Source organism: Trachurus japonicus, chromosome 14 (genome assembly GCF_045865225.1).
Source record: "Trachurus japonicus isolate A0001 chromosome 14, Traja_1.0".
NCBI lineage: Eukaryota > Metazoa > Chordata > Actinopteri > Carangiformes > Carangidae > Trachurus > Trachurus japonicus.
In genome coordinates, this window is record NC_140920.1 from 32139765 (window position 1) to 32211853 (window position 72089).

The following is a 72089-nucleotide window of genomic DNA, read 5'->3' on the forward strand; positions in this document are numbered from 1 at the left end:
TAGAAATAAAAGTCCCCCTCAGATAAAAGCCTGTCCCAAAAACTGTAAATTTTGTAAATAAAGGCCCCGGTCCTCCTGATGAAATTAACACGGCAAATAATCAACCAATCAGAATTTTGGTCGAGCCAGAACGTATCGACCAGTCGACTAGGAGTTTACAGCCCTATTTACAACGATCTCATCGGTGTGTGTGTGTGGCTCCGGACGCCGAGCGGTCAAGCGGCTGTCCAATAGGGATCCATGCGCTGTCACATGACGGGCTGTGAGCGGCGGTCACATGATCGTTTAAACATGGCTGCTCTATTGCTGGCTGTTGCCGGCTATGATCGCTACCGTCTTTGCTATTGGCTATCAGGAAATCTGTGTGTATGCGTGAATGTCTGTGTGAACCTCATGTAATGCCAGGGCTGCACCGTGGCTCTCTGTGGGATTGCCGGCCCCGACAATCGTAAATATTGAACAATTATCGGCGCCGAACGTTTTCCGAGCCGATTGTCAGAAGAATTTTGACTGTTAACACACCACACACTACAAGAGAATCTTATAAGAAAATCTTAAGAGCTTAGGATAATGGGCCGATTTTTGTCTTCCCTTACGAAAGAAAAATATATTGCAATATATTAGAAAATATCATGTGATATATTAGGCAATATATTCCCATATATGGGATTTAATTTTTATATTTTCCAATATATTGCAATATATGCATGGATCATATATGTGTATATATTGAGAAATATATTGAAATAAAGACCAAAAAGGCACTATATTTTTAAATATTTTATATATTTATATATATATGCATGGATCATATATGTGTATATATTGAAAAATATATTGAAATCAAGGCCAAAAAGGCACTATATTTTTTTAATGTTTTATATATTTTCATATATATGCATGGATCATATATGTGTATATATTGAAAAATATATTGAGATCAAGGCCAAAAAGGCACTATATTTTTTAAATGTTTATATTTTATACAACATACACACACACACACACACACACACACACACACACACACACACACACACATATATATATATATATATATATATATATATATATATATATATATATATATATATATATGTGTGTGTGTGTGTGTGTAAAACATTTAAAAAATATAGTATATAGTATAGTATATGTGTATATTTATAACCCCCCCCCCCTGTAACAAGTTAAGTAATTTATCTAACATCACAATTAGTCCGAAGCTGAAGGTAAAAATTCAAAGTAAATATCCTGCATAGTTCTCCTCCTCTGTGTCCTCTGATCAGAGCGGTGACCCTAGCAACGGTGTGTTTTACTTAGCAATGGTCTGTGAACCGATTGCAGGTCAGGAATTATTTTTTTTATTAGATATAAAAATAAAAAATAAAATGTTACCACAATGAAACAAAATCCATTGGCTGTCTCATCGTGAGCATTTGAACATGATTGGTTGATCTGACTGACATAATGGCTCTTGGCCAATGACAGCTGTGCGCGCCTTTCCGGCGCCAAATTTGAAAATAACCGTTACTGCTGCTGTGAAACGGGAACCGCCACGACGCACTTCAGTCGTTCAAGAATGACCAGTCATGTGGATTATTTTTACGATACGGATAAATGGACAAACAGTCGGCTGGAACCTGGTCCTAGCGAGAGCTTGAGTGAATTTAAATCCTGCAAAAAATACCAGGTAAGATATTTCTCTGTTATTATTGTGGCGTTGTTGGTGTCAGGGATTCAAACGAGGCAGGCTCTGGTGAGAGGGAGGGGGGCTGTGTAACGTTAACGGATGTGAAGTCCTGGACATGTCTCGACATGTCACCATGGAGGGTTTTTTTTTCTTATTCTCCTTGTTCTAACCAACGGTGAGGAGGATGTTTCAGCCGGTACATGGCTTCATTAACGTGTTACAGAGAAAAGGGTTAGAAAGAAAAGAGAGAAAAGCTAATCGCCATTAGCACATGAGCTATCCGGCTTTCAACCCCGTAGTAGCATTCTAGCGAGCGGCTAACTGGTAGCGTTAGCGGCTAACTGGTAGCATTAGCCACCGGTGTAGGCACCAAATGTGGAGGCTCCGGGCTGCCAAAACCGCCCTGACTAATCTGATGTTTGTTAAATCTACAAAACGAATTACCGAACAAACACCACCACTTCTGTGTGCACGCCTCTGCAACTAGTCATGGCAATCGTAGCCGTTAGCTTAGCTGCTGCTGACAGCTAACAGCAGCAGCTAAGCTAACACCAGGACGTCAGCTGTTAAAACCCTCCCGTTGTCGGACACAACATGAAACTACTCCAATTAGCTCAGTCATGTTGTAACAAAGATATCTGCTGGAAAAAATATTTTTTTCATGGGCTGTTTATTGAGTTTTTTAAGACACTGTTTTGAACACTGTGTAAACATAAGTGAAAGTTCCTTTAGAACAGTGGTTCCCAAACGGGGGGGGGGGGCGGTAAACCGGCTTCGGAATGTGTTTTATTTTGAAAATTAACCGGATTCTTCCGCTGTTTCTTTGTGCGACTTCCTGCCCGGCTTGACAGGCTCGCATGGCCGCGGCTCGCGCGCCGCGCCGCTGCTGCTGTGAACCGGAGCGACGTGGCTCCGGTGTGACACAGTCGTTAACATCAAAGGGCTCCGCTTCTCGCTGCTTAGCGGCTACTCGCGGCGCGCGCGTGTGTGTGTGTGAGAACCACTGCTTTAGAAAACGCACTCTGCTGCAGAAGAAAACAACATGAACTCTGCTAGTAACAGAAACTACTGGAGATGAGACACTACACTGACTGTGGCCTCTTAGCATGGTTACTAATACTCACTCCTGTTAATAAAAGTAAAGTATCACTGATATTAGTGTATACTCGGTTGATGAAGTATTAGTCATCCAGCTGAAAATGATATAGCCTGCAAATAAGCCATCATTAGTGAATCCAGTTTATACACACAGGTGTGATAAGTTCAATTCACCCTTCATAGGTTGGACAAAATAATAGAAACTTTAAAGTCAAAGATATGTGGCAGTAATTTTCATTAGGATATTAGTTCTAAATATAGTGTTATTTGAGTAATAATAATCAGGATCAGCCGCAAAATAAAATAAAAAAAAATCATTCTATCCTTAATACTGTGACACAGCTAAAGATATTTTTGTCCTTGATTAATTAATGTTTTACTCTGTTTCTAATTGACTGAATACTCTTTGTTATGTCAATCTGTATTTTACACAGCCAAGGACCCACAGCAGTGCTCTACCCATGAGATCATCGTGCTGGAGAACCCGAAGTGACAATAGAGCAAAAGATGATGGGGTACAGACTTCAACATGCAAACAGGTAGGCAAACAGACCAAGAATTATGGCAAATGCATTTTGCTTCTTAAATTTTTTCATTAAACCTAGTTCAGATTAATTTCAGTTCAAGTTTTTAAAGTGATAGTTCACCCAAAATTGAAATTGCACTCATTATCTACTCACCCTCATGTCGACTAAGGGCTGGGAGGAGTTTCAGAGTCCTCAGTGGCTTCTCTCTTACAGGGGGTCTCGACGTAGCACTGCATGTCCATATAACGGTTGCAAATGGATACCAACTGTCTTCATAACAAAAAGACACACCAAAAAACATCCAAATACCTCCATGCTGCTCGTATGTAATGTTCGTCTTGTATTGAAGCCCCGAAATGCGAAATTGTCCCAAAAACAATGAAATAAGTCAATTTTTCGAGCTTCTCGAAGCTCTTCTTCCCGGTTCGTCATATTTGGACGAACCAGGGTCTGTTCTCTTCCCAGTTCGTCCAAATATGACGAACCGGGAAGAGGAGCTTTGAGAAGCTTCCGCTACAAAACAAGCTTGAAAAATTGACTTATTCAATTTTTTCCGGGACAATTTCGCATTTCGGGGCTTCAATACAAGACGGACATTACATACGAGCAGCATGGAGGTATTTGGATGTTTTTTGGTGTGTCTTTTTGTTACCAAGACAGTTGGTATCCATTTGCAACCGTTATATTGACATGCACTGCTACGTCGAGACCCCCTGTAACTCAGAGAAGACACGGAGGACTCTGAAACTTCTCCCAGCCCTTAGTCGACATGAGGGTGAGTAGATAATGAGTGAAATTTCAATCTTGGGTGAACTATCGCTTTAAATGTATAGCACCATCCCATACAGAAGTAATTGAAATTTCCACAGGACTGATGCTGGCTAGCCTCGCATCACCAGGCTCTTCAGACAAGCGAAGAGCCTGGTGTCAGTTACCTCCCAATTAGTCTGCATTCTGGTTCCTGTCTGTAGCTGATACCGAAATCACCAAATTCACCAAAATAAAAGTATTCACCAACATAAAACTTATAAAATAACAGGGTACCCGCGGGGTCTTAAAAACTTGAAAAAGTCTTAAATTTGATAACTATAAATTAAGGCCTTGAAAAGGTCTTAAATTTAGTTTACAAGTCTTAAATTTCATTCTCAAAGGTCTAGGGGTGTAACGGTACATGTATTTGTATTGAACCGATTCGGTACGGGGCGTTCGGTTCAGCACAGCGCTGTGAACGAGTGAGTTTCGGTACAGAAGTTGTGTGTGTTTACAGTCCGCCTGCAGCTACACGTGCAGCCCGTTTACGTCGTGGCTATCGCTAATGCTACTGCTAATGCTACCGCTAGCGAGAAAACAGAGGCTTGAAGACCCTCCTGCTTTTGGGAGGAATGGAGGTGGAGGTGGAGGTGGGGGGGCTGTGGCTCCTATCTCCTCTCTGTCTGTCTGCCTGTCCGTCTGTCTGTCTGTCTGTCTCTCTCTCTGTGTCTGTGTTGCGCACAAGCTCCAGTACATGTGGATCTGCTGCAGATGCGCCCAGAGCAGGCGCACGTCGCTGCTGTGTTGACACTACGCACTGTGCCTCGTGATGACCCGCGTTATTCATTCATTCATTTATTTATTTGCGGCCGAACGGTTGCATCGTCAGGCAGCCGTTGTGGCATTTGCCCACATTGCCCTATGGTCAGTCCGTCACTGGCTCGAACTGTTAGTGCGGCACTTTACATGTAAAAAAAAAAAAAAAAAAAAATCATTGTAAGGCTGTATGTTTTGTTATTTTGAGAATAATTTATTGAACTTATTAGGCAGCACTTTACTAGCCAGGCTAGCGCCGCCTACTGGTTCCGGCAAATTTCATTTGCCTCAACAATGTAGTCAGGACACTAGCAATGCGTTTCGGTTTGCTCCGTCCGCCAGAGCGGACGGACCAATCAGCGAACAGACGGGTAAGTGAAGGCGATGACGTTGAACTCAAGCGCTCAAGATTAACCTATGAGCTTAACCGGTGTATAGCACACGTGACCACCAAGCAGCAGCGATTAGTTGAAGCAAATGTAAGCAACCGCCTCCCGGAAGCAAACGAATCCCTATGGCTCAGGTTCAGACGCTTTTTGAAATGTAATGAAATAAGCGGCTGATGCATCAGGCTAGCACTTTACAACAGTAGCCTTTTATATTTTTTTCATATTTTGTATAATGGCTTGGTTTAGTTTAATAAGTTTATTTGTATCAGGAACAGAATGTACCTACAACATAGCATTAGTAGGTGAGTAAAATAATTACATTTGACTAAAACATGTAAATTTGGTTTAGAAAAATTCCTAATAAACAACAAGCAAATTTATGTTTTGCATTTTGTTCTCTTACCGAAAATGAACCGAACCGAGACCTCAAAACCGAGGTGCGTACCGAACCGTGATTTATGTGTATCGTTACACCCCTACAAAGGTCTTATTTTTTATCTATCTGCATGATACATCGCAACAACATAACTGTATCTACTTGCAAAAAATCATGAAATGCTGCGTTGGCAAACGTAAAATGACTGTTGCGAGGTTGGTCTTAAATTTCATTAGATGTGGTCTTAAAAAGGTCTTAAAAGGTCTTAAATTTGAGTTGCAAAATTCTGGGGGTACCCTGAATAAACATTAACTTGTAATACAATAAAAGCAAAATGTCAATTTAATGGCTCGGGGACTTTCTTGTAAATTATATTCCTTAAATTAAAGAGTTTTACCGCATTTTATTAGCTTGGTGCTTTTATTTTGAAGGAAAGGTCTGTCTCTCTCGCCCTGGATCCGTTTCCTACCAAAACAGCGGGTCAACGGCCCCAGACTAGATGCTGGCTGACTGAGTGATAGAGTTGAGGGAAATCATTGACTATACAGCTGAATACCGACTGAATACTAACATTAAACTAGTGGTCTATTATCTTGTTTTTACTGGTGTGGAGTCTGGACTCCAGTAGGGATAGGCATTTCAAGCGAAAGTATTTGATAATCGCGGAGTACTAATCGATTGACTCTTTGACACCCCCTCCAAACCCCCTGTGAATGATCTGATGTTTGATGTTAGGTTGAACATTAGAATGAAGCAAAGGACGTCAGAGCATTTTATACAGATAATTTAAATAATATTTAAAAAATCTCTTTTTTTTTCTCTCTTTTTCTCTAGATGCACCAAGGAGCCAGCTGATTACTACCAATTGGAGGGTGGACATCTCTTCATCTGCTACATACATACATCTGCTTTATCTGCTACATCAATTTTCTTTTGGCTATTTATTTCTTTTCCACAGTTCCAAAAGTATATGTATTGTCTGTTCAATGGCATTCTTTAAAAATGTTGCACTGTTCAGAAATGTAGAGTCAGTCACATTTCCTTTGTCTGACCATATGCCAGGCCTGTTGGCAGGGTTCTTACGGATCCTTAAAAAGTCTTTAAAGGCATTGAATTCATTAATCTAAAAACAAGGCCTTAATTGGCATTAAAATGTCTTAAATCAATTTTTCAAAAGTCTTAAAAATGTTAACACTTGGTAAGTGGTATTTTATGGTGGCCGTCAACGCTAAATTTCTCACAGCCACCAGATTCCGAGTCAGTGGTGGTTTTTTTTTTTTTTTTCGGACTTTTTATGCATTTATTTTGAAAGGACAGCTGGAAAGAGACACAATCCAATGTTCATGTAGCAGTCACTTTACCTTGGATCACATAGGAAAGTGGGTAAAATTGTCCCTAACCTTATGTAATTGATGTGAGGTGTTTCTTTTTTTTCTGCATTTGTGTTTATTATGAAGTTGGTCTTAAATTTAATTTCAAGTGGTTTTAAAAAAAAGTCTTAAATTTAACTTGGCTTAAGCTGTAGGAACCCTGGTTGGGGTTTTAATAGGCCTGTATAGCTCCCAACCTCAAACTGGGTTCAGTATCTGTGCCTGATTAAAAGAAAATAAAGGTTGCTTTTGATAAATTACCCAGTCTGTGTTAATATGTGGTATAAAGGTTTGTGCACATATTGCAGTTTGCATATTTAAGTATTCATCCACAATATATTGAACACATATGTCATGTTTTTGTTTCCATATAATTTTCCATATATTAAATATATTCCACAATATATTGAACACATAGCCATACATATATTTCATGTATAATTTTACATATATTTAAAATATATTCTACCATATATTGAACATACATGTGACACTATATATTTTCATATATTATCAATACATTTTATCATATAAATCTGAATACATTATGGTGGATATTTATAAATATAAAATTGCATATATTTTGGGATATATAAACCCATATATTATATATTCAGGTTTAATATATTTCAATATATTGAAAGGGGCAGTTTTTTGTATATTTTGCAATATATTGCAATATATTACAATATATTACATCAATATATAATATGTTGTATAATATATGTGTCATCAATATATTTTTCCATATATTTACAATATATAATATATTGGAAAATGTAATGGAAGAATAATATATTACAATATATTACAATATATTGCAAGTAATATATTGGTAAATATATTTTTCTTTCGTAAGGGTTTGGTCGGAAGGGGGAAAATCGGGGCAAAATCAGCCTGATTATCTTTATGTGTGTGGTAGGCTTAAGGGTTGGAAGAAGTTTCAGAGTCATCTGTGCCTTCTTGGGGTTACAGGGGGGCTCCGCGCAGCACTGCATGTCCATATGACACTTCAGAATATGTTGGTTGGATTGGACCCAATTCCCTCTCTGTTTAAAGTTGCTCATGTCTAGCCATGTTTGTATTTATCTTATTCATGCATGCAGCATCTTATCACACATTTCCAGTTAAGATACAGCAGGGCAAATTCAGAGAGTAGCAGCTGGACCTTCAGGGCATCAGGTGAAGTGTTAATATGATTATCTAATTAAACCTAGAGTACTATACTAACATACGTAACTTATAAATGACTATCTTACGTATAATGTAACCATCGTCTTTGTATTTTTATATTAACTTGTATGTTGTTATAACATTTTATATGCTCATTAACAGATTTGATTGACAGCATTAAAATGTTTGTTTTCAAGTGGTGGGGGTGAGGGGTGGGTGTTTTGTGTCACTCCCAATGTTGATCCAATGTCCTTATGCCCTTGCTTAAAGTATCCTACCTACCTTAGGTTCCCTGTGCCAAGAGGTGAAATTAGTCATAGAGTGTCATGAAGTGGGTGGGGAAAGTGAGCAGAGATATAGTATGTGAGGACTGGCAAGATTTGCAGACCAGTTCTGCTCACATTGAATCAACTACAGCTTCTTACCTGCTAACTGCTGAAATAAGGAAAATGCAGATGGATAATTCTGTGCTCTGTTTTTGAAGCTAACGGGTATCTGTACTGTAAAGATGACATGTCTTCACTGTTTTAGGAATCCAAACTGCACAAAAAGCGTTGTGTTTTTGTGGTTCAATTACATCAACAGGTTTATAGTTAGTTTTGGTCTGAAATGCTTTTCTAAAATGTCTTTTGTAAACCAGTCTCAGACTCTCAACATCACTGTTCAACAGTATCAGGGGTTACTGGAAAGAGTCTTGTTTTCTACTCTGATTGGAATGCCATGCTGTGTCTTTCTCTTCATCAACTGCATTATGCTTTTCACCCTGAGGAGTAAACCAGTGTTTAGAGAGACCTCACGTTACATTCTTCTGTATAATCTCCTTTTTGCAGATACTTTTCAGTTGGCATTAAGCCAACTATTATATATAATTGCTACTTGTAGAATATGGCTGACGTATCCTGTGTGTGGTGTTCTTGTTATGTTGACAAAGTTAATGAATGACATCTCTCCTCTCACACTAGTGGTGATGTCACTGGAGAGATATGTAGCTGTGTGCTACCCACTAAGGCATGCTGCCATCGCCACCATCAAAAACACTGCTTTAGCTATTATTGTTGTGTGGGCCATAAGCTTACTAAATGTGTTCGCTCGAGTTCTTTTACTGTTAAATTTTCCATTTGAAGACTTGGAAAACCTACAGATGACAGATGTTTGCTCTGATGTACTGATGTTGCTTGAGCCAATAACTGATCGTTATGACAAAGCTTACACTTACTTTCTGTTTTCATCAGCGTCAGTGGCAATAATTTGTTCTTACATAGGTGTGATGATAGCAGCCAGGTCAGCCTCTACAGACAAAGCTTCAGCTCATAAGGCTCGTAATACCTTGCTGCTGCATCTGGTGCAGCTGGGCCTCAGTCTCTCATCAACTATACACAACCCCTTGCTCACAGCCATCTCAAAGGTCCTAGACAGAATAGTAATTGTGCGCATAAAAATTGTCCTTTATGTGTGTATTATCATTTTCCCACGTTGCCTGAGTGCTCTAATCTATGGCATACGTGATAAGACAATCAGACCTGTCCTCATGTATCATCTCTGCTGTCAGTGGAAACTAACACCTATTATCAGAAGCCTAAAATAAGGTGAGAAAATTAGCATACTAATCACTCCATAGATAAATATTAAATACAGCTAATTCTGAGTTTGCTTTATGCGACTTCTGACCTACACTTTTTAAATGCTTACAGTGGCACAGGCAGAACCAATGTTGAATATGCAGCTGTTATTGTGTTTAAATGGTGGGCATAAAGAAGTACTTCTAAATAGAATACAGTCAAGTCCAAATGGCAAACTATGACCTCAACATAATGTTAAATAGTCAGTGCATGTGTATTTCTGTATGTGACTTATTTTAAAAATCAAAATATACTGTTGGCAATCATCTAAAAAATTGTATAAGCTTTATTGTAGGAAAATAAAGTACTGGAATAATGGACTGTAGGTTTAAAACTCATCATACACTACACATTAATTATTTATAAGACTGTTGACAACAAATGGTTGATCCAGGCTTCTTCCTATTCCAGCAAGTTCTGCGTCACATCATAGAATTGATTTGTTTGGTTCTTTTACAATTTTTCTGCAGTCCAGCTTGAATTACTGTTCTCTGTAGTGTGCTTAACTTAGTTTCTCACTTCTGTCCCATTGGTTTGCTTGTCTCAGTTGTCAAAAAAAAAAAAAAAGCCCAGAGTTTTGTTTGTTTGGAGGTCGAGGGTTCAGCGTGGTTTGTAGCAGCCAGGTCAATTGTGGAAATGAGGAAAAGCTGCTGTTTGGGAACAGGCTGGATTAAATGTATGATGATGACAATAAGAAAGTAAATCTGCAACCGGGTGAAAACACTGTGCAAAGGTTATTTTGTTTTTTTGTTTTTCTAGAGTTAAAAAAAAACAAAACTGAAACTGAACCAAAAACTGTGGTATAAACTGAACCGTGGAGTTTGTGAACTGTTTCATCCCTATTACATATACAGTGTATTTGTGCTGATAGCCAGTCAACCACCACATTATCAACTTGGATCATAAAAGTGGGCAAAAAGGTTTTTTCAACTGCTGGAGACATATTTCTATTCCTTTTCCCCTAGTGCCACTTGGCTCGTCTTGACACTAGTTTGGTTTGGTTTGGTTTAATTTTCCACGAGGAATAGTGCCTGGTACCTGAGCTGAGCCAATACTAAAATGTGACATCAACCGACTGCTGGCCACTGATTGGAGTGTCATCACTGGAAGAGTCGTAAGCATGATGTCCCACACAAGAATCAAAACTGCAATTAAAAAAAAAAAAAAAAAAACAGACAGGCAACAAACAGGCAAAAGTGGCCACTGATCTGTACTGCAACTGTTATTCTTTCTGGCCATACTTATCTTTCTTTTAAAAGAAATTTAAAACTATGGTTGAGAGACGGTTAAGTATGTGACCATCTGCTCTTAAACTGTAATGTATGTATTTTATTGTATGCACTGTAATATATTGTATTGTAATGTATTGTATACTATGTATTTTATAAGTAGGCATAGTACGGTTTTGTTTTTGTTTTTTTGTTTCTTTTTTTAATGCATTTTAATTGTTGTAGTGCTCATATCACCTGCCCCAGAGACTACGGTTGAAAATTGGCCAACTTGGCTAAATCGACATGTTTACAGAAATGTTTATTAATGTGCATTGTCTCTGTATATTTAAACCAATAAACCAAGCTAAACTAAACTAAACCGGGTAACTGAAAGACACCCTGGCTATGTTGAACCTGCTTCGTAGAAAAGGCCCTTAGGGCTAACCCTAACCCTTTTGCTGAATGTCATACCCCTTTCTCTTCCTTACATTAATGCCTGCCTGTCACTGTGACTATCAAAGTAAAGGTGATAAATATGAAATCTGCCATTGGTACAAACAATGTGGGACTTTCTCCAAAAAAGGGACAATTTGTACAATTTATTTTCTGCATTTTGCACTTCCTTTTCTATTATATTACTTCTTGTTCATTTGAGATTGCAGGAATATCATTGATACCTAGATGATTATTGTTGTGTTTTTGGTAAGATGTGTATCCCTTAGACCTGAGGGAAGATTAATTAAAGCAGAAGTAAGCGGTCCGGTCGTTTTCGCTAATGCTGCGTTCCAGGCAGGCTTTTGAAATCGTAAATTACAGCTTCAAGTCACAACTTACGACTTTGTAGTGTTTCAGGCAACCCACTCGTGTTTTTCCGACCTGTTTTACCGGTGAAAGTCACTATAACGGCCACTCGTAACTTCCGACCGGTGAACTCGTACCAGATCGAACTAGTACCACTTCACGGTCGGAAAAATACGAGTTTACTTGAACGCACCATAACAGTCCTCGTTCCTACGTCGCCACATTCACCCGTTCCTTGGCTGCACACACAGCCCTGCATGCCGTTCTCTCTCCTCATTGGATAAAAACTGTAGGATACGATAAATGTTTTCTCCTCGGCTTACAGCAGAGCAGAGTGACTGAGAGACCCGTGTTTCAGTCCAAACACTCTATGTAAGTGATTGCTGTCCGAAGATATAACTATTTAAGACCTATATTAACACAAATATATCACTTACTTCTGCTTTAAGCATTTAGATTATTTTAAGTTTTTGTTCTAGGTACATCTAATGACCTTGTCCAAGAAAAAACTAAAGCAAAATAAGGGAGGTATTGCATTAAAGGAAGTTCAACAGGCTACAAGAAAACTTTTCAGGATGCAATTAAAAGGGGTAGTATGCCAGAAAGTATGCAGTCTGTGGTAATAACACTTAATAATAATAATAATAATAATAATAATTGTATTTATATAGCACTTTTCGAGCAAATGCACAAAATGCTTCACAGATAAAACTATAAAACAATACAGAAAAATAATAAAAGAGGGATAAAAAAGAGATGAAATGTTAAAATTATTAAATAAAATCAGAAAATAGTTATGAATATGCCATCCTATAAAAGTGAGTTTTAAAGACGTTTATTAAAAACTGCACTGGCGTCGGCTGATCCCACACTGAGTGGAAGGCTGTTCCAAAGCCGGAGGGCCAGAGCTGAAAACTCACAGTCACCCTTTGTTTTCAGTCTGGTTGGAGGAACAGCTAAAAGATTTTGATCATCTGATCTTAGAGGCCTGGCTGGGTTATTAAAGTTCAGTGATATATTCAGGTGCCAGGCCATGAATGGCCTTATATGTACATAATAAAAATTTTAAATGAATTTTAAAATTAACAGGCAACCAGTGCAGTGCTGCTAAAATCGGGGTGATGTGGCAGGACATTCTGGATTTTGTCAATAATCTGGCTGCTGAGTTCTGGATGAGTTGTAGTTGAGAGACTGAGATGGAGTTTAAACAGGTAAAAAGAGAGTTGCAATAGTCGAAGCTATATTATTATTATAATATTGAGGCTACAGTTTGACGAAGCTGTAGAACGTATGGTTGATTTGTTATGACTGTTCAAAGTTTTGAACTTTAGACGCTTGCTGTAGCACCACTATCAACTGATGTTTTAAAATGCCATTCTTGCATTGCATGTAGGGTTGTCACAAGAACCGATACTTAGGTACCAAGTCAATACCAACACGAAAAAGATAGATCAATACTTACTTTTTTCTGGTACTGTCAGAACCGAATATACAAATTTTCCTTCGGCAAGCCATGTTGATTCTTGGCGGAACTGACGGGGGTTACACACACACACATTTTTTATTTGGCCCGGGTTTGAGATAATGCTCGTGAGTCCGGCTGTGTTGGGTGCGAGATCCAACAAGCCAGTTGGGTTTTACAGTTATTACAGGCAGTATTTCCGTGTATCACCAATAAACTTATCCCATCATATCGTACAAAATTGCAGAGAGAGGGTGTAGTCAAGAGGCAGATCAGACTATGGGACGATGATGTGCGGGAGAAACTTCAGGGCTGCTTCGACTGTACACTGTGGGAGGTGTTCACAGAGAACAACAGCCTTGAGGAAGCCACTGAGGCAGTCACATCATACATTACATTCTGTGAGGAGATGATTGTTCCCACAAAGACTGTTAAAGTGTTCCCCAACAATAAGCCCTGGATAACTAAAGCCCTAAAAACTACACTTAATGAAAAGAAAATTGCATTTAAATCAGGAAACAGACTTGAATCTAAACTCATTCAAAATAAACTAAATAAAGAAATAAAATCAGCCCAAAGGGCATATAAGGAGAAGGTGGAGAAGCTTTTTAATAATGGCAAAGCCAGGGATGCCTGGCGTGGGGTTAAAACCCTTGCTGGCCTCTCAAACCCCTCCATGACAGCCCCACATGCAGAGGCCTGTGTCAACATGGCAGAGGACCTAAACAACTTCTTCTGCAGGTTTGATCAGTGTGACTATACGGAGGAGAGGGAGGAGCTCATTGCAGAGCTCTCCACCACAACTCAGTCCACTGTCTACCTGCAGCTGCAGCCAGAGGAGGTCGAACGGACGCTGAAAATGTTAAAACCAAACAAGGCACCCGGACCTGACCGGATATGCGGGCGCCTGCTGAAGGCCTGCAGCAGTCAGCTGGCCGGGGTCCTCTGCTCACTGTTCAACCGTTCCCTGGCTGAGCACTCCATCCCCTCTGTCTGGAAGTCATCCATCATCTGCCCTGTCGAGAAAAAGAGCAACCCCACAAACAACAACGACTATCGACCTGTTGCTCTGACTTCGCTGGTTATGAAAAGCTTTGAGAAGCTTGTTCTGACCCAGCTGCAGGCTGATGTTAGTGGGTTTACTGACCACTGCAGTTTGCATATCGACAGCACAGGGGCGTGGATGACGCAGTGCTGACCCTGCTACATGAGACCATCACCCATCTGGAAAAACCTAAGTCCCTTGTCAGGCTGGTCTTCGTGGATTTTTCCAGTGCATTTAACACCTTGCAACCACACCTGATGGGACGCAAACTGCTCCAGATGAACATTGATCCCCACCTGATCCTCTGGGTCCTCTCCTTTTTGACAAACAGACCCCAGAGGGTCAGGGTGAATGGCCACCTCAGTGCACCACGGACAATTTCCACTGGATCCCCTCAAGGCTCGGTCATCTCTCCATTACTTTTCACACTGTACACAGACAACTGCAGGAGCTCAACCCTGGGAATAACATACATCAAATACTCAGATGATACTGTTATCATGGACACCACCAACACAGACGGACTGTTACAAAATGAACTGGACTCTTTTGCTCTGTGGTGTAGAGACAATTGTCTGGACTTAAACACCTCAAAAACCAAAGAAATGGTCATTGACTTCCGCCACGGACACTTCACTCCCACACTCTCTGTTAACACTGAAATAATAGAAAGGGTGGAATCATACAAATACCTCGGCACAATAATGGACTACAAACTCACATTCCAACTACACAGTGAACATCTGTTTTCTAAATGTCAGCAACGTCTCTTTTTTCTCCGTAAACTTCGCAAACTCCAGGTTCATCAAACAATACTCTCTGCTTTCTATAAATGTTTCATCGAATCCATCCTCACTTTCAACATCACAGCCTGGTTTGGTTCACTCAGCATCACCCAACGAAACAGTCTAAACAAAATAGTCAAACTCAGTAATAAAATCATAGGTCAGGAACAGGAGCCACTCATCAACATCTACAACACTCAGGTCAAGAAAAAAGGCACACAGATCGCCACAGACACAACACACACACTACACAGCAACTACAGCCTACTACCATCAGCACGCAGATACAGGTCACTCCCACTCCGGACAAAGAGAGCATCATCCAGTTTCATCCCCACTTCAATCCGACTTCTAAACACTTAACTCCCACCCGAACTTTTTCCCTTTTTAATTAACCTGTTTTTAACTAATTTTTATACTTGTATGTGTCCTTTGTTTTTAACCTTTGCGGCGAGTACTTGTACTATGTGTGGTTGTAGGAATGTGTATTATTATTGTGTTGGGTATGGCTGTGGTATGTATGGGTGGATTGTTGTTTTTGCACCTGCACTTTTGATGTCCTTCCGCAACGAAGTTCCTAACGGAATAATAAAGTACTTTTGAGTTTTTGAGTAAACACAGTAGATGAGGTGGGTAGTGCTGATAGAGTCTATGGTAGCCTACTGAGGCTGTGTAAGACGGGTGGGGTGGGGGGTCTCTGACTGCAGGATCATGGATATGCTCGGTGACACTGCGAGACTGACCGCCGGTGAGCGCTGTGGGACTGCTAATCGTTAAAACAGCTGTGATACGTGCTTCCACTTTGGAGTCTCCAAACCAGAAACGCCTGTTACAACATCGGAAAAAGTTGCTTTTGACAAAAAAAGAGAGAGAGAGACCTGCCGTGCCGTGTAAAAAAACAATAACAAAAAACTGACAGCGACTGAGTGTCACAACTTCCTGTATCTGGCCCTGTAACGCCGCAATATGTAATAATGACGCATTATGTAATAATGTTATAAATCTTCACGTCATTATGTAATAACGCCGCATTTTGTAATAATCTGCCGCATTTTGTAATAAAAATCTTGAACGCAATATGTAATAAACTTTGCCGCATTTTGTAATAAGTTGTTACATTTTACATCATTTATTACATATTGCGGGTGTTACACTTTTTTATGAAAAAAATGTAATAATTTGGTGCATTATGTAATAAACCACCAAAATGGATGTCTTAATTAGAAAAAAAAGACATTAGGACCATCAGAATAACACTGACTTTAAGCTACCAGCATGCATGAATCATAAATATGAATTAATTTCTAAAACCAGTAGGACGGTCAAATCTATCCATCCATCCATCCATCCATCCATCCATCCATCCATCCATCCATCCATCCATCCATCCATCCATCCCACTGACCAGGTTGAGCACCCAGGGTGCACCCAGGGTGCTCAACCTGGGTGCTCCCTGAGGGGCACGCCACCAGATGCGCTTTTCTCCTTGCCGCTCGGCAGGCGCCTCGGCCCCTCAGATGTGTGTGTGTGTGTGGGTATGTGTATCATGTGTAGCCCGTATGTGTGTGTCGCCTGTGTGAATGTGTGTGTTAAATCTCACTCGCGCTCTGTTAAGATGAATAAACAAATCGCTGCAGAGCACGAGCCTGGCACAGAGGAGCGCGCTCTGGCGCATCTGGCACAATCTGTTAAAGGAAACTGGCTCCGCTCCGCGGCTATTTCGCGTCCGACGTCTATGTTAAGCACATGTTTTTATTGATATTGTAGCGTCCGACCCAACGTAACTATACAACAACATAACACAAACTTTATCAGACAGCTCTCACTTCTTCCTCTGCTAGTAAAAATAGGTATTACAATTATTATTTTTTTCGTGCATAGGGTTAGTTGTCTTCTAATGAATGATGTGTAAATTTCATCAATATTTTTTTATAATGTATCCCTTTCATGGCCTGTTTTGGCGAGGGACCGCTAATATCCTTAATAAAAATGTTGAAAAACTGCAATAAAATAAAAATAATAATTATTATTATTATTTCCTCCAACTATTATGAGAACAGTCACATGTCTGCCTTTGAACAGGGCCAACATTGATTGATTTGTTTACTTATAGTTTGCTGGAGCATTTTTTTTTTTTCATTTTATATGGCCATGTCCTACCATACAGTGACAAAAAACGTGTGGTCACGTGACTCTGTGTAAAAACATGACATCATAATACACACATGGCTAGAGGAGAGTTAAAAGACCATCATACTTTTTACTGGACCTCAATCGACCAAGGGAAAGTGGTAGGCTATAATCTGATATTTTAGATCGGAGTTTTGAAAAAAGCGCCAAATCATCCAGCCCTCTCCCTCACGTATTTTACCCGGGCGGCGATGCACCATTCTTGGGGAGCACTCTGGCAGGGCCCCCTCTCTGGTTCTCCGGGCCTGGAGCTTCTGGGACTGGTTCTCGTTTTACAGCTGCTGCTTGCAGATGATGATAATTTTTCTGTAGTAATGTAAATGGATCAGCTGGGCAAATTTTGATAAAATGTTAAATCTGGTGAAAATCAGAGGCAAAATCACTTCCAGCATCATCAGCCCGATGAAATCCCACAGCTCGACCCCCCCAGCTCGCCCCAGCTGCGGCTCCGGGGGCGGTGATCCCAGCCGCCCCTGCCGCTGCTGGAGCAGAGCTGGACCCGGCCTGGAGCTCCAGTCGGACCGTGGTCCATGTCATCCCTCCACAGACGAACATGACCCGGGCGTATTATTGTCGGTGGGCAAGGGGGGAGGGAGAGACGCGGAGCGGTTACCATCCGCGTGGGACCCGCTGTCGGAGGAGACCGCTCTGCTCAGCGGGGAGGAGGAGCAGCGTGTATTATTGTTAATGTTTTTTCTAATTAAGACATCCATTTTGCTGGTTTATTACATAATGCACCAAATTATTACATGTTTTTCATAAAAAAGTGTAACACCCGCAATATGTAATAAGTGATGCAAAATATAACAACTTATTACAAAATGCGGCGAAGTTTATTACATATTGCGTTCAAGATTTTTATTACAAAATGCGGCAGATTATTACAAAATGCGGCGTTATTACATAATGACGTGAAGATTTATTACATTATTACATAATGCGTCATTATTACATAATGCAGCGTTACAGGCCCTTCAAATTAAAAGCCCTATAGCCTTTCATATACAGTTCATTGATTTTGACTTAATTTTGACAAGACACGGCTCCATGTCCTTGCAGTTCAGTAAATCTGGCATGGGGTCGGACGTATAATAGTGTCTTGGCAGCTTAGCTGCCCAGACCCTAATTACCTGGATTTATAGCAAAGGATACATTTAACATACCATAATATCCCCATGGATTATGACAATATGCCAAATTACTTCTAGGTCAAAGATGATCCAGAACAGAAAGATGTAACAGTCCCTACAGACGGATGATTTGAAAGAGAATTCAAGGAAACTATCTCTGTCAAACTGGAACAACACTCACAAAACACAGGAGGTGGTCTTCTACAACACCATCTTTTAGGTGGCATTGGCACAAAGTTGGTATTTCACATGATTGTCTTTCCTCTGATGCCTGCCCCATGCAGCACACTTTATAGCATAACCTATTTTTTTTTTCTGGCAGGCCAACAAAAAACAAATCAGACATCAGGAGCTGATCAACCCCCATAGCTTCAGTAATAGGAATAAATGAATATACATGGACCAGACTAGTGGGTGTTCACAGAGTGTCACAAGTGGGTGGGAAAGTGAGCAGAGATATAGTATGTGAGGACTGGCAAGATTTGCAGACCAGTTCTGCTCACATTGAATCAACTACAGCTTCTTACCTGCTAACTGCTGAAATAAGGAAAATGCAGATAGATAATTCTGTGCTCTGTTTTTGAAGCTAACAGGTATCTGTACTGTAAAGATGACATGTCCTCACTGTTTTAGGAATCCAAACTGCACAAAAAGCGTTGTGTTTTTGTGGTTCAGTTACATCAACAGGTTTATAGTTACTTTTGGTCTGAAATGCTTTTCTAAAATGTCTTTTGTAAACCAGTCTCAGACTCTCAACATCACTGTTCAACAGTATCAAGGGTTACTGGAAAGAATATTTTTTTCCACACTGATTGGAATGCCATGCTGTGTCTTTCTCTTTGTCAACAGCATTATGCTTTTCACCCTGAGGAGTAAACTGGTGTTTAGAGAGACCTCACGTTACATTCTTCTGTATAATCTCCTTTTTGCAGATACTTTTCAGTTGGCATTAGGCCAGTTGTTGTATATATTTGCTACTTGTAGAATATGGCTGACGTATCCTGTGTGTGGTGTTCTCACTATGTTGACCAAGTTAACAAATGACATATCTCCTCTCACACTAGTGGTGATGTCTCTGGAGAGATATGTAGCTGTGTGCTACCCTCTAAGGCATGCTACCATCATCACCATGAAAAACACTGCTTTAGCTATAATTGTGGTGTGGGCCATAAGCTTACTAAATATTTTGACTCGAGTTCTTCTAATGTTAAATTTTCCATTTGAAGACCTGGAGAGCCTGCAGATGACGGAGGTTTGCTCTGACATACTAATGCTGCTTGAGCCAATAACTGATCGTTATGACAAAGCTTACACTTACTTTCTCTTTTCATCTGCTTCAGTGGCAATAATCTCCTCATATATTGGTGTGATGGTAGCAGCCAGGTCAGCCTCTACAGACAAAGCTTCAGCTCACAAGGCTCGTAATACCTTGCTGCTGCATCTAGCACAGCTGGGCCTCAGTCTTCTTTCAACTATGCACACCACTATTGTTCAATCACTCTCAGCAATCCTACATAGATTAGCAATTGTACGTATTAAGAGTGTTTTTTATGTGTTTGTCTATATCCTCCCTAGATGTTTGACTTCTCTCATCTATGGGCTCAGGGATCAGACCATCAGGCCGATCCTTTTGTACCATCTATGCTGTCGTCTGACACTCAGCAGTCCCAGCCAAAGCTGAGGACATTTTCCCCTTAACTCTTTAAGGCCAGTAAAAATACAAAGGCATTTATATTGTGAATTGAAATGTAGTGTATGCTCAAAACAAAATGTTATATATGGTGATATAATATAATTCAAAAAGACATGCATAATGCATATCACACAGAATGTCCTTTTTATTTCTATAGAAGAATGTTAATAAAGGCTTCAGCTTGTTTAAAAGTTCTGCTACATGCGTTTTAAAAGACAACTTGTCATCAATCCAAATGCCCGGATACTTATAACAGGAAAACTTTTCTAAAGGGGTCCCATCAATAGTGATGATAAAACTCTTATTTTAATCAGCAGACACTTTTTTTGTGTGAAAATCATATGTTTCTACATGCCTTGATATGAACACCAATTGAAGATCAACAAGAGTCCTTTGGATAACACCAAAATTAGACTGTAGTTTCCAGAGCATATGAGCGGGAGGATCATGTGTTGAGCGGGGAGCGGCTTTTTTTTTTTTAAAAAGGCCTTACCCCCCGCTCCAATTCTGCTCTGGTTGCTCATGCCTCACCCAGAATGCATCTTTGCACCAACGTGCACACCCACACTATTTTCTTTCAAAACTATGGTGTTTACTGTTTAGGGTACTTAAGAAAAGAAACTGAGAAGTCATACAAGTGTACTGTAGCATCCGACTGGACGTGTTAAAAAGGATGACAAAAGGTTGAGTTGATCAAAACAAAACCCCTTCGCTTTATTACAGGAATCTTACATAACCACACCCAAACAACAAACTTATCTGACTACTCTCACTATCTCTCAGCTCCTCACTCACACACTTACACACACACCAGATCCCCTCTCTCACACTCACCCCGTCCCTCACATGCTCTGGGTTCTGCAGAGCTTGAACAACTGATGGGGCAAATTCGTGATGATCATTCCGGTAAAATGATTTAAACCATTAGATACCAACAATAAAATCTATATGAAATAATAAAATATAATAAAATATATACTATGTGTGAGGATGCTCCAGTAAGACAGCTTCCAGGCTTAGAAAACACTGGCAGGATAGCCTGCTTATGAATTATGTGCAGAGTTGATAATTGATCCTCTCTCTCTCTTTCTTAAAGGGACATTGTGTAACTTCTTCTGTTATCTATTCACAAAATTTGATTATTTCGTTCAAAAGTAGGTTTTTCATTCATCAATAATCACCCCCATCAACAAACTGATGTGTTGATAAGCTCTGAATTTGCCGTTCATATCATTCACATATACATCGAGAGGGCAAGCTCCGTTGGTAGCTGACATGTCGTTTCGCCATGTTTTTACGTTCAGTGGCAGCTGACGGTAGGAAACCACGGAAACTCACCGGAGACACCGGAGCTGTCGGCTCAGGTTCGAGGTGGCGTCTGTGAAAAGTCACTGCGGTGCAGTGAGGACTGTGCAGTCTGAAAAACGGCCGTCGGTAACAAACAAGATGTCATTTTAGTCACAGAAGTTGAGAGAAAGCCGGTAAAACGTGGGTCAGGTAAACAATACGCCATCGCCAGGACAACATATTGTCACGTGTATCATTTTGCTTCGTCCTGACGGGCCACTTGTTTAAATAGACGCTTATTATGCCGTTACGTGCAGCGGCTGTTGTCCGTCTGCCTTAAAGCAGTACTAAAGAACTTTCAGTTTTGGTTGAGTTTGGTGGCGCCTGTGGACCAAAGCGGTAGTGTTTTGCCTGAAGGAAGACTCCATTTCCCATGAACACTAGCGTGAAGCCCTGTAAATATCCTGCATTAAAATTAACAGAAGACATCAAAACTAAGATTCTGTTTCCAGTGGATCATTTCAAAGTGAAAACACAAACATAATCCATTGCTAAAGTGCTGTTTTGCCTGTTCCCTCTTTGTTGTGACTCGCAAAAGGGAAAGTGAAAGTAAAGTGAGAGCAGGGTTCCTACCATGCTCCTCAAAGCTGCTTAGTGCCAGTGAAAGAGATACAGACCCCCTCAGGCCATGACAGAGGTGTCATTCAACTTGTTGTAAGTCGATGTACCATCACAAAAGTTATGAAAATATTTTATGAAGGTTGAAAAGTTCCTTAGTGTTGGTTTAAGCCCGATTTCACGTGAATGCAGCATGAAAAATACAAGTTGCTTGCGATCTACAACCGCACCACTAGATGGGAGTAATTCTTACACGATGTACCTTTAAATCAGTTTTATTGTTGTTGATATGGACCGCTTATTGTGTCTGCAATAAGGATTAATAAATAATAAATAAATAACAGGACAGATAACCCTATGGTATCTGATCAAAAAGGGGGAGATTGCCCTGCACCGCACTGAGTAGATCCTCACATTGGTGCTGGTGGTGTCAGGAATTAAGTCCATGAAGAGAAGGAGTTCCACCGCACACAACGTGGTCATATCAACACTGATTAACTGAGTAACTATTACAAGGCTCATGAGCCTGATGAAGCCCACTGGGTGAAACGCGTTGCTGTACTTTTACTTGTAATAATAAATCAGTGTTGATATGACCACATTGTGTGCGGTGGAACTCCTCCTTCTCTTCATGGCATCTGATTAAAATTTGGTATGAGGTTCACAAAAGTCTTAAAGATAAAAGATTGAAAGTGGAACTATCACCAAAACACCTTTAAAACAAAATAAACGTATACCCATGACTCTGGACGATAAGATTCTGGACACATAGCATCATAAAGGAACCCAACACTTTGATGATTGCTTCAATAAAGGACTTAGCATGTGATTTGAACACCTTTAGAGGAAATATAAGTTGTTCAAACCTTTTCTGTTATATCTCCAACTAAGATCCTTTCTGCGAGCTAATTTGGGTTCTGAAATGACTTTGCCTGCCATGATGTTGTGAGATTTCTTTATGAGTGAAACACACATAAATCTATTTCTAAACCAGGTTTGCATAAGAATGAAATAGGAGTCAGATCTCAATGTTACAATTGATGAACAGTTTTGGACAGATTTATATCAAAACATCTTGTCAACTATTATCAATGCCCGGTATAGATTGATTAACTATAATATTTTACATCAATTATACCTTACCCCAGGAAAATTACATTAATTCAAATCTAACCTGTCAAAAATGTGCTTCAGATGTGATCCTTAAGTTCATTCCTTTGAGCACTGTACCTGGCTGTGTACAAAAGTGAGGCCTTTCTGGAATGGTATCTGCTCCACTTTAACCAGGATCATGGGAGTTTACTGTTCCAGTGGACACTGAACTTTGGTTATTACCATCTCCTGGTCATACTAATTACAGTGTATGACCAGGGGTCCGTTTCACAAAGCAGGTTCAACAAACTCTGAGTCTAATCCTGAACTCTGAGTTGATCTACTCTGAGATAGGAAACTCAGAGTTTTGGGTTTCAGAACAGGTGATAACAGTTAGTTCAATCAACTCTGAGGTAACTTGACCCTGAGTTACGGGGAGATGAAAAGCCCTCATCAATGGAACAAAGATAACATGATTCACCATGGCAACCAGCAAAAAAAGCCTCTCTCCTCCCACAAAACATCCAGTTGAGGTCTAATAATCCTCCTGACAGAGTTTACACATCTTGTCAGCTGCTGCATAGTAACTGACTGGATAATGTAACCAGCTGCAGAAATTTTCGGGGGACGGGAGCGTTGCGGTAGTAACTCACACAGACACACACCTGTCTGTGTGGTCACGTTGGAGAGAAGCAACTTCTCTGTTCCCCAAACTACGGAGCGGCCCGAGGTTAACGCATTAAAAAAAATAGTGCCGTTAAAAGCGTTTTGCATTAACGCGTCAACTTTGACAGCTTTACTTTTTACATCAAGACGCGGGCCGGATGTAGGGGGGCTGCAGGCCGGAAGTGGCCCCCGGGCCGGGAGTTTGAGACCCCTGGTTTATACTGCCCATAAACTTAATAGAATAAATCATAAAAATAAAAGCATGCTGTACACAAAACTTAGCAGGGAGTGGAGCACTGGTGTGCTTAGTTGACCTCAGAGTCTGTGTAGTGGATTCTTTGAAACAAAGTAAATCAAAAGCGGCAGCTGACCATCTCCACATCATGCAAGACAGAGAATACATGTGCAATGTTGCGTTTTTAACATTTTTTTTTTAACATTTAACATTTTCTCCCAAACCACAGCTACAAGGAAAATAAAAATCCATGGTGGATGTGATGGAAAAACTTGATGCCTTTGGGAACAAACTCGATCTGTTCCACGCATATTTGTTGTCAGGGAGGCTGCTGCACTTCAATACACTGAAGACAGTGGGAGAAAGCAACGTTACAGAAAAGATTAAGAAATTCCTCACTCAATTAAAGGACAACTTCTCTGCTAGATTCAATGACTTTGTCATTTCCAGAGATGTTGTTGGATTGGTGCATGACCCATTCACGATCAGCCCAAATGGAGAATTCTCCACAAACTCGATGAAAGTGGTGCTGTTGGACGAGGTGGCTATTCAGAGTGAGCTGGCTGAAATCCAGGCCAGAGGCGACATTAAGGCTGCTCTCCGTGGTGCTGAAAGCTTGAGCACATTTTGGGTGTCTTGTCCCTAAGACTATGGCACATTACGCCTCACTGTGTTCGGTCCAACCTACACCTGCGAGGATGTGCTCTCCAAGATGAACTCGATAAAAACACACGAGAGGAACCAACTGTCAAACCAGTCTTTGGAGGAGTCTTTGCGCACTGACAGCTACCAAATGTGATGTGAAAAGCTCAGCCCATGCATCTCCCCAAGCCCACCAGCAGCTATTTTCCCCCTGGACCCACTCTCCAGCCCATCACCCCCATGGACCAGTACCCCTCTTCCCCTCACTTCCCTTATCACCAATAAACTTTTTCTTTTGACACTTGGTGTCTGCATTTGGGTTCCTTGCTCAGTCGTGACAGTACGATCCGGCCATGCAGGACCCAGCAGACATTGACCCTGTCCACCAGGTAGTTTCCCACCATGGTCTGTTGCTTGGACAGCACACCCAGGCACTGAAGGAGTTAATGGATGGCCTCAGAGAGCTCACTACCCGGGTGATGGAGATTTGGGATCAAGTTAATCAGCCCACAAGCCCTGAGGTTCAGCCACCGACCAGCGACCACAATGTGATCATGTGTTCAGTCAACAGCCCCAGTCTTACTCAACGGAGCAGTCGAGAATTGCCTACTTGATGGAGCTCCTGCATGGGGATGCCTTGGCCTGGGCTGCCGCCATGTGGTAGAAATGGTCTCCAGTCACCACTTTCTGCTGCCTTTACCACTGAGATGAGGAGGGATGCCTCCAAAAGGTTACTCACCTTATGTCAAGGTATGCACAGTGTTGCTAATTATTCAGTGGAATTTCATACTCTGTCCCTGGAGAGTGGCTGGAATAATGAATCCCTTAAAGCTTTTTTTTTTTTGGCAAGGATTAAATGATTCTATTAAAGGGATAGTTCAACATTTTGGCAAATTTGCTAATTTCCATAATCCCTATAGTCATAGCAGTAGGTTTGTTACTGTTAATTGTCAGTGCTATTTTTCATCATTTATCATTTACCTGCAATTCATAATCATTCAAGTCACCACATATGCAGTTTGGGCGTTTTTGTTTGTTTTTACATAAAGTTTTTGTCTATGTTCACTCTGATTGGCAATTCAGATTGAGATGATTATATGACAATTGGTATGTGGTATTTGTATAACCACTTAGACTTGTCCATAGTATAGCTGTAAAATTATACTGTTCATTTAAAATAAGACGTAGACCTATCAACAGCATTATCAGAAAATGCGTCAATTTACTAAGAATATCCTGATAGCTTCAAGTGCCCTCCATCCAGAAGAGAAATGAATATACATGGACTGCATAGTGGGTGTTCACAGAGTGTCATGAAGTGGGTGGGAAAAGTGAGCTTAGATATAGTATGTGAGGACAGGCAAGATTTGCAGGCCGACTCGAAACAGCTTCTTACCTGCTAAATGCCTACATGAGGAAAATACACATGGATAATTTTGTGCTCGATTTGTAAAAGTAACAGGTATCTGAACTGTAAAGATGACATGTCCTCACTGTTTCTGGAATCCAAACTGCACAAAAATTGTTATGTTTTTGTGGTTCTGCTCACATTGAATCAACTACAGCTTCTTACCTGCTAACTGCTGACATAAGGAAAATGCAGATGGATAATTCTGTGCTCTGTTTTTGAAGCTAACAGGTATCTGTACTGTAAAGATGACATGTCTTCACTGTTTTAGGAATCCAAACTGCACAAAAAGCGTTGTGTTTTTGTGGTTCAATTACATCAACAGGTTTATAGTTACTTTTGGTCTGAAATGCTTTTCTAAAATGTCTTTTGTGAACCAGTCTCAGACTCTCAACGTCACTGTTCAACAGTATCAGGGGTTACTGGAAAGAGTCTTGTTTACTACACTGATTGGAATGCCATGCTGTGTCTTTCTCTTCATTAACAGCATTATGCTTTTCACCCTGAGGAGTAAACTGGTGTTTAGAGAGACCTCACGTTACATTCTTCTGTATAATCTCCTTTTTGCAGACACAGCTCAGTTGGCATTTAGCCAGTTACTGTATATAATTGCTGCTTGTAGAATACTATTAACGTATCCTCTGTGTGGTGTTCTTGTTATGTTCACCAAGCTAACTAATGAAATCTCTCCCCTCACACTAGTGGTGATGTCACTGGAGAGGTATGTAGCTGTGTGCTACCCTCTAAGGCATGCTGCCATTGCCACCATCAAAAACACTGCTTTAGCTATCATTGTGGTTTGGGCAATTAGTTTACTGAATGTCCTCATTAGAGTTCTTTTACTGGTCAATTTTCCATTTAAAGACTTTCAGATGACAGATATTTGCTCTGATTTAAATATATTACTTGATCCAACAATTAATAATTATGACAAAGCCTACACTTACTTTTTGTTTGTATCTGCTACTGTGGCAATCACTTCCTCCTATATAGGTGTGATGATAGCAGCCAGGTCAGCTTCAGCCGACAGTGCTTCAGCTAGTAAGGCTCGTAATACCTTGCTGCTGCATCTGGTGCAACTGGGCCTCAGTCTCTTCTCAAATATGCACACAGCTATTGTTAAATTACTCTCTACAACCCTTCAAAGGTTAACAATTGTACGTATCAACAGTGTTTTCTATGTTTTCATCTATATCCTCCCAAGGTGTCTGAGTTCTCTCATCTATGGGCTCAGAGATCAGACCATCAGGCCCATTCTCTTGTACAATCTGTGCTGTCGACTGGCACTCAGTCGTGTTAGTAAAGGCTGAGGTCTCATCTCAGATTACTGTTTAATGATTAAAGCATTAAAGTTATCAAAGGTGGATTCCCTGCACTTAATGGTGGTCTATAACTTAATGTAAGGGGCTGTATATTTGAGTATATTTGCAAAAAGCACATTGGCTTTGTATTAATAGCAATAACAATAGGGTTTTATGTCTCTGAATGTCAAATGGTCAGGACATGTTGCAAACTTAATTCAAAGTCTGTTGTTTGAAATTGCTACACAAACTTTTAACTTTATTCAAACAACCGCACTACAATGAAGCCCCCAGCTGTACTGCATAACTTCTCAGCAGGAATACGGCGGCTCGGGGCGGTGCGTGGCGCAGTGGTTAACCTCTTAATGCACGCCCCTATTTTTCATGTTTTTTGCCATAACGCCATGCCCAAGTTGTGAGCAGCACAGATCCCACATAGTTTAAGATTCAGAGATGTGCCTGGTATCATTGTAAAGGTAACACTCTCAGGATTACTGTTAAGGTGTTTTTTTGGATTCTGTGACTGACAAAAATGGCAAAGGTTAGAATGATTAAATTGTTTCCCCGCCCATAGGTTTGCCTATAGAATGACATGGGTACAGACATTCAGGGACCTCTCAGCAGGCTATAGACACAATTAGGCCACAGCCACAGGTCTTGGCTTCCTGCAGTCCAAATTTCAAGTCAAAAGACCAAAAGAAACAAAAAAAATACAACCGCTAAACTCCTGGCGCGCAGTAGAGGGCGCACCCCTAAAAGCAGTGGATTATAGAACTATACGCCTATCTGCATTGTGTATTTCTATGCGGCGGAGCGGGTGGCGCGCACGTCGGATACACGGGGGTTTGTTTATCAGCAACCAAACGTGATGGCGTAGTGTCATACACCGTTGAAAACCTCAGACTATTGGCTAAAAGGTTATCTGCTTCATTTCACGGACAATTTCTATTGGCTCAAGCAGCTGTCAATCAAAGTCACGTTGTCAGTCTCATCGTCACGTGTCCTCATTGGCCTTCGAGACATGTCCCGGCCCATCCTCGCCACCGATTGGCTACTGCGTGGTGTCGTTTGAAGCAGGAAGACCTCACGGATGTAAACATTCAGTCACATGTAGTCACAGATCGCCGTGCAACTCGTAAAATGCGGTAACGGGGCCGGTTTTTGTTTTGATCCACGTGTATTACGTTACGCATTGGACTAAACACATGGACATATTGAGGAAAATACTTTGGTTAGAAGCAAACGGATTTCATATTTCACAAGCATGGGTACTTGGCAAGCTGTACAAACGGTCTTGTGTCATAAGATGGTCGCTGTAGATCAGCTGTGGATAAAGGGAAGACTTGAAAGGTATGTACGCATCATACGTTAGCTTAGCGGCTAGCCGACCTAACTGCTAATCCTGTTAGGGCTGTGAGCAACCAAAAAAATCATGGGTGGTCTTGAATTGATCGGGCGATCTAAGCTTTCTAACAATGTATAACATGAATATATATGCTTAAGGGCTGCTGTTAAAAATGTTCGGGAGTAATTGATGCTAGCGCCACCTTCTGGAGCCGTACCGTGGGCGGTACAGCGTGCGTTAACTGGTTAAAGCGGCTGCCTCATGTAGAGGCTACAGTCCTCAACGCGGGCGTCCCCGGTTCGAATCCCGTGTCGGACAGCCCTTTCCTGTCTATCTCACTATGTACTAGCAAATAAAGGCAAAAAAGCCAAAAAATATACTTTAAAAAAAAGGAATACAAGGCAGTTCACTGTGTGTTTTGTACTATGTGTATGATTAAAAAGGCATTCTTTTACACATAGTATTAGAAACAATTAAAGGGAATGAGGAAGTGCTGATGATATTTATAATACTCTGAGAATGTTATAATGCAGCCTAGAATAATTATTTTAAAAAATTCACTCTCTTTCTCTCTCTTGTCATTTTATCAGTCCCTCCGGGATTTCGCTGGCTTTTTTTCTGATTGTTGCGGCCTAAAATGCCTGATTTTGCGGCCACATTTTGAAAAAATTGCGGTGCATGTTGCAATGTTTTAAGCGCTTATGTTGCGATTAAATTGCGGGAGGCAGCAAAAGTTGCAAAAAGAAAGTTGCAGTTTTGTTCTGAATAATTAACAATCAAAGGAAAATTAAAAAATTTTGAAATGTCACAAAATAATGTGAGGTCCTGTTATACCAGCAATTTTCCACTTGTTAAGAAAGGCACAGGAAAATTACATAGGAGTTGAAAGTTGTTTTACTTTTAATTAAAATGTCTGTTTAAAAATCGCGGTACAACTGTTTTAAAATGCCATTAAAACAGTCTTTGAATAAAAAGGGGAGGTTACTCAAGTCCAGGGCCAGGGCCTTAGGATGGGGGAAGGGGATCCTGACCGCCGGCTGCTCCGCTCCGGCTCTGCAGTGGCGTACTGGATTCTCCCTCGCGAGTGCTGCAGGGGACACACAGGCTTGTGCATGCATTCAACCAGGACAGCTCACACACTTAACACATTCCTTTACTCATCACTTTGTGAACATTGTGTCAACTTGCCGTCAGCCCAGCCACGCCATTCCTCCGTGAACTCACTTTCAACCACCAATCCGTCCTGACTCACACTCTCTGCTGTGTAACTTGCAGAAAGCATCAACGATTGGTCCAATTTGCGGAAAAGTTGCAGCGATTGCACAAAATTGCAAAATCACACAAATTCACAGGGATTGGTTGAATTTGCGTTAATTGTTGTGATCGCGACATCGCAAATTCCTGGAGGGACTGTTTTGTGTGGATGGAAAACATAAATTCACTACAGTACATTTCCATATTTTGCATATTGAGTCTTTTTACTATTATAATTTTATTTGCCCTTAAACAGACATGAAAATGGGTCATGGGTCAAAAAGGTGAGAAGGATCCGACCACTCTAGGGGGGTCCGGGGGCATGCTCCCGCAGAAGAAAATTTTGAATATTTCATATTTTAAAGCATCAATCTGATGCATTTTGAGAAGAAATTATTCAAGCAGAACTACAAGACAGTATGAGTGTATAATAAAGTATGGTCACATTATGCTATATAACGTTATTGTTACGATACCAACATGTTGGTACCGGTATTGGTACCAACATGTTTTTTGATACTTTTCCAAATACAAAGAGAACACAAAAAATGTCATTATTGACTTTATTTTAGAAGAAAATCTTAGAACTATTATGCATCAGTAAATAATCAATCACTGCTGCTGCAGGATTAAAATTGAAATTTACATCAATATTAATCTGAACTCTTCCTAAATTAAAACATTAGTGGTCTGTCTAAAGGTTACACCCCGCCTTTCCGACAATAGACTTCCATTCATCGTAATAGCGGGGTTTTCTATTTTTTCTAAAGACCCCGCTATTCCGAAAAGGCTATTGGGGGAAACCCCCCGGTTACATGCTGCTATTCAGACATGCCGCTATTTCGACATTGACTTCTAATTGTCGGAATAGCGGCATTAACATTATTTTTTAAGCGTCCCACTATTCCGACATTTTTTTTTTTCATTGTCGGAGTAGCGGCACTTTACTATTTTTCAAACATTCCGCTTTTCCGACATTGATTGATTACGTTATAGTCAGAGTGTCCTTCTGATTTATTTTTATTTTTTCATCTGAGACACTGTTTCTCATACACAAATACATAGGCCTATTACAGAAGAAAAAACAAACCCTCCAAGTTTAAAAACACACCGGCAGCAGCGCACACTGATCTGCAGAGCTGAGACTGTTATTATTCTGTCACCTGAGTTTATCCTGCTGCTTTACATCGTTTTAGGTAAAAGAAGAAAAAAAAGATTGTCTGGAATAAAGGGGCAGATTACATAAGATTATTCTTTTTTCTGCTCCCTTTTGTTGAGATTTGGGAGGTTTTTGCCTGATTTATTGCCCGATGCCATGTATCTCGCTTTCTTTCCCCCTCCCTCCGCCCGTTGTCTTCGTTGTCACTTTGTTGTCGCTCCACAGAGCGCACATGGCTAATTAATATGCACGTGCTGACCATATATGGTTGTGTAGGCATTCCGGGGACGGAGGTGTGTTCACGTGCGCAACTGCGCACCATTCTTGGATCCAGTTATCAAAGTTGAGGTGCAGAGTTGTGCACGCACAGTTTGATAGATCTGAAAAAGGTGTAAATATTTTGGGCTGTCTTTTCACCGTAGGCCTAAGCAAAACATTTAGTAGCAGCAGTTTTACACTGCTTACTTACAGTTTTGATAAATGAGGCCCCAGGCCTTAAGCCCAGAGCCCAGACGCTCACAGCTGCAGCTCCGCGGCTCATCCACGGCGCTGTCCGTGGTGCTGAAGGTGACAGGTTAACTTGACAAACAAACTGCAGCATAGTTCTGTTTGTTTATCATATGTGTCAGTTTTGTTTGCTTGATAGTTGAGTTGTTGAGATTAAGAACATCACTCCCTCATCAAACCAGTGATAGACATGCTGAGAAGAAAAGAGAGAGAGAGACGCGCCTGGGTATCGCAGCTGTAAAAAAAAAAAAAGACGTGTCGGAATAGCGGTATCAAAAAGTGTCGGACTACCGGCATGTCTAGATAGAGGGATGTCGTAATAGCGGGATGTCTAAATAGTGACATGTCGGAATAGCGGGATGTCTGAATAGCGGGCGGACCCCAACCCCCCCACTCCGAAGGACAGACGGACCTAATCAGAAAGGAAACGGAGGCAGTGCAGTGCGCAGTGCGCATTGATCCTTTTTTCCTTTTTGGGGTCAAACTGATCATGTGCATAATTAACTGCAAAACAAGCAAATACTTCATATTAATGACATAATGTTCATTATGCTTCTAGCCTGTCTAGCCTCTACCTGGTCTTTTTACTAAACTTAACCGACTCCTTTCTTCATTGCCTAAACCCAACCAAAGCATCTCACTCAGTCAGCTGTCAGCACGAGCGGCGGCTGCAGCAGCCTCGCGCCCCTGTGAGCTCAAGCCGGGTTCAGCCGCGCTCGAGCGGAGCAGGGGGGGGGGGGGGTGTATTTCTATTACTGTGTGGGAGATCTCCAACAACGGAGTCGGGGAGAAAGCAAGTGGGACAGATCTGCCCAGTCCCTGAGCAGCGCACGTTTCACAGACAAGCCACGAAGCAGAATGTAAACAACGTCACGCGGTTCAGCACCTTGGACATTGGACAGCTGCGGGGGGGGGGGGAGAGGACTGTGTCGGAACAGCGGTGTTTCGAAGTGAAGGTGTGTCGGAATGGAGAGCTGTCCCCCTGTCTAAAAATGAAAATCAACTTCTTTGCATTATTTGAGGTTTGAAAACACTGCATCTGTTTTTGTTATTTTGACCAGTTGTAATTTTTGGGAGAAATTGTTATCAGTAGTTTATAGAATGAAACACAAACGACCATTTTACTCAAACACACACCTATTGTTTCCCATACGTAGACCAATGTGGTGCAGCGCCACAGAATCAAGACCAAGCCACAAATTCACACTGCTTTTTTTTCTCCCATCAACGCAATATCGTTTCGTTAATTCATCTCTGCATAGCGCTCTTTCTCTGTTCACTCACTCACACAGAGAGAGAGAGAGAGAAGCGCACATGCATACTACTGGTGGTAAAAACGAAACTTATCAACCAACTTGCATTAATTAACGAGTCTGTGGCGGCCCGTCTCTCTCTAGCGCGCTGGTGTGCACACACAAACACAGGCACATGGACAGATCGCGCTGTAACCGCTCAAGTTACAATGTGGCGACTTCACGCTGCCGCCGCTCTGGACTGCACACCACAACCCAGTCGGGTGCTCTCGCGCTTGTGGGTGTTTTCTTCTTCTTCTACTTTGTTTCTCTTCTCAATTCAAGGCTCTCGTAATCTATACTCCCGATCACTTGCCACTTGACCCCCCCCCCTCAAAAATATTTTCTCATCGGATCTGCACGATTCAAGTAGGTCATCTATTTTGGTTTCAAAACGGCGAATTTCGCCGAAAGGTGAGTGATTTTCATGCCTGCTTAACTCTTTCGCGACCATTGACGAGTTCACTCGTCACAGCCTGCCGAACGTTCACGACCATTGACGAGTAAACTCGTCAAAACCGTTTTTTTTACAGATTACGATAATAGACACTCTGAGGTACCCTGTGTGTGAATATGGTAGTCCTCTGATATGTAAAACTGTTTTAAACTAAAATCAAAACATAATGTTTTTTATAAACTGTGTGATCTTGGTTTTGTTTGAGTAATCGGTCTCCTTGAATGAAGCTCTGGGGACAGCGTGCAGCGCTGTGCGGCTGTCGGCTACAGTGTTGTGACTTTCTCGCTGAATCTGGCGACTTTCCAAACCCTCTTTTGACAAAAGCGACCGACGACAAATCTGGCGACTTTTCCCGGTGCTGTTACAAACGTTTCTGGTGTGGAGACTCGGATCTGAAAGCCCGTTATCACAGCTGTTTTCACGGCGCTGTGCAGCAGAGCGGGCGCTGAGCAGCCGGTGCTGTGACCCGGCCGCCCCCGCCCCAGAGCACTCATCGCCGGCCAGTCACACAGCAGTGTCACGGAGCTGCTGCACTGCGGCCAGAGACCCACACCGCTGCACCGCTGCTCTCCAGGCTGCCACACCCCCCAGATTTGCCTACAAATATATTTATTTAGCCGTAGAAATGGTTTGGAAGACGCCACACTGCAGGATAGCGGTAAAATGAGCAGATTGCCACTTGACACAAAAGTGCGTTTTTCTCTGAAACTAGAGCGGGAGCTCCGTTTTTGGAGAAACCCAGCTCTCTTCTCCTCCTTCGTACTCACGAACGAAACGGCGGAAAAACTCGCCGTTTTTTCGAGGAGCGCGTTGTAAAGTCACTCTTCAACCACGTGAAGACCGTTTGTTTCTAGGTGATGTACAGAGTTCGGTTCGACGTGAGTAAAAAGGTAAACAAATAGCCAAAAACATGTGGTCCTGAGCGGATGTGCTGAGGAATTAGTGTGGTCGCGAAAGAGTTAAAGGGACAACGAGGAGTTTTGGAAAGCTAAGTGTTTTCATACTACATTTACCATGAGCCTCCGCGCGCACTGTGAAATTCTTGGACCGGTGCAAGGCGGACGTCTTGCCAAGAATGTTTTCATTCATCAAGAATGAAAATCAGAGGTTGGAAGATGATCAGATACCGTCGTAGTTCCGACCACAAACGGCGATTCGGTGGTGTTATTCTCATGACCCGCCGGGCAGCATCCGCGAAACCGAAAGTAAGGAAATGCTGGTCGGCTCACCCAGCATTTCCACCATTAATTATAATTAGGGCCGGGACTTTAACGCGATAATTACGATTAATTAATTACACAAAAATTAACGCATTTTAATCGCACTTATTTTGCACCGCGGAACGTCTCTCACTGGATGAGTTTCAGGCGTACTGATTACACTGGAGCACAATCATCTAACAAGCCGCCGACACTTTTAATATAATACATCCATGCACTGATCACTGCAAGGGAGAGAGGAGGTGAAAAGAGACAACAACACTGTTACCTTGTATACTGGCCTCAGGCTGTACCATCGCTAAGAAACCAGTGAGTAACGAGTTAAAGCTATGGCCTACGATTTGGATTATTGGTAATTATTATTTACATAGTTTATACAGCGATTATGGTCCTGTGGTCCGATATACACGCGGCCCTGCTGAGCTACTGGTCTTCCTCCTCTCCCTGTCACACAGCCGCTTCCAGCCGCAGCCGCAGCCTGACCCGTCTCTCTGCACTGCGGCGCCGTGGAGCTCCAGGCCCCGGTCTTTCTGCTCCTCTCCCCCAGAGACAGCACCATGTGCCTGGTCACCCAGCGCGAGGAGTCTCCCTGTAGCATGAGGCTGTGCTAATGGCTGCTAATGGCGGCGCTGCCCGTACCAGCGGTCCCCGCGGTCCTGTTGCCAGGGACGGCGACGACGGCAACTGGCGCCGCCACTATTAGTAGGCTAGGGCCGAGCACAGCCGAGCTACACGGAGACTCTTCGCGCTGGGTGACCCAGGACAGGGTGCTGTGTCCTGGGTCCTGTGAGGAGCAGGAAGAGTCGGGGCCTGTCGCTCCGCGGCGCCGCGGTGCAGAGAGACCGGTCAGGCTGCTGCAGCAGTGGTGCTGAGTTTATGTTGAAGGTTTATTGTGGAAGTTGGCGTGTTTAAAAAAAAAAAAAAAAAGCGCTCGTCGTGGGGAAGCTGAGAACAGCGGAGTTTCCTCTGCTGCAGCTGAACAGCTGATATGTGTTCAAGACGTAGCTACAGACCTGTCAGTGTCTCATGGTGCATAAGACTTAAACCTCAGAGCTGTCTGTCTTCAGACTGTCCTGACCTGTCCCTGAACATCACACAGAGACAACATGGAGCTGCCTGTGTGATTGGTTACTGAGTTTTATTAACTCATTGAGTGCCATTGACGTATATATACGTCAATCAAAATCCAACGCTTGAGTGCCATTGACGTATATATACGTCAAATGCAGTTTTCTGCGGCTGGTAAATGGGGACACTGTTGCGCACACTGTGAGTAATTTTGGGGCTTCTGGGATGTGTAGAACGAAGAAGACTGTAGATCAGAGCAAGAAGTGAAGAGGAAGGAGAAGACGAGTGCGATCGTTACAGAGATGAAAAAGTTGGGAAAAGTTTCTATTTCTAGAGAAAAATGACGGGCAGAGCCTGGAACAAGTGTAACGTGGAGCTGGAGGAAAGCTTATCCACGGTGCTATTAGCATAGCTCCAGCATGAAGTGATCGGAGGAGGCAGGAAAGGTAAACTGATCTAGATGATCAGCCCCAAAATGCCGAAGCGAAAGCGAATCGCGGAGTCAGTTTCACCAGTTAGGAGAGGGTGAGGGGGCAGCAACTGCAGGAGGAGTAGGAGAGCAGGCATCACTGTGCAGAGTAAGACTCCTACTTGTTGTTGTATTTTAGTTTTTCTTTTTTTTTTTGTACAATGAATAAACATGTGAAATGAAATTTTCAGATGTCTTACATGTTTTTGAAGCCAAAATTAAAACGGATAAATCACTATTTTTCTTGAGAGACTCTCTTTCACAAAAATGCATTTTTCTCAGCTTTCTAGAAAAAAAGTGGTCTTTTTGGTGCAACCAGGCTCTATTCAGCTTAAGATAAATCAAGAATGGAACAAGGTACAAACAAATGGTTTTTTCCCCTAGTTAAAGGACAATTCCAGGCGAATTCAACTCGGGGGTGTATGTTGAGGTGCAATTCCCACCTCCCCAGGTCCGTTGATGTAGTGCGGGAAGAAGGCTCGGAGAGACGATCAAGTTATACCATCGCTTTATTAACGCAGTTTGCAAAGTGCGGAGACCGCTACAGCATACAGGATGTAATACAACGCTGCACACCACAGAGTCTGCAGAGTTTCCTCTCTGCTGTGCTTATATCCTCTCTGAATCTAGGAGTACAGCTTCCTGTCATTGTATAAGCTATCCATTTAATTACTTCAGCAGATGTGGCAACAACAATTCCTTTTAAGGGAACATCTCCCTGTTTCTGAGGTTGGGGTGTAACCTTTTCCTGCCTACGTTCGTTATCATGCTTCACCAGTTAGTCTATGGATATTAAGCGTTGCATATATAATTATTTCCACAATTCCCCCTTTTGATCTCTGCTAAGAGATCACACTCTGGTTATATCTGTGCGAATATCATCAGAAGTTCCCTCGTCCTTTTCGTCTGAATCCACCTGCCGCGCCAATAATGGCTGCATCAGAGGCGCCTTACCCTCTATGGTGGTGGTAATGAGACGGAGGACCAGGGAACGAATACATGGCACACAACAACATCCACATGTTACCAATATAGCTAAAAATACTGCCAATGACATTGCAAGCGATAAAATTAATGCCTTATACTGCCCAAATACATTGGTCATCCATTCTTCCATGGGATTGTCCACCCCTGAGTGGCTGTGCATTTCATCCGAGAGGGCCTTAAGACCATTCAGAGCCCTAGTCACTGATCCATCTGGTGCCGTGTTGTTAGGGATCGCGGTACAGCACATGTCCCCAAACATCACACATACACCCCCTTTTTCGGCTAATATCATGTCTACTGCCATCCTGTTTTGTATCGTCATCAGTGAGGTCGGAGCTAGTTGTTCGGAGAGCCCCTGTACTGCGTCTCTTGTGAGGTTTGTTAGTTTGAGAATGTTGTAATGTACATAATTTACTCTGTCCACGTTTTTATTAGGAGTGACTGGAAAGAATCCTGCTACTACAGGTATATTCTCAAATCCTGCGGCTATCTGATCTGCCAATTTGTATTTGTTGGGCACCCCGCGAGGAACCCCAATTGCATCTATGTAAGTTGGTCCTGTAGTGTATAAGGTATCAAATGAATTAGGTGTGACATTAGGAACACTTCTTCTCATTATATGCCTCCGTCTACGTTGTGTAAGCTGAAGGTTGCCATCCCCTGGGCTGTGGGGTTGTGCTCTAGCTTCTCCCACGAGCACCAGGGGGGTCCTTAGTCTAACCATAGCGCATATGCCATATGAGTGAGAAGGAATTTTTACCCATAACTTTCGTCCCCCACAATAATAATATAGTCCAGCCCTAGCCCACAATCCTATGTCCGATCCATTAAATGTCTGATTACACCATCCCGACGGCACCTCTCCGATGTTTCCCCTCCTCGGGGTGGTGGAGTGGTTGGTTGAACATCTCTCTGAACTAAAGTTAAAGCAGACATACGTTTGGTTGGCCGCGTCAGGAGTAAAGGGAGCGGCCTTAGTTCTATTATGTATGGGCGGAAATAATGAGCCGAGAGTCTGGCACCCCCGGTCCTGTCCTTTAGTCAGGTTTAGCATGCAACCGAACCCCAGGGTGTCTTCTGGATGCAACGGGGCTGGTACCGTAACTAATTTGGGGCGGCCTGATGCGCAGGCTATGCACCCCCCTTGATTATGGTCTATTGCGGTTTGCTCGACCCATGCTAACCACAGGTTATCTTCTCTGTAACCCGTGGCCATTTCTATTATGTCGTTGGGTTTGAGTTGTGAATAGTCTATTACTTTTATGTTATCATTTACTGTAAGATCAGGTGGGGGCGGTGGTGGAGGAGCCGAAGTGGCCGTCGTGACATTGGGGGTGGATGTATTGGGCGCTGCCTGCTTAACAGGTGGTATTAATCTGATCTTAATCAGACCCATTGGGTCTACTCCTACCACGTCCACCCCTATTACCAGGAAAAATACAGAGCTATCTGTCGCATTCCAACATTGTCTTGGAACCCCGGACGGTTTATCAGGGTAGGGATTATATCTGAGCTCCATAATGGAGAATGAGAGCGGATTACTATAAATGCTGTAATCGCGCTGTAGTTTAAGGCGTGCCGCGAGTCTAGGTTGTCCGTCTGGTCCGGTAGCTGGTTGGTCGAAGTCCCAGTTTGTAGCCTGTAGCACGTGGTTCCATGTAGGACACCACTTTTGGTACCCAGGCCATCCTAATCCGCAAACGTATACGTCATACCCCCGCCACGCGGTCTCCCGTCCCTTGCACTGTATGACTTCACAGAGATCAAACTGAAATGTGGAGGGAGACCCTATCGTGTAGTTCAGTTCTATTCCCCCATATTGATGCAGACACCGGTCTTGTTTATGTAATTCTCTTTTTTCGCGTTCATTTATTTCAGAGTGTTCGCACAGCCACCATATCAGGGTGACTACTGCCAGCCCTATGCATGCACAGCCTCCCAGGGACGTCCAACTCCCATACCTCATGTTGCTTCTCTTCGTTTAGACGATTCGTATATATCTGTTCTTGTGTCTCCAGGTGGGGTTACCCCTTGAGTGTTTAAAACCTTCCAATTGCTCGTCTCCAACTCCCTTTCCCCGACCTCAACTATTTCTTATTTACATGTAATGATACCCTGCTTCCTACTCTGATCCTTTTAAAATACATGTACAACAATGTATCCCCACTTGTAACCTCAGATCCCCTTGGTAGGGCCGGTCTAGCCTAACCTGAGGTACAGACCCGAGCCCCCGTTCCGCAGCTTGCTGGGTTATCTGCACATTATTTTACACAATTGTGGTAAGGCGAGTTTGTTGGTAGCTTGGCACACTACTTGTTGTAGGGGAGACGCTTTCTTGTCCCTCTCCCCCCTCGGCGCGCTCCTTCTTTCGGTGGTGGTTTGGCACACCACGTGTTGGAGGGAACCGCTTCTTCTCTTTCCCTCTTGATGCTCTGTTCTCTTCACAGGGTCAGGGTATACTACCCTACCCTGCTTGTGCCACCAGGGGATTATTCTGCCCCTCGTTGGTTGGTGGTCTTTTCTTCTGCATCAGCCGATGCAGTGCACTGTTCTTGTAACGCCCGTTTTGTGTCGGCCAATGAACGTTGCGGTTCCTCAGCTGCAGCGCACTGCGTCCAGTGGAACCAGGTGTCCCCCTTTCCTTGGAGACGGACGGCGTGTGACGTTCTCTCGGTTACCTGGTATGGGCCTGTCCACCTTGGCTCAGACCACTTCCTCTTGATGACCCTCAGCAACACCCATTCGCTATCTGGAGTTGATGGAGCCGGTGTGTCGTTGTGGTTGTCAGCTACCTGCTTGGAGAAAGCTGCAACGAGATTCTGCAGTTCATGGAAATACGTTTTGTGAGACATGTCTTGGTTATCACATTTCGTCCCTGGTAACTTGATGTGTGGTCCAGGGAACGCCCTCCCCGTCTGTAACTCGTGTGGGGTGAACCGAGTGGTCTGGTTCACAGAGCTTCTTATGGCCAACAGGGCTAGTGGTAGAGCATCTAGCCAGTTCATATGTGTTTGTGCACATATTTTGGCCAATTTATTTTTTACTGTCTGATTCATCCTCTCCACCTTGCCCTGTGACTGGGGATGGTAAACGGTACCGAATCCATGTTTTAACCCCAGCATGGCCTCTACCTGTTGTAAATCCTGATTTTTGAAATGTGTCCCGTTATCTGATCTTATTTTCTCTGGGAACCCATGTCTTGGGATATACTGATTTATCAAGAACTTAATCACTGATTTCCCATCTTCCTTTTTTGTAGGCCACGCCTCTGGCCACCCAGTGTAGGCATCTACACACATGAGCACATACCGGTATCCCCTCACTGGGGTGATCATATCAGTATAGTCGATTATGATCTCTTTTCCTGGTTTTGTTTCCAATGGATATCGCCCTGGGTGCGGTTTTACTGTGGGTCTTGCATTATACTTCAGACACCACTCGCATTCCCCTATCCATCCTTTTGCCATATCCTTTAGATATGGATGCCACCAATTTTCCAGATTCCTCATCATTTGGGCTACCCCCACATGTCCTACCCCGTGTGCCTCAGCTAGTACTCTCTGTCTTATTTCTGGGGGTACTATGGGCCGCCCATCTGGTCCTCTCCAGAACCCCTGCACCTCGGTTGCCCCTCTTGCTTTCCATAGTGTTTTTTCCTGTGGTGATGCCTTTGCTCGCGCTGTGACTATCTCTGTTATTTCCTGGTCTTCCTCTCTTCCTGTAGAGCACATCATTATAAACTTCGTCTCATACCCTGCAGCTTTTTTGGCCGCCCTGTCAGCTGCATCGTTGCCTTTTTTTGTAGGCGTCTCACTTTTGTCGTGACCTTTGCATTTTACTACTGCTACCTTACTTGGGAGTAGTAATGCGTCAGCTAACTCTTTCATTTCTGTCTCGTGTTTTATGGGTTTATTTGTTGCTGTTAAAAACCCTATTCTTAGCCATTGTTTGAGTTCCACGTGCACTGCCCCAGCGGCGTATGCGGAATCCGTATATATGTTCACCTCCTGCCCTTCGCTTAGTCTCAGGGCTTCTATTACCGCTATTATTTCTGCCCTTTGTGCAGACTGTTGTCCTTCCAATTTCTCTGCCTGTCTTGTGATCAACGTGCCTTGCACGTCCTCCACTACTGCGTAGGCTGCTTTCAGTCCTTCTTGGTCGTGCCTGAAACAACATCCATCAGTATAGAGATTTCTCGCCCCTGCTATAGGTTCGGCCTGTAAGTCTGGTCTGACTTTTTCCTCTTTCTGTACCTTATCGACACACATGTGTGGCTCTCCTGTCCCTATTTGGTCCGCCATGTTTATGCCCTCGTGTGTAAATGTCAGGTTTGGAGCTTCCAGAATCTTACTTAGCCTCCTTTGTCTCAATGCTGTCAATGTAAATGCCTGTGAATTCACATATGCCACTACACTGTGGGTGGTCAAGATTTGTAACTGATGTCCCATTACAATGTGTGCCGTTTTCTGCACCAGTTTTGCTATCCCTGCCGCATGCTGCGTACAGTCTGGGTGTCGTTTTTCCATCTCGTCTAGCATTACACTCACATACATTAGTATTACCCTTTCCCCCCCTTTTCTCTGAAACAGAACACCGTTTACCGAGTGGTCTGTTACAGAGACATCCAGTGAGAAGGGAAAAGTGTAGTCGGGTATGGCCAAGTCGGCCGCCGTAGCCAGTGCTTGTTTAAGAGTGATGAATGACTCTTCAGCTTCCTGGGTCCATTGTAAGGGAGAGGACAGATTTCTCATCCCTTGTTGCCTAACTAGGTCCCTTAGGGGTGTTGTTACTCCTACGTAGTTTGCTATGTAGGTTCTACTATATCCTGTCAACCCCAGGAATGATAGCATGTCTTTCACTGTTACGGGTTTTGGGTGATGCAGGATTGATGCCTTATGTTGTGGGGATAGGCCCGCACCGTTTTGTGATATCTGTCTCCCTAAAAATGAGACCTGTTTCCTAGCGATCTGTAGTTTAGTCTTGCTGACCTTAAAGCCCGTTGCTGCTAGGTGACGCAACAACCGTTCGGTGGCTTCCATACAGAGCGCCGCTGTTGGGGCTGCCAGTAAGAGGTCATCTACGTATTGAACTAGGGTGACCCCCTCAGGCAGCGGGCAGTCGCTCAGCAGGGATTTTAAGACTTGGTTAAAGATACCTGGAGACAGGGCAAACCCCTGGGGCAATCGTGTGTATCGCAATTTGCGACCTTGGTAGGTGAACGAGAATATGTCCCGACATTCAGCGTCCAGAGGGAGGCAAAAGAAGGCGTTGGCCAGATCAATACATGTGAACCACTCATGTGATGGATCTAGAGTCGTGAGGGCCACGTAAGGGTTAGGGACTGGGACGGTTGGTGTTAGTAGGATATTGTTTATCGCTCTCAAGTCGTGTGCCATACGATATTTCCCTGTCCCTTTTTTCTCTACAGGTAAAATAGGCGTATTCCACGATGAGGTTGAGGGTTCTAAGACCCCTTGCTGTAACAACCCTTCGATGGTGTCCCTAATTCCTTCTTCTGCCTGCGCCTTATGAGGGTATTGACGGATCCATATAGGAGGGCCGTTTCTTATTTCAAAGGTTACTGCCTCACATTGTATTTGTCCTACATCTGTCGGCCCTTGAGCCCATAAATGATCAGGCAGTCCTGCGATTAATGCGGCCGCTTCAGTGTGATCCGTCTTCTCCCTACCATGTTGTCTAGACAACTGTACATGCTGAAGTATGGCAGTGTCCTGTGTTTGCACCTGTATTCGGTAGGTTCGTGCCTGTGTTGAGTACTGGATCTGTGGGATATTTGTGTCTGACCAGTCAGTCTGTTGCATCGCACGTTTAACAATACTGCCTAATTCTTTTGCTTGATGTGACGGGTGCAATGCTAGGGACACATGCGGGGCTGCTTCTTCCGACATTTGGTACCAAGGGAGTTGCTCAGGAGTGAGGGTTACCCCTGCCGCCACGCCTTCAGGGGCGATGTAAATGTTTTGTGTGGTAATTTGCCACTGGGAGCCTTCTATGGAGTCGTGAAACGCCTCCTGATACCAATCAGTTTGATTTCGGTCATAGAATAGAGTGACATGGGGAGGGTCCGGAGGAGGAACGTAGGGCTCTAGTTGAGAGATCCACGGCTTCCATTGTAGGTATGTCGAGAGTATTCCCTCATGTGTTGGAGATTCTGGTTCCAGGAGACCCCAATAAATGTCTGCTGTGGGGACTCCTACGGGTTTGGTAAGATATTGTCCATGAGTGTTCATTCTATTGCAGGGCAATGCTGTCCCATCCGGGAAAGTGACTATCAAGCCATCAGCCCCGCATAAGATAGTTGCACCTAACTTTATCAACAGATCCCGCCCCAACAGGTTTACTGGAACTGTTGGTGATTGTACAAATGGGTGGGTTATTGTCTGTCTCCCCACTACGGTCCGTAATGGGTATGTCATTGGCAGTTGGTGTGTTTCCCCAGAGAACCCCATCAGGGTAATGGAGTCAGTCGACAATGACCCTGTAGGAGCCTCTTTCAAAGTGGAACATGTGGCCCCTGTGTCCACTAGGAACGACAGAGCTTTATCTTGGACCCTTACTGACAACATTGGTTCTGCCGTGGCGATGTTGTCGGAGTGTCTCTGTGGGGGGTGTCATTGCTCACCTCCCTCCCACACTGGGAGGCAGGCCGTCGTCTCAGCGTCAAGCCAGTTGTTATTTCCTGGCGAAGGACGCTGTGGTTGGGGCCCTTGTCTATATGTCATGCCCCTTCCCCGTCCTCTTTGTACGTGTTGTTGTGCTCCTGGACACTCCCGGGCCCAGTGATCCATCCCCCCGCACAGGGAACACCCATTGTTTCTGGGTCCTCCTCGTCCATTTCCACCCCGTCTCTCTCCTCCCCGAAATACCCCCCGTCCTCTCATTGGACCTCCCCCGTGTCCTCTATAAAGATTTCTCCCATCCTGTGGTCCCCCAGGATATGGGCGAGGTGCCCAGTCAGGGACCGGATATAAGTCTGGAGTGAAGGGGGGCCCTGCGGCCATCATCACCCTGGCAACTTCACCTTTCCCTGTCTTCCCTTTTTTATCATTAGTTTTCTGTCTGGCCTCGGATAACTGTAATTTTAGCAGCTGTACTTTTAGATCATTCAGATCCTCCTGTTCTTTCAGGGACGTATCTTGGGCCTGGGTTAGGTGATGCACCAAATGTTTTTCCCACACATGTGAGTCGCTGCCTGGCATGTCAGGGTTATTTGTCATGGCTATCTTCACCTTGTCTGGCACTCCGTCTAGCACCGCCTGTCGATACCACTCTCTCTGCACCCCCTTTTTACTGGGGTGTATCCCCGTGTGTTTCAGCCAGGTATCTTTACTATGATCTATGTATTCTCGTGGGTTCTGTTTTGAGTCCCATTTAATTTTGGGCATGGCTCCAGCATTTGTGAGAGGATATTTTTCCCTCATAGCCGCGCCTATGTCAGTGCTGTATTGTGTGAACGGGGTATCATGTCTCCGATGCTCTGTGCCTGCGTCACGTTCTATCTCTCGTCTGTCACTCCCCGTCATACAGCGGGCGGCTATGGCTCGGAAGTCTCCCAATGCCAACTGTTGACCAGCTGTCAATGAATCCAATTTACTCAACCACAGACTTCCCCCCTCAGTCACTGGCGGTAGCTTCTCTACTATTGCCTGCACATCCCCCACCCCGTAAGGTCTATATTCAGCCCTCCCTGCTCTTACTGAGGTCAGAGGATATACTCCCTTCGTTTTGCTTCGAGTCCTGTCTGACACTGACCCTGTTTCCCTTCGGCGTCTTTCAACTTCCTGCCACTCTGCCATTGTTCTCTCCAAATCCTGTGCTTGATCCTCTAACGCCTCCAACTCTGTTCTTTCTTTATCCTGGCTCCAGCTCCCTATTAATTCCATATCCACCTGTTCTAGGTTCGTGCCATCTTGCCACTGACCCTGCCCTGTGAATGTCACTTTACCCTGTGCTTCCTCCTGTTTTCTTCTTCTCAACTGCATCATCTCCTCTTTTAACTCTAGCAGGTTTTTCCTGTTTTGTTCCCGCTCCTTCTCGATTTCCTGCCTTTTTATTTGTCTCTCCTCTTCCTCCTTTTTCTTTAAGTCTCCCCTTAGTTTTTGTACTTCTTTTTCTACTTCTTCCTCAATCCAGCTGAATTCCTGTCCTTTTCTGTCCTCAAATGGCTCTCCTTCTCGTGGGGTACTTGTCATAGGTCTTTGTGGATGTCTTATTTCATCCTGTTTACCAGAGTGCCCTGAGGATACGGATCTGACACTCCTGGTATCGTCCTCTGGTTCGCACTGTTCTACCCCCTCTACCTGCAACGTTCCGTTGGTGACGTACAAAGTAGGATATATCCCTGGAGTAGCGGGAGGGGCATATGGGGGAGGGTTATTGCAGCAGCCTGGTTTATGTCCTGTGGCCTTTTTCTGCCTTCTTGTCTGTTCTTTTCCTTTTTTCTCCTCCTCCGTACTGTGGAGGTGCCTCACACTCTGCCAGAAAACTGCTAACGATGACCAACTTTGTTGTCGCTCGCCTGCCTTTTTTCCTGCTTTCTTTGCTTTTGATTTCTGTAATAATTTTGCTTTATTTTCTTTCTCCTTGCACTCCTCTTTCTCTACCATACACTCTTTTTCCTTTTCCCATAGCCAAGCGCCCAGTGGGCCTGTGTCTGACATTTCCTTTCCTTTTGTTTTTACCAGCTTTTCTACCTGTTCTCTCATTTCTTTTAGTTTGCCTTCTCTCTCTTTATCTGTTTGATTCATGCCCTTCTCGGCCGCTTTCAGGGTATTATCCAGCTGTACCAGGAGAGGTCTCCAAGTCACTCCACCTGGCCCCCAACCCCCATCATCCAACTCTCTGTCAAATTCCCCATCCATGTTTCAATGGTTATCTCAGCCAGTCAGTTTGTATGACACTTTCGTTCCGAGCAACTGACCTATTGATCTTTTTGGGACGATTCTGTAGCTGATCAGTGAATATGGCACATACGTCCCGAGCCACTGATCCCAAAACTAGAGTCTGCTGTTTCTGTTGACACCGTCAGGTTTCCGCAGCCAACTGTTTACGTTATCACCGTTAGGTTTCCACAGTTGTTGACTCTGTTTAAACACTACTGCGTCCCAAGATCTTTTGACACTGAGGTAACCCCTCCCTCTTATCTCCCCTTGGTGTGGTGTTCTTACCTTGTTGCTGATTCTCTTCTGCTGTTGTAGGTGTCGGTTTTTGGGCCCAGCCCTGGGATTCTCACCCGGCAACGTTTTGTTCTTCTCTTCTTTTTACCTTTTTTCCAATTTGGCCCTTTGGGGATTCCGCAACCTTCCCCGGGACTCCAACCCAGCTGTCCTCGCCCGGACCCGACCTCTCGTCAGAGGCCGGTGGGGTCCACCACGACCGCGGTTCCTGATTTGTCCTGTTGCCTCTTTCCTATTTTTACACCTATTTTATTCTTTTTCCTATTTTTTACTCGTCTTTTTCTCCTTTCTGATTCCTCTTTGGTCAGCAGGACAGGACGCTAATTTTAGTCTCTTTCAATCTGCAGTATTCAGATGAAACTGGGCTCTGCTTACCCTTTTCTGATGCCGGCACGCGTCCCGTTCCTACTACCAATCCTCCGTTTCTTATTTTTCGTTTTAGCTCCGATTCTTCACCTCACCACATCCCGGACGAGCCCCCAAAACTGTTGAGGTGCAATTCCCACCTCCCCAGGTCCGTTGATGTAGTGCGGGAAGAAGGCTTGGAGAGACGATCAAGTTATACCATCGCTTTATTAACGCAGTTTGCAAAGTGCGGAGACCGCTACAGCATACAGGATGTAATACAACGCTGCACACCACAGAGTCTGCAGAGTTTCCTCTCTGCTGTGCTTATATCCTCTCTGAATCTAGGAGTACAGCTTCCTGTCATTGTATAAGCTATCCATTTAATTACTTCAGCAGATGTGGCAACAACAATTCCTTTTAAGGGAACATCTCCCTGTTTCTGAGGTTGGGGTGTAACCTTTTCCTGCCTACGTTCGTTATCATGCTTCACCAGTTAGTCTATGGATATTAAGCGTTGCATATATAATTATTTCCACATGTATTTTCCTATCATTTTAGGTCTAAAAGAAGGAATCTGAAGATTTTCAGTTTAATCGCTCCTGTTTTGCGGTAGTTGCGTCTGTCCGCGCATCGCCACGGCAGCAATGAATGGGAGTGGATGTAAGTTCCGCTGTTTAGGCTGTTTCCAGCCCTCAAAGCCGCAATTTTTTTCCACAGACAGCGTCAGATGTCTACTCAAACATGCACCGAGAAGTTTATTTACTTCAAGCAAGCCGACATGTTTGTCAAAGTCTCCCGGAGTCTCGCGCGAGACCCAGTTAACGTGCTCGGTGTGTTCAGGTGCAGTGGGAAAAGCTACAGTTTGTGTCATAAACACAGGAATATCGACTCTTGACTTGCTTCAAGTAAAAAAAAACTTCTCGGCGCATGTTTGAGTAGGTTACACCCCGCCTTTCCGAAGCCCCGCCTTTCCGATAATAGACTTCCATTCATCGTAATAGCGGGGTTTTCTATTTTTTCTAAAGACCCCGCTATTCCGAAAAGGCTATTGGGGGAAACCCCCAGTGCGCAGTGATCCTTTTTTTCCTTTTTGGGGTCAAACGGATCATGTGCATAATTAACTGCAAAACAAGCAAATACTTAATATAAATGACATAATGTTCATTATGCTTCTAGCCTGTCTAGCCTCTACCTGGTCTTTTTACTAAACTTAACCAACTCCTTTCTTCATTGCCTAAGCCCAACCAAAGCATCTCACTCAGTCAGCTGTCAGCACGAGCGGCGGCTGCAGCAGCCTCGCGCTCCTGTGAGCTTAAGCCGGGTTCAGCCACACTCGAGTGGCGCAGGGGGGGAGAAAAAAAGTGTTTTTCTTTTACTGTGTGGGAGATCTCCAACAACGGAGTCGGGTAGAAAGCAAGTGGGACAGATCTGCCCAGTCCCTGGGCAGCGCACATTTCACAGACAATCCACAACACAGAGTGTAAACAACGTCACGCGGTTCAGCACCTTGGACATTGGACAGCTGCGGGGGGGACTGTGTCGGAACAGCGGTGTTTCGAAGTGGGGGTATTTCGGAACAGCGGGGTGTCGAAGTGGAGGTGTGTCGGAATGGAGAGCTGTCCCCGTTTGAGTAGCCACCTGACACTCTGTGGAAAAAAATGTACACTTCAAGCAAGTAAAGAGTTGATATTCCTGTGTTTATGACACAAGCGGTAGCTCCTACTGCGCCTGAATACACCAACACTGCAACTTCGGGCTCGCGCGAGACTCCGGGAGACTTTGAATTAGATCTAGTTTTACAAAGTGGATGTAAGTTCCTAAACAGCGGAACTTACATCCACTCCCATTCATTGCTGCCGTGGCGATGCGCGGACAGACGCAACTACCGCAAAACAGGAGCGATTAAACTGAAAATCTTCAGATTCATTCTTTTAGACCTAAAATGATATGAAAATACACCCCTGAGTTGAATTCGCCTGGAATTGCCCTTTAAATAGAGAGTCTCCTCTTTCCGTTGAGCTGTTTGGTGTTTTCAGAGTCATAGTAGCCTACAAAATATTCTCTTGGTCTTAAAATATTACTCAAAATGCCCCGAAACGCTGGCACATGGCACTGACCATTTTATAAAAGGGCTGGCACTCAAAGAGTTTGTTTACATCAGGCTGAGTCAACAAATCAGTTTATGCTTCTGCGATTTAAGTAGCCTAGTTAAATACTACAGTAATCATCATCACCATTTAATCTGTATGTATCAAATATTGATTAATGAATTAATCGATAATTTGCATCCCTAGTCTGTTGGTCTTGGTTAAGTACCGCCTTGAAAAAAAACAATGTTTTGTTGCTTAAGCTTATGTATTCAGTCATTCAATGGTATACTAAAATCCATGTGGGGAAAAATGCTTCTCACTGTTCTCAGGTCAAATATTTATATGCGATTAAAATGCGATTAATTAATTACAAAGCCTCTAATTAATTCGATTAATTTTTTTAATCGAGTCCCGGCCCTAATTATAATAAAAAACGATAGAGACAAAACGATATATTTATCGAAAATGGAACCATTAACACGTGTGGGTAGCATAGATTCATCCACATTAATGTGAGACTTTTTTATAACCAAATACAAACTCCTCGTTGTCCCTTTAAAGCTTAGTAATTATTCAGTCATATGGAACTGTCACTATATTCTGATAGTAGTACATTAAATGAGTAATTTAGGCCAAAATCCAACTCCTCTGGCTCCACCTACAGCCTGTAATCCTATTTGCCAAAAACCACCGCGACCAAAGATTCTCCTCCAGTCAGGTAGAGGGAGCAGGAGGAGCAGCCAGGTGAGATTGTTTTGGAGTCTCCAGTTGCTATGGATACGGTACGTCTTCTGTGGGTGCATTTATGGCTACTCGTTTGTGCCTGCACGTGTGTGTGGGGGCACTAAGCAGAGGTTCATAAAGGGACCTGACGATGTAACGACGAACTGTAGCTTTAAATGTTGGTTGTTCTTGTGGCTCAGTGAAAGTGGCTTTTGTGATGGACAAACAATATACAATATGATTTAATGACTGGAAATGTGTTCATACTGTATGTGGGTTATATAAGTGCTGTTGATGTGCGATTAATTAAAGCAAGTAAGCGGAATATTTGTGTCAATATAAGTCTTAAATAGTTATATCTTCCGACGGCAATCACTTACATAGAGTGTTTGGTCCGAAACACGGGTCTGTCAGTCACTCTGCTCTGCTGTAAGCTGAGGAGAAAACATCTTGTATACTTCCTTGTATCCTACAAGCTTTATCCAATGAGGAGAGAGAACGGCACGAAGGGCTGTGTGTGTAGCCAAGGGATGCGCGTGAATGTGGTGACGTAGGGACGAGGACCAGGGCGCATGACGTCTGTCCGACTACCCATTTCTCCGACCATACATTTCTTTATTTTTGCATCCATTAGTCCGACCCCCCACTACTCCGACTTAAGTAGCCCTAACCCTTAACCTTACCCTAAACCTAACCTTAACACTGTAGAATGGGTAGTCGGAGAAATGAGCTGTCGGACTGATGTATGCTCCCCCGAGGACCAATAGATCCATGACGAGGGCGGGGGCTGCTAACTAACTAAGTTAGCCAAAACGACCGGATTGCTTACTTCTGCTTTAAGTTTTAGTAAAAAGACCAGCTAGAGGCTAGACAAGCCAGATAGGTAGAGACAGTCCAGATAAGTAGGAGGGAGTCACCTGTTGAGTAACGCACATTTCCTTATATTGAAAGCCTTGTCGGAATGGTGGGACGACGGCATGTCGAAATAGTGGTATGTTGGAATGGTGGGATGTCAGAATGATAGCATGTAACCCAGTCACCATTGTTTGTTCATAAATGGACAGTGAATTTTTATTTTTATTTTTTTAATGTTATTTCACATTGGGAAAAAAGGAACATCTGACTATAATGAACTAATTTCTTTAACTGACAAATAACAGCAGCAACAGCAAGATGTGCCGTTACTCAGCGTTATTGACTCACATACCATCAGAAAATAATACACCTGTTTAGAGTGGAACTATGCCAGTCTTGTCGCTTTTCCCTCTGTTTTTCTAACCGTCCGCCTGGCTATGTGCATTTGTTTATAACGAAGCCAGCAAGAAATCAATACGGAGCGGTGGATGACGTAACTGTCATAAACAAGAGATTGCGGGTTGCGGAACGCGTTTGTGTCGCAGTGCCACAGAGATGAGAGCCGCGCCCCATTCACACCCGCGAAATCACACAAAAGAGAAAAAAAAACGTAATAAACACACATCGACACTTCTGCTAGCGCTAACGAGCTATTATTTATTTATTTTATTTTATTTAAAGGTTTATTTGAAATGGGACCTCACATATTCATGAACATACAAGAAAACACAACATTTACTTGCAGTAAATATGTCGGATTTAGCTGGGAGCTAATTTCCATCCATAGTCCCATGACACTTAATTAAATAAATATACAATCAGACAATAAAAACGATAAACATTTAAGACGATAGACAATAACCTCCATAGTGTGTTTAGCAGCAGTTTCAATTACAGTGTTGCAAATTACTCAGCAGGTGACAATGCTAGGCGACGCATTGCCACCTGCAGAGAGAGAGAGAGAAAAAAAAACAAACGGAGCGACTCTAACAGCACTAGTAGCGCAGACTAGAGGTCTTCACGGGTCCAATTTGACGGACCCGAACCCAAACGGACCCGTAGAAATTGGACCCGGAGCCGACTGGCCCCGAGCTTTTATTGTAAATATGAGTTCCGAGCCGAAATGGACCCGTGAAAATTGGGCCCGGACCCGACTGGCCCCGAGCTATTATTGTAAATATGAGTTCCGGACCCGAGCCGAACCCTTAAAAACCCGTGGACCCGAAATGCCCGAGTTGCTTTATGATTTAATACAAGTTGTCTAGCGTTAAATAAGACTTGTTTTTTTTGTATCAAACTGTGCGCGCACAACTCTCCACAATTTCTCTTTGATAAATCAATCTGGATCCAAGAATGGTGCGCAGTTGCGCACGTGAACACACCTCCGCCCCCGGAATGCCTAGACACAACCATATATGGTCAGCATGTGCATATTAATTAGCCATGTGCGCTCTGTGGAGCGGCAACAAAGTGACAACAAAGTGACAACAAAGTGACAACGAAGACAACGGGCGGAGGGCGGGGGAAAGAAAAAGCGAGATACATGGCATCGGGCAATACATCAGTCAGAAAAATGATCTTGCATTTTAATAAGCTACAATTAAAACAAAAACCTCCCAAATCTCAGCTGCCGGTGTGTTTTTAAACTTGGAGGGTATGTTTTTTCTTCTCTAATAGGCCTATATAGTATTTGTGTATGAGAAACAGTGTCTCAGATGAAAAAAAAAAAAAAAATCAGAAGGACACGTCTATAAGGTAATCAATCAATGTCGGAAAAGCGGAATGTTTGAAAAATAGTGAAGTGCCGCTACTCCGACAATGAAAAAAAAAAAGTCGGAATAGTGGGACGTTTGAAAAATAATGTTAATGCCGCTATTCCGACAATTAGAAGTCAATGTCGAAATAGCGGCATGTCGGAATAGCAGCATGTAACCGTGGTGGGTAAAAGCGAAACATACGGTTCCCCTCCGGTCGTCGTCGCCGCCCCAACACCCTCCTCCCCCCCGTCCCCCCTTCCCCGACCATCCGCCACGCAGTATCCTTGCAAACATGTGGGAAATGCTGTTGTTTATTAATGGGAATAAACGCTGGATGCGCTGGCTGATTCGTTTCGTTAAGTTTCGCTTTTCCCCCCAGACGATAGCGCTTCTCAACCAGATGGTGGAAGCAGTGAGCTGAAACTCCGCAATGTTGCTTTAAAGCTGGGGTCTGTAGTCCTGTTCAGAAGCACTTTTCGTTATACTGGGGGAAATGGCCCGTCTAATTTCAGAGGAATCAGTACATTATGTCATCAGGAAAAGGAACAGAAAAAAACAGAGCTCTGTGACAGCCGCAGGACTGAGAAAACTCCGCCCAATCCATGCTCTTCAGACCGAAGGGCACGGATTGGTCGAAGTTTGCTCGGAGAGTAAAGAACCAATCAGATGCCTCCGTGTCTCGTTCTGCACCCGTCCCCCTCCTACGCGCGCGTGCACAGTCTTCACGTCTAGCTGTTGTTGCCCGGCTGGAAAAAGTCAGCACTGCTCTGCAGAAGAACGGATTTCATGCTCATTTCTGAGCAACGGCTGAGAAAATGCAGCCCAAATCACCACTTCCACGGTTACTTGTAACTACTCGCCCTGAGAAAAAGGCAAGGAAGAGAAAGCCGGAGGAAGAAAAGGCTGGCTGCGGACAAAACGGCTCGGGATCAGTCTATGCTCTGGATGCAGCAAGAGGCTAAACCAGAGGAAACATCGGTGTAGCTTCAGGTCGGTGGAAACAACGGAGGGATCTGGGCCTGAAAAGTGATGCCGAGGTTGCTGTCTTTCTGCTGGACAGGTAATTATTTGTTTTGCTTCGGGGAGGATTTCTTATTTTCATGAAATATGTAGGCTAACTTTTGCTAACGTAGCTATTGTAGCTTGTATTAGCCAAATGCTAATATTAGCTTCTCTGTGGGTTTAAAACTGGTCGGTGACGCTAGTATTGAATAGATTCTACCATAGTCGTCAGTGTCTGCATTATTATTGTGATAAAAGACGCACATATGTTGGCTTTTACGTTTTACAACTGTTGCGTATTTATGTTTTCATAGTCATGACATGAGAAGGATCGATCAACCTCGACGCAGTCTGAACACGGATTGATTAGCCCCCTGCTAGCTTCAACTACTGTTTCCAAGTCTCTGTCCACGGTGAGTTCAACTTGCTGCTGCTGCTGCTGCTATGAATGTGAATTTGACCAACGTTGTCTTTGGTGTGGTGTAAAAATCTGTCTTTCATATCTAGCCCTTTCTGTTTTATGTGGCTCAAAGTGCTATTTGAGGTACTTCAGAAAAGTATTATTGCACATATAGTATATATACATTATATGAAGTGATATCTGCCGTATCATTATACAGACATTGAGTAAATGTTAGTGATTATCTTTTGAGAAATATGATGGCCTGAGGATAAAACCTGTCCTTCACCTTAGGAGGTCCAGCACTCCACACAGAGTTGTTAACATCAACTACAACAACCACCAACACTAAAATAAAACACAGCTACCTTAGGTTGTACCTCTAACTTTGTGTGGTGTTGGTGGAGTAATTGATCATGTTACAAGCTTGTCTATGGACTATACTCTGTTAGCTGCTGTGCAGAGAGGATAGGGGACAACTGAGGATCTTCTCAACAGTTTATATCAATCTTTATGCCTTTTTGTTCTGTCAAAACATCTTCCTTTCAACTGCCAAACCCAAGATTTCTATTTCTACATATAAGCAGTTCTGTGTTTTGTGCTCTATGAATGAAGGGTAAATGTATGTTGATGCTGCACTGACAGTATTATCTAATTTTGTAATCTTCACAGAGATGATGACTTCTCAGTAGCTGGGGTTCAGGAATCAGACATTAGCTGCCCAGAGGAGACAGCTCTTCAGCAATTGGATACAATGTATGTTACTGTGACGACCATCCCTGCTGCCTTGCTCTCTCTCTCCTCACAGCAGCAGGGTGGTCAGTGGCCGAAGCTGCACCTGGGCTCTGGGGAGGCTGTGGTCTACAACTCCCTCCTGGAGTCAGCTGCTCTCCCTCTCTCCTGCCTGCAATACCTCCTGCTCTTTGGTTGATGTTTTGGTTCTGTTTTTACACTCTATAACACCCCACACACACATACTCTTCCATCCATACACCCACTTACATTACTGATCTTACAGACCACACACGCCATGCTTAGTTTGTTCTTTTTCAATCCTTTTTAATCAGGAAAAAAAAATATTATTGGCATTTTTGAAGAGGACACTTTTGTCCCTAAATGATAAGAACGTATGTTTTTCATAAGGGTGTAGGTTATAGGTTGTATCACAGCCACCACACTAGACAGGAATTACCTCCTGCTCCTTATGATGTTGCTCCTTTCAGACGTTGTTCAACTGGGGCAGAGCTTTATGCTTCAGACCTTGACGCATACAGCTCCACCCCGAGTAAACTGTAAGCTAATATGAATGTATCACACAAAGCTTATTATCTTTTCTCTTATTACAGATACGGCAAGGTGTACAATAAAAAATCGAAGAAGTGGAGCCTTTCCACAGAAAAGGTGGAGATGGACTACAGTTACATTGCAGATCAACAGAGCTGACAAAACACTCCTCACACACAGCCTTACCTGTCTGCCTTCCCTGGAAACACCTTTTCCATGTAAACACCTTCTCCAATGTGTAGATATACTCATGTTGAAAATGTACAGATACTTATGTAACAATAAAGGGTTATACCAACTTTGTTGTAATTTTTCTGTAATCACTTATTTTTGTTGTGGTGGTGAGAAAATGTATAGCTTCTTTTGCAGAAATACTAAAATGAAAGGCATTCATCACTTTCAAATTTTTATTAAAAACAATATAAATAACAAAAGACAAAATTTAAATATAAGTCAAAAATATAAATAAGAATAATAAAACTAGAAAATTTCCTCTCGGGAAATTTTGAATGGGCCACGGGGCTACTGCGGGTTGTGCCATCTCTGTCAACATGGGAATCAAACCCACGATCTTAAGGTCAAGACAGAGCTGATCAGACAGACACATGATCATCTTTCTATAAGCACTGATATGGAGGAGCTGTAATCACATTAGGTTAACTGTGTGTGTGTGTGTGTGTGTGTGTGTGTGTGTGTGTGTGTGTGTGTGTGTGTGTGTGTGTGACTGTAATCACATGAAGCTGGCTCTAGAGTCTGTGTGTGTGTGTGTGTGTGTGACTGACTTGACACATAGTTAGTTAGTAGCTGCATCCTGTGTCAGTCTGATTTAGCTGTGTCTGTGTTTATAAACATTTAAACGAGCGCCAGGTGGATTGTTTATGAAGTTAACGAGCTCTGGCCTGAGGATCAAAGAGGTTACCACGGCGATAGGGGCCCCCGCAGGCTGAGACAGACAGAAACGTGGAGAAAAAGAGCCATTTTCTGCCTCTGCACCGGTCTCACATTTAGGCTTAGGGTGAGAAAACGGTAACTCCTATCAGAACAAAACACAGATCAACGTTGCTCTAAGGACTTACTGAAAATTTCGGTACGATTTGGTGTTTCTACAGTAAATATTTTGGCGACGCTGGCAGTTTTAAAACATCAGGCCGTTCTGCTCCTCTCAGAAAATATTTGTATTGGACTCAATGAGGAGCAGGGACAGACGTGGCCGCACTCAGAGGCTGATTCTGTCAATTCTGTAAGTCTCTCTGATATTTTGAGCACATGACATGAGAGATAACAAGTTTGTCTTACAAATTCTGAAAAAATTATGTCTGTAGAGTGTAAATTGTGGCCGTGCTGACAGTTTATCCAGAAAAAATACAGAATGTTTCTTCACTCTCTCCCACTCTAACCGATGATGTCACGCACTCTGACACGAACATTCCATGCAATACACACCCATTATAAACTCATAATTTCTCCAAAAATGATCATGGTCATTGATCAGGGATTGATCAAAAACTATATGACCTATCAAAACGTGGAGTAATACGACAATACACAAGACTTGTGTCTACTGTTTAACCCTTGTGCTGCCCGAATGGGTCAAATAGACCCAGTCCCCCTCGTACTGTTCTCGTGGGTCAGACAGACCCAGTGACTATGGATTGAGAATTTTAACTGTCATGATTCCCTGGCAGCGGGTCAAAAAGACCCAGTGAGCGTGGAATGAGACTTCTAACCATCATGATTCACTAGCAGCGGGTCGAAAAGACCCAGTGAGTTTGGAATGAGACTTCTAACCGTCATGATTCACTAGCAGCGGGTCAAAAAGACCCAGTGAGTTTGGAATGAGACTTCTAACCATCATGATACCCTAGCAGCGGGTCAAAAAGACCCAGTGAGTGTGGAATGAGACTTCTAACCATCATGATTCACTAGCAGCGGGTCAAAAAGACCCAGTGAGTTTGGAATGAGACTTCTAACCATCATGATTCCCTGGCAGCGGGTCAAAAAGACCCAGTGAGTTTGGAATGAGACTTCTAACGTCATGATTCCCTAGCAGCGGGTCAAAAAGACCCAGTGAGTGTGGAATGAGACTTCTAACCATCATGATTCCCTAGCAGCGGGTCAAAAAGACCCAGTGAGTGTGGAATGAGACTTCTAACGTCATGATTCACTAGCAGCGGGTCGAAAAGACCCAGTGAGTTTGGAATGAGACTTCTAACGTCATGATTCCCTAGCAGCGGGTCAAAAAGACCCAGTGAGCGTGGAATGAGACTTCTAACCATCATGATTCACTGGCAGCGGGTCAAAAAGACCCAGTGAGTTTGGAATGAGACTTCTAACCGTCATGATTCCCTGGCAGCGGGTCAAAAAGACCCAGTGAGTGTGGAATGAGACTTCTAACCGTCATGATTCCCTGGCAGCGGGTCAAAAAGACCCAGTGAGTGTGGAATGAGACTTCTAAGTGTGGATCAGAAACACCCACCCCCCCCTAGTGTGGATAGAAATTTGTAACTCATAACCCATGACTCCTGTTGGTCTATGTTCAGTTCAATTCAGTTCAAGCAGTTATGGCGTAAAAAAGAAGACACACAAACAACAACCATGGCACAGCAACAAACAGCAGATGACAAACAGGAGTACATTATGCAGATCAACAATACATGTCCCCAGGGCTTTACTCTCTATTGGGTAGTGTTCTTATTTTGTATAGGACACTTGAAGTGATGATTATGTGTACAATAAACCCAGGTGTGCTGAATCTGTTGATTGACAAAACACAACATGAACAGTGTGGTCGCTTCTCTTTTCCTTCTTCTCCCCGTATACCTTCAGTTACATCTTTACATTATTGAAACAACTCAGCTGCTAACACACAGGCAGACAGCAGTTTTAGTGTGTGTGTGTGTGTGTGTGTGTGTGTGTGTCCATCTGTGTCTGTGAAGCGGTGGTGAGGGGTTGATCATGCAGTTGGGGCCACAACTGCTCTGGACTTGTAACATACCTGTAAGAGGGAGGGATGGGGGTCAGACTCTGTCAGGCACTTAGTGTTGCTTGTAGTATGTATGAAAAGTGCATTATGAATAGAATCGGTCTTTGATAACATGCTGATTTGCTTTCACCCTGTGTTATGTGGTACTGCTTTGTCCCTAATCCCTTTGATGACATCAGTTTTTTCAAATTTAGCAGAGAGTCTACTCAGGACAGTTTAGATGTTAGGAGCCATACAGGGAAGACTCCCATAACAGTGTGTGATTCCTGTGCAAGGTTATTATACAGTAGCTTCAAGTTTTTCGTTGCTCTGTCCTGCCACTGTGATGTCTTCATTTTGTGCTAGGCTGTCCTCATCTATATGCATTTGGTGGTGTGGCTGTTGTTATATGTTTTGTGAGCTCTCTGACACCTGAACTTCTCTGCAGGGATGAATAAAGTTTTACTCTACTCTACTCTTGTGATGATTTTTTTTTACACCAACATCCTTTCCTAACACACTCAGTGTTTTTTTTTTAGTCCTCCGAAGTATTCTTAGTCTCTATATGCAGTGTAATGCCATGTAAGTAAACCTGAAGCTCTATGTTTTACATTCTTATAGCTATAAAGCCACGAGTGGGGTTTCCCATCACACCACAACACACCAGGAGAACATTTCCACATACCGCGGTAACTAGTAAATCTAAACTCTAAACTAAATGAAAATAAAAACTAACGACTGCCCTGTCCTGCTCTGCTCTGTCCTACTCTACTCTGCTCTGCGCTGTCCTGTCCTGTCCTGTTCTTCTATAACCACCAGATGTTTCCACCAGCAACTAGTCTAGGAGGCCTAAAGCAGCATATGATTCAGAGTAGAGCAGGACAGAACAGAGCAGGACAGAGCACAGCAGAGCATGCTGTGGATAGAAAATTTTAACTCATAACCCGTGACTCCTGATGTTTCAGCCTGGGTCAAATATACCCAGTCAGTATGGATTGAGATTTTTTGACTGTCATGAGCAGAGCAGAGCAGGACAGGGCAAAGTATGGTGTGGATAGAAAATTGTAACTCCGGATGTTCACACAAACTCCCCCAAAATGGCAAAGTTTCTTGACAGTGTTGCCGTTCATGCATCGGATTCTTGACAGGCAACGGAGAGAGCGATGGGTTTGGTGGCCAAATACAGGGTAGTTTTTCAGAGCAAAAGAAACATTTTGAGCCTTCAAAAAAACAGAGGAGGAGTGTAAAAAGACTGGGCTGGCTAGTTGCCTTAACCACGCCCCCCCTTCACCCTCACACATGAAGCATCCTCAGTCTGTCTCTGACCAAGCAAGAGTCAACACCTCTCCAGTTAAAACAATAACGGCATGACACTGACCGACAATGCAAGTTCATTTCAGAGTTTATTGAGTGGTTTCAAACGGTGTAAGGAACATCACACAACAATTGTATGAAACCTCAAGTTGAAAAATAATGTATCAAAATCCCTGTCAGTGCTTTATTTTTGTTTGGTTTGGTTTGGTTTTCATTGAAACACCATGCAGCATTTTCATTCAAACTCCTCCAAATGACAAAGTTTCTTGACAGTGTTGCCGTTCATGCATTGGATTCTTGACAGTCAACGGAGAGAGCGATGGGTTTGGCAGGCAGATACAGGGTTGGTTTTCAGAGCAAAAGAAAAATTTTTGAGCCTTCAAAACAAAGAGGAGGAGTGTGAGAAACTGGGCTGGCTAGTTGCCTTAACCACGCCCCCCCTTCACCCTCAGACATGAAACATCCTCAGTCTGTCTCTGACTGAGCTGGAGTCAACACCTGAAGAGAGCAGGACAAAGTTGAGCAGAGCAGGAAAGAGCATGTGAGAACGTGAGCCTAATGTCATTTTCACACAAGCTCCCCTAAAATGGCAAAGGTTGCTGACAGTGTTGCCGTTCCTGCATCGGATTCTTGACAGCCAACAGAGAGAGCGATGTGTTTGGCAGACAAATAAAGGGTACTTTTTCAGAGAAAAAGAAACATTTTTCAAACAGTGTAACACCACACAACAATTCTATGAAAACTTCAAGTTGAAAAATAATAACAATAAAATGAAAAATAATGTATCAAAATCTCTGTCAGTGTTTATTTTGTTGTGTTTTATTTTGTCATTTTCACACAAACTCCCCCAAAATGAGAAAGTTTCTTGACAGTGTTGCCGTTCATGCATCGGATTCTTGACAGGCAACGGAGAGAGCGATGGGTTTGGTGGACAGATACAGGGTAGGTTTTCAGAGCAAAAGAAAAAAATGTGAGCCTTCAAAAAAACAGAGGAGGAGTGTAAGAAGACTGGGCTGGCTAGTTGCCTTAACCACGCCCCCCCTTGACCCTCAGACATGAAGCATCCTCAGTCTGTCTCTGACCAAGCAAGAGTCAACACCTCTCCAGTTAAAACAATAAAGGCATGTCACTGACCGACAATGGAAGTTAATTTCAGAGTTTATTGAGTGGTTTCAAACGTGTAAGGAACATCACACAATAATTGTATGAAACCTCAAGTTGAAAAATAATGTATCAAAATCCCCGTCAGTGTTTTTTTTTTTTTTTGTTTGGTTTGGTTTGGTTTTCTTTAAAACACCATGCAGCATTTTCATTCAAACTCCTCCAAATGACAAAGCTTCTTGACAGTGTTGCTGTTCATGCATTGGATTCTTGACAGGCAACGGAGAGAGCGATGGGTTTGGCAGGCAGATAGAGGGTTGGTTTTCAGAGCAAAAGAAACATTTTTGAGCCTTCAAAAAAACAGAGGAGGAGCGTAAGAAACTGGGCTGGCTAGTTGCCTTAACCACGCCCCCCCTTCACCCTCAGACATGAAGCGTCCTCAGTCTGTCTCTGACTGAGCTGGAGTCAACACTTGAAGAGAGCAGGACAAAGTTGAGCAGAGCAGGAAAGAGCATGTGAGAACGTGAGCCTAATGTCATTTTCACACAAGCTCCCCTAAAATGGCAAAGTTTGCTGACAGTGTTGCCGTTCCTGCATCGGATTCTTGACAGCCAACAGAGAGAGCGATGTGTTTGGCAGACAAATAAAGGGTACTTTTTCAGAGAAAAAGAAACATTTTTCACCACACAACAATTCTATGAAAACTTCAAGTTGAAAAATAATAACAATAAAATGAAAAATAATGTCTGTCAGTGTTTATTTTGTTGTGTTTTGTTTTGTCATTTTCACACAAACTGTGTGACAAAGTTTCTTGACAGTGTTGCCTTTCATGCATCGGATTCTTGACAGTCAACGGAGAGAGCGATGGGTTTGGTGGACAGATACAGGGTACTTCACACAAACTCCCCCAACATGACAAGGTTTCTTGACAGTGTCGCCGTTCATGCATCGGATTCTTGACAGGCAACGGAGAGAGCGATGGGTTTGGTGGACAGATACAGGGTAGGTTTTCAGAGCAAAAGAAAAAAATTTGAGCCTTCAAAAAAACAGAGGAGGAGTATAAGGAACTGGGCTGGCTAGTTGCCTTAACCACGCCCCCCCTTCACCCTCACACATGCAGCATCCTCAGTCTGTCTCTGACCAAGCAAGAGTCAACACCTCTCCAGTTAAAACAATAACGGCATGACACTGACCGACAATGCAAGTTCATTTCAGAGTTTATTGAGTGGTTTCAAACGGTGTAAGGAACATCACACAACAATTGTATGAAACCTCAAGTTGAAAAATAATGTATCAAAATCCCTGTCAGTGCTTTATTTTTGTTTGGTTTGGTTTGGTTTTCATTGAAACACCATGCAGCATTTTCATTCAAACTCCTCCAAGTGACAAAGTTTCTTGACAGTGTTGCCGTTCATGCATTGGATTTTTGACAGTCAACGGAGAGAGCGATGGGTTTGGCAGGCAGATACAGGGTTGGTTTTCAGAGCAAAAGAAAAATTTTGAGCCTTCAAAAAAACAGGGGAGGAGTGTAAGAAACTGGGCTGGCTAGTTGCCTTAACCACGCCCCCCTTCACCCTCAGACATGAAGCGTCCTCAGTCTGTCTCTGACCAAGCAAGAGTCAACACCTCTCCAGTTAAAACAATAATGGCATGACACTGACCAACGATGCAAGTTCATTTCAGAGTTTATTGAGTGGTTTCAAACGTGTGCGGAACATCACACAACAATTGTATGAAACCTCAAGTTGAAAAATAATGTATCAAAATCCCTGTCAGTGTTTTTTTTATTTTTGTTTGGTTTGGTTTGGTTTTCATTAAAACACCATGCAGCATTTTCATTCAAATCCCTCCAAGTGACAAAGTTTCTTGACAGTGTCGCCTTTCATGCATCAGATTCTTGACAGTCAACGGAGAGAGCGATGGGTTTGATGAACAGATACAGGGTACTTCACACATACTCCCCCAAAATGACAAGGTTTCTTTACAGTGTCGCCTTTCATGCAATGGATTCTTGACAGGCAACGGAGAGAGCGATGGGTTTGGTGGACAGATACAGGGTAGGTTTTCAGAGCAAAAGAAAAAAATTTGAGCCTTCAAAAAAACAGAGGAGGAGTATAAGGAACTGGGCTGGCTAGTTGCCTTAACCACGCCCCCCCTTGACCCTCAGACATGCAGCATCCTCAGTCTGTCTCTGACCAAGCAAGAGTCAACACCTCTCCAGTTAAAACAATAACGGCATGACACTGACCAACAATGCAAGTTCATTTCAAAGTTTATTGAGTGGTTTCAAACGGTGTAAGGAACATCACACAACAATTGTATGAAACCTCAAGTTGAAAAATAATGTATCAAAATCCCTGTCAGTGCTTTATTTTTGTTTGGTTTGGTTTGGTTTTCATTGAAACACCATGCAGCATTTTCATTCAAACTCCTCCAAGTGACAAAGTTTCTTGACAGTGTTGCCGTTCATGCATTGGATTTTTGACAGTCAACAGAGAGAGCGATGGGTTTGGCAGGCAGATAGAGGGTCGTTTTTCAGAGCAAAAGAAACATTTTGAGCCTTCAAAAAAACAGAGGAGGAGCATAAGAAACTGGGCTGGCTAGTTGCCTTAACCACGCCCCCCTTCACCCTCAGACATGAAGCATCCTCAGTCTGTCTCTGACTGAGCTGGAGTCAACACTTGAAGAGAGCAGGACAAAGTTGAGCAGAGCAGGAAAGAGCATGTGAGAATGTGAGCCTAATGTCATTTTCACACAAGCTCCCCTAAAATGGCAAAGTTTGCTGACAGTGTTGCCGTTCCTGCATCGGATTCTTGACAGCCAACAGAGAGAGCGATGGGTTTGGCAGACAAATAAAGGGTACTTTTTCAGAGAAAAAGAAACATTTTTCAAACAGTGTAACACCACACAACAATTCTATGAAAACTTCAAGTTGAAAAATAATGACAATAAAATGAAAAATAATGTATCAAAATCTCTGTCAGTGTTTATTTTGTTGTGTTTTGTTTTGTCATTTTCACACAAACTCGCCCAAAATTACAAAGTTTCTTGACAGTGTTGCCGTTCATGCATCGGATTCTTGACAGGCAACAGAGAGAGCGATGGGTTTTGGCAGGCAGATAGAGGGTAGGTTTTCAAAGCAAAAGAAACATTGTTGAGCCTTCAAAAAAACAGAGGAGGAGTATAAGAAACTGGGCTGGCTAGTTGCCTTAACCACGCCCCCCCTTGACCCTCACACATGAAGCATCCTCAGTCTGTCTCTGACTGAGCTGGAGTCAACACCTCTCCAGTTAAAACAATAATGGCATGACACTGACCAACAATGCAAGTCCATTTCAGAGTTTGTTGAGTGGTTTCAAACGTGTAAGGAACATCACACAAACTAGGTTGCCGCTGTCATGTTCTTCTATGGGACAGACAGCACTGAGCTTGCTTTTGAACGGTAAATTATTAAAAAGGTCAATGCACAATTGCAACTGAATTATTGTATGAACAAAATTCCATCACAAGAGTAGTGTAGAGTAAAACTTTATTCATCCCTGCACAGAAATTCAGGTGTCAGAGAGCTCACAAAACAGATAACAACTGCCACACTACCAAATTCATATAGATGAGGACAGCCTAACACAGACTATAAGCTGTCTGTAGTTAGTTACTGAGTTAGTTAGTGCAAGTTGCAAGTTTCATTAGGTGAAACCCGAGTAGTGGGCGGCGGTGATGGAGAGGGTTGGCTTCACTTGGGTGTTGTAAAGAGGCACTGCACTCAGCACAAATACTTTAGTCAGAGAAGAGTAGCTGCACACTCAAGACACAAAACCTAAGAAGAAGAAGAAGAAGAAGAAGAAGAAGAAGAAGAAGAAGAAGAAGAAGAAGAAGAAGAAGAAGAAGAAGAAGAAGAAGAAGAAGAAGAAGAAGAAGAAGAAGAAGAAGAAGAAGAAGAAGAAGAAGAAGAGAGAAGACAATGTTGATTTCAAACCAGTGACTGACTGCAAACTGCCACTGCCAAGTGGTGGGCAGAAAGAAGAGGAAAAAGTTTGATGGAGTCTTGAGGACATCAGTGTGGAGAACACCGCCATCAGCAACAAAGAAGAACAGAGAGGAAAAGCAGCAAACAGTAACAGGTATGTGTTTCTTTGTATCTCCTGTGTTTGTGTGTGTGTGTGTGTGTGTGTGTGTGTGTGTGTGTGTGTGTGTGTGTGTGTGTGTGTGTGTGTGTGTGTGTCCATGAGTGGTTGATCATGCAGTTGGGGCCACAACTGCTCTGGACTTGTAACATACCTGTAAGAGGGAGGGATGGGGGTCAGACTCTGTCAGGCACTTAGTGTTGCTTGTAGTATGTATGAAAAGTGCATTATGAATAGAATCGGTCTTTGATAACATGCTGATTTGCTTTCACCCTGTGTTATGTGGTACTGCTTTGTCCCTAATCCCTTTGATGACATCAGTTTTTTCAAATTTAGCAGAGAGTCTACTCAGGACAGTTTAGATGTTAGGAGCCATACAGGGAAGACTCCCATAACAGTGTGTGATTCCTGTGCAAGGTTATTATACAGTAGCTTCAAGTTTTTCGTTGCTCTGTCCTGCCACTGTGATGTCTTCATTTTGTGCTAGGCTGTCCTCATCTATATGCATTTGGTGGTGTGGCTGTTGTTATATGTTTTGTGAGCTCTCTGACACCTGAACTTCTCTGCAGGGATGAATAAAGTTTTACTCTACTCTACTCTTGTGATGATTTTTTTTTACACCAACATCCTTTCCTAACACACTCAGTGTTTTTTTTTTAGTCCTCCGAAGTATTCTTAGTCTCTATATGCAGTGTAATGCCATGTAAGTAAACCTGAAGCTCTATGTTTTACATTCTTATAGCTATAAAGCCACGAGTGGGGTTTCCCATCACACCACAACACACCAGGAGAACATTTCCACATACCGCGGTAACTAGTAAATCTAAACTCTAAACTAAATGAAAATAAAAACTAACGACTGCCCTGTCCTGCTCTGCTCTGTCCTACTCTACTCTGCTCTGCGCTGTCCTGTCCTGTCCTGTTCTTCTATAACCACCAGATGTTTCCACCAGCAACTAGTCTAGGAGGCCTAAAGCAGCATATGATTCAGAGTAGAGCAGGACAGAACAGAGCAGGACAGAGCACAGCAGAGCATGCTGTGGATAGAAAATTTTAACTCATAACCCGTGACTCCTGATGTTTCAGCCTGGGTCAAATATACCCAGTCAGTATGGATTGAGATTTTTTGACTGTCATGAGCAGAGCAGAGCAGGACAGGGCAAAGTATGGTGTGGATAGAAAATTGTAACTCCGGATGTTCACACAAACTCCCCCAAAATGGCAAAGTTTCTTGACAGTGTTGCCGTTCATGCATCGGATTCTTGACAGGCAACGGAGAGAGCGATGGGTTTGGTGGCCAAATACAGGGTAGTTTTTCAGAGCAAAAGAAACATTTTGAGCCTTCAAAAAAACAGAGGAGGAGTGTAAAAAGACTGGGCTGGCTAGTTGCCTTAACCACGCCCCCCCTTCACCCTCACACATGAAGCATCCTCAGTCTGTCTCTGACCAAGCAAGAGTCAACACCTCTCCAGTTAAAACAATAACGGCATGACACTGACCGACAATGCAAGTTCATTTCAGAGTTTATTGAGTGGTTTCAAACGGTGTAAGGAACATCACACAACAATTGTATGAAACCTCAAGTTGAAAAATAATGTATCAAAATCCCTGTCAGTGCTTTATTTTTGTTTGGTTTGGTTTGGTTTTCATTGAAACACCATGCAGCATTTTCATTCAAACTCCTCCAAATGACAAAGTTTCTTGACAGTGTTGCCGTTCATGCATTGGATTCTTGACAGTCAACGGAGAGAGCGATGGGTTTGGCAGGCAGATACAGGGTTGGTTTTCAGAGCAAAAGAAAAATTTTTGAGCCTTCAAAACAAAGAGGAGGAGTGTGAGAAACTGGGCTGGCTAGTTGCCTTAACCACGCCCCCCCTTCACCCTCAGACATGAAACATCCTCAGTCTGTCTCTGACTGAGCTGGAGTCAACACCTGAAGAGAGCAGGACAAAGTTGAGCAGAGCAGGAAAGAGCATGTGAGAACGTGAGCCTAATGTCATTTTCACACAAGCTCCCCTAAAATGGCAAAGGTTGCTGACAGTGTTGCCGTTCCTGCATCGGATTCTTGACAGCCAACAGAGAGAGCGATGTGTTTGGCAGACAAATAAAGGGTACTTTTTCAGAGAAAAAGAAACATTTTTCAAACAGTGTAACACCACACAACAATTCTATGAAAACTTCAAGTTGAAAAATAATAACAATAAAATGAAAAATAATGTATCAAAATCTCTGTCAGTGTTTATTTTGTTGTGTTTTATTTTGTCATTTTCACACAAACTCCCCCAAAATGAGAAAGTTTCTTGACAGTGTTGCCGTTCATGCATCGGATTCTTGACAGGCAACGGAGAGAGCGATGGGTTTGGTGGACAGATACAGGGTAGGTTTTCAGAGCAAAAGAAAAAAATGTGAGCCTTCAAAAAAACAGAGGAGGAGTGTAAGAAGACTGGGCTGGCTAGTTGCCTTAACCACGCCCCCCCTTGACCCTCAGACATGAAGCATCCTCAGTCTGTCTCTGACCAAGCAAGAGTCAACACCTCTCCAGTTAAAACAATAAAGGCATGTCACTGACCGACAATGGAAGTTAATTTCAGAGTTTATTGAGTGGTTTCAAACGTGTAAGGAACATCACACAATAATTGTATGAAACCTCAAGTTGAAAAATAATGTATCAAAATCCCCGTCAGTGTTTTTTTTTTTTTTTTGTTTGGTTTGGTTTGGTTTTCTTTAAAACATCATGCAGCATTTTCATTCAAACTCCTCCAAATGACAAAGCTTCTTGACAGTGTTGCTGTTCATGCATTGGATTCTTGACAGGCAACGGAGAGAGCGATGGGTTTGGCAGGCAGATAGAGGGTTGGTTTTCAGAGCAAAAGAAACATTTTTGAGCCTTCAAAAAAACAGAGGAGGAGCGTAAGAAACTGGGCTGGCTAGTTGCCTTAACCACGCCCCCCCTTCACCCTCAGACATGAAGCGTCCTCAGTCTGTCTCTGACTGAGCTGGAGTCAACACTTGAAGAGAGCAGGACAAAGTTGAGCAGAGCAGGAAAGAGCATGTGAGAACGTGAGCCTAATGTCATTTTCACACAAGCTCCCCTAAAATGGCAAAGTTTGCTGACAGTGTTGCCGTTCCTGCATCGGATTCTTGACAGCCAACAGAGAGAGCGATGTGTTTGGCAGACAAATAAAGGGTACTTTTTCAGAGAAAAAGAAACATTTTTCACCACACAACAATTCTATGAAAACTTCAAGTTGAAAAATAATAACAATAAAATGAAAAATAATGTCTGTCAGTGTTTATTTTGTTGTGTTTTGTTTTGTCATTTTCACACAAACTGTGTGACAAAGTTTCTTGACAGTGTTGCCTTTCATGCATCGGATTCTTGACAGTCAACGGAGAGAGCGATGGGTTTGGTGGACAGATACAGGGTACTTCACACAAACTCCCCCAACATGACAAGGTTTCTTGACAGTGTCGCCGTTCATGCATCGGATTCTTGACAGGCAACGGAGAGAGCGATGGGTTTGGTGGACAGATACAGGGTAGGTTTTCAGAGCAAAAGAAAAAAATTTGAGCCTTCATAAAAACAGAGGAGGAGTATAAGGAACTGGGCTGGCTAGTTGCCTTAACCACGCCCCCCCTTCACCCTCACACATGCAGCATCCTCAGTCTGTCTCTGACCAAGCAAGAGTCAACACCTCTCCAGTTAAAACAATAACGGCATGACACTGACCGACAATGCAAGTTCATTTCAGAGTTTATTGAGTGGTTTCAAACGGTGTAAGGAACATCACACAACAATTGTATGAAACCTCAAGTTGAAAAATAATGTATCAAAATCCCTGTCAGTGCTTTATTTTTGTTTGGTTTGGTTTGGTTTTCATTGAAACACCATGCAGCATTTTCATTCAAACTCCTCCAAGTGACAAAGTTTCTTGACAGTGTTGCCGTTCATGCATTGGATTTTTGACAGTCAACGGAGAGAGCGATGGGTTTGGCAGGCAGATACAGGGTTGGTTTTCAGAGCAAAAGAAAAATTTTGAGCCTTCAAAAAAACAGGGGAGGAGTGTAAGAAACTGGGCTGGCTAGTTGCCTTAACCACGCCCCCCTTCACCCTCAGACATGAAGCGTCCTCAGTCTGTCTCTGACCAAGCAAGAGTCAACACCTCTCCAGTTAAAACAATAATGGCATGACACTGACCAACGATGCAAGTTCATTTCAGAGTTTATTGAGTGGTTTCAAACGTGTGCGGAACATCACACAACAATTGTATGAAACCTCAAGTTGAAAAATAATGTATCAAAATCCCTGTCAGTGTTTTTTTTATTTTTGTTTGGTTTGGTTTGGTTTTCATTAAAACACCATGCAGCATTTTCATTCAAATCCCTCCAAGTGACAAAGTTTCTTGACAGTGTCGCCTTTCATGCATCAGATTCTTGACAGTCAACGGAGGAGAGCGATGGGTTTGATGAACAGATACAGGGTACTTCACACATACTCCCCCAAAATGACAAGGTTTCTTTACAGTGTCGCCTTTCATGCAATGGATTCTTGACAGGCAACGGAGAGAGCGATGGGTTTGGTGGACAGATACAGGGTAGGTTTTCAGAGCAAAAGAAAAAAATTTGAGCCTTCAAAAAAACAGAGGAGGAGTATAAGGAACTGGGCTGGCTAGTTGCCTTAACCACGCCCCCCCTTGACCCTCAGACATGCAGCATCCTCAGTCTGTCTCTGACCAAGCAAGAGTCAACACCTCTCCAGTTAAAACAATAACGGCATGACACTGACCAACAATGCAAGTTCATTTCAAAGTTTATTGAGTGGTTTCAAACGGTGTAAGGAACATCACACAACAATTGTATGAAACCTCAAGTTGAAAAATAATGTATCAAAATCCCTGTCAGTGCTTTATTTTTGTTTGGTTTGGTTTGGTTTTCATTGAAACACCATGCAGCATTTTCATTCAAACTCCTCCAAGTGACAAAGTTTCTTGACAGTGTTGCCGTTCATGCATTGGATTTTTGACAGTCAACAGAGAGAGCGATGGGTTTGGCAGGCAGATAGAGGGTCGTTTTTCAGAGCAAAAGAAACATTTTGAGCCTTCAAAAAAAACAGAGGAGGAGCATAAGAAACTGGGCTGGCTAGTTGCCTTAACCACGCCCCCCCTTCACCCTCAGACATGAAGCATCCTCAGTCTGTCTCTGACTGAGCTGGAGTCAACACTTGAAGAGAGCAGGACAAAGTTGAGCAGAGCAGGAAAGAGCATGTGAGAATGTGAGCCTAATGTCATTTTCACACAAGCTCCCCTAAAATGGCAAAGTTTGCTGACAGTGTTGCCGTTCCTGCATCGGATTCTTGACAGCCAACAGAGAGAGCGATGGGTTTGGCAGACAAATAAAGGGTACTTTTTCAGAGAAAAAGAAACATTTTTCAAACAGTGTAACACCACACAACAATTCTATGAAAACTTCAAGTTGAAAAATAATGACAATAAAATGAAAAATAATGTATCAAAATCTCTGTCAGTGTTTATTTTGTTGTGTTTTGTTTTGTCATTTTCACACAAACTCGCCCAAAATTACAAAGTTTCTTGACAGTGTTGCCGTTCATGCATCGGATTCTTGACAGGCAACAGAGAGAGCGATGGGTTTTGGCAGGCAGATAGAGGGTAGGTTTTCAAAGCAAAAGAAACATTGTTGAGCCTTCAAAAAAACAGAGGAGGAGTATAAGAAACTGGGCTGGCTAGTTGCCTTAACCACGCCCCCCCTTGACCCTCACACATGAAGCATCCTCAGTCTGTCTCTGACTGAGCTGGAGTCAACACCTCTCCAGTTAAAACAATAATGGCATGACACTGACCAACAATGCAAGTCCATTTCAGAGTTTGTTGAGTGGTTTCAAACGTGTAAGGAACATCACACAAACTAGGTTGCCGCTGTCATGTTCTTCTATGGGACAGACAGCACTGAGCTTGCTTTTGAACGGTAAATTATTAAAAAGGTCAATGCACAATTGCAACTGAATTATTGTATGAACAAAATTCCATCACAAGAGTAGTGTAGAGTAAAACTTTATTCATCCCTGCACAGAAATTCAGGTGTCAGAGAGCTCACAAAACAGATAACAACTGCCACACTACCAAATTCATATAGATGAGGACAGCCTAACACAGACTATAAGCTGTCTGTAGTTAGTTACTGAGTTAGTTAGTGCAAGTTGCAAGTTTCATTAGGTGAAACCCGAGTAGTGGGCGGCGGTGATGGAGAGGGTTGGCTTCACTTGGGTGTTGTAAAGAGGCACTGCACTCAGCACAAATACTTTAGTCAGAGAAGAGTAGCTGCACACTCAAGACACAAAACCTAAGAAGAAGAAGAAGAAGAAGAAGAAGAAGAAGAAGAAGAAGAAGAAGAAGAAGAAGAAGAAGAAGAAGAAGAAGAAGAAGAAGAAGAAGAAGAAGAAGAAGAAGAAGAAGAAGAAGAAGAAGAAGAAGAAGAAGAGAGAAGACAATGTTGATTTCAAACCAGTGACTGACTGCAAACTGCCACTGCCAAGTGGTGGGCAGAAAGAAGAGGAAAAAGTTTGATGGAGTCTTGAGGACATCAGTGTGGAGAACACCGCCATCAGCAACAAAGAAGAACAGAGAGGAAAAGCAGCAAACAGTAACAGGTATGTGTTTCTTTGTATCTCCTGTGTTTGTGTGTGTGTGTGTGTGTGTGTGTGTGTGTGTGTGTGTGTGTGTGTGTGTGTGTGTGTGTGTGTGTGTGTGTGTGTGTGTGTGTGTGTGTGTGTCCATGAGTGGTTGATCATGCAGTTGGGGCCACAACTGCTCTGGACTTGTAACATACCTGTAAGAGGGAGGGATGGGGGTCAGACTCTGTCAGGCACTTAGTGTTGCTTGTAGTATGTATGAAAAGTGCATTATGAATAGAATCGGTCTTTGATAACATGCTGATTTGCTTTCACCCTGTGTTATGTGGTACTGCTTTGTCCCTAATCCCTTTGATGACATCAGTTTTTTTCAAATTTAGCAGAGAGTCTACTCAGGACAGTTTAGATGTTAGGAGCCATACAGGGAAGACTCCCATAACAGTGTGTGATTCCTGTGCAAGGTTATTATACAGTAGCTTCAAGTTTTTCGTTGCTCTGTCCTGCCACTGTGATGTCTTCATTTTGTGCTAGGCTGTCCTCATCTATATGCATTTGGTGGTGTGGCTGTTGTTATATGTTTTGTGAGCTCTCTGACACCTGAACTTCTCTGCAGGGATGAATAAAGTTTTACTCTACTCTACTCTTGTGATGATTTTTTTTTACACCAACATCCTTTCCTAACACACTCAGTGTTTTTTTTTTAGTCCTCCGAAGTATTCTTAGTCTCTATATGCAGTGTAATGCCATGTAAGTAAACCTGAAGCTCTATGTTTTACATTCTTATAGCTATAAAGCCACGAGTGGGGTTTCCCATCACACCACAACACACCAGGAGAACATTTCCACATACCGCGGTAACTAGTAAATCTAAACTCTAAACTAAATGAAAATAAAAAACTAACGACTGCCCTGTCCTGCTCTGCTCTGTCCTACTCTACTCTGCTCTGCGCTGTCCTGTCCTGTCCTGTTCTTCTATAACCACCAGATGTTTCCACCAGCAACTAGTCTAGGAGGCCTAAAGCAGCATATGATTCAGAGTAGAGCAGGACAGAACAGAGCAGGACAGAGCACAGCAGAGCATGCTGTGGATAGAAAATTTTAACTCATAACCCGTGACTCCTGATGTTTCAGCCTGGGTCAAATATACCCAGTCA

At 43.0% G+C, this 72089-nt stretch overlaps 4 protein-coding genes and 1 long non-coding RNA gene across 5 annotated transcripts in view; all 5 read left to right on the forward strand.

The window, feature by feature from the left end:
* The first annotated feature begins 1751 nt into the window (after positions 1 to 1751).
* Positions 1752 to 6708, forward strand: LOC146975113 (uncharacterized). Its single transcript, XR_015037578.1, has 3 exons — positions 1752 to 1865; positions 3223 to 3327; positions 6481 to 6708. It is a non-coding gene; the product is annotated as an uncharacterized LOC146975113 (long non-coding RNA).
* A 2004-nt stretch (positions 6709 to 8712) lies between these two features.
* On the forward strand, positions 8713 to 9774 carry LOC146975114 (odorant receptor 131-2-like). The gene has a single exon (XM_085798898.1). It carries the CDS (start codon positions 8812 to 8814, stop codon positions 9772 to 9774), a length of 963 nt encoding a protein of 320 aa, XP_085655024.1. The 5' UTR covers positions 8713 to 8811.
* A 9463-nt stretch (positions 9775 to 19237) lies between these two features.
* On the forward strand, positions 19238 to 20113 carry LOC146975115 (odorant receptor 131-2-like). Its single transcript, XM_085798899.1, has one exon. The coding sequence runs from the start codon at positions 19250 to 19252 to the stop codon at positions 20111 to 20113; it is 864 nt and encodes a 287-aa protein (XP_085655025.1). The 5' UTR covers positions 19238 to 19249.
* Positions 20114 to 26321: 6208 nt separating this feature from the next.
* On the forward strand, positions 26322 to 27383 carry LOC146975116 (odorant receptor 131-2-like). Its single transcript, XM_085798812.1, has one exon. The coding sequence runs from the start codon at positions 26322 to 26324 to the stop codon at positions 27381 to 27383; it is 1062 nt and encodes a 353-aa protein (XP_085654938.1).
* A 7845-nt stretch (positions 27384 to 35228) lies between these two features.
* LOC146975117 (uncharacterized) overlaps positions 35229 to 72089 on the forward strand; it is a 62282-nt gene continuing 25421 nt past the window's right edge. The window contains exon 1 of the mRNA XM_085798900.1: positions 35229 to 35394. Coding sequence (XP_085655026.1) covers positions 35229 to 35394 — 166 coding nt within the window. The remainder of the gene's footprint in view (positions 35395 to 72089) is intronic.

Bases quoted from the DNA above. Each gene is read 5' to 3' on its own strand.
- LOC146975114 (XM_085798898.1), top strand. From the start codon at position 8,812: ATGTCTTTTGTAAACCAGTCTCAGACTCTCAACATCACTGTTCAACAG.
- LOC146975115 (XM_085798899.1), top strand. From the start codon at position 19,250: ATGCCATGCTGTGTCTTTCTCTTTGTCAACAGCATTATGCTTTTCACC.
- LOC146975116 (XM_085798812.1), top strand. From the start codon at position 26,322: ATGACATGTCTTCACTGTTTTAGGAATCCAAACTGCACAAAAAGCGTT.